Source organism: Triturus cristatus, chromosome 2_1 (assembly GCF_964204655.1).
Source record: "Triturus cristatus chromosome 2_1, aTriCri1.1, whole genome shotgun sequence".
Lineage (NCBI taxonomy): Eukaryota > Metazoa > Chordata > Amphibia > Caudata > Salamandridae > Triturus > Triturus cristatus.
This window is the reverse complement of record NC_140581.1, coordinates 916,628,552-916,700,640: the sequence shown is the minus strand read 5'-3', so window position 1 is coordinate 916,700,640 and position 72,089 is coordinate 916,628,552. Positions and strand designations below refer to the sequence as shown.

The following is a 72,089-nucleotide window of genomic DNA, read 5'->3' as shown; positions in this document are numbered from 1 at the left end:
CTGTACCCTTCTTGCCTCTTTAAGCACCTCTGTTGCTTCTTTCTGCACCTCTGTTGGTTCTTTCTGCACTGCTCTTGCTTCTTTTTACACCTCTGTTTCAAATTTCTGCATCCCTCTTCTCTCTTTCTGCACCTCTCTTGCCTCTGTCTGCACATCTGTTCCTTCTTTCTGTCCCCTTTTTTCCTCTTTCTGCAACTCTCTTACCTCTTTCTGCAATTCTATTGCCTCCTCTTGCAACTGACTTGCCTCTTTCTGCACTTCTCTTGCTTCTTTCTGTAACATTCTTCCTTTTTCTGCACATCTCTTGCCACTTTCTGCACCTCGCTTGCCTCATTTTGCACATCTCATAGTTCTTTCTGCACTGCACTTGCCTCTTTGTGCACCACTCTTGCCTCTTTGTGCACCTATTTCACTTCTTTCTGCACTTCTCTCTCTTGTTCTGCACCCCTCTTGCCTCTTTCTGCACCTATGTTGCTTCTTTCTGCACTTCTATTGCCTCTTTCTGCACCTCTCTTGCTTCTTTCTGCATCCCCTGTAGTCTCTTTCTGCACCCCTGTTGTCTCTTTCTGCACCTCTCTTGCTTCTTTCTGCACCTCTCTTGCTTCTTTCTGCAATTCTGTTGCTTGTTTCTACACCTCTCGCGTCTTTCTGTACCTCTGTTGCCTCTTTCTGCACCTCACTTGCTTGTTTCTGCACCTCTGTTGCTTCTTTCTACACTTCTCATGCCTCTTTCTGCACCTTTCTTGCCTCCTTCAGCACCTCTGTTGCTACTTTCAGCACAACTCTTGCTTCCTTCTGCATCCCTCTTACCTCTTTCTGTACCCCTCTTCCCTCTTTGTGCATCTCCTTCTTATTTCTGCACCTCTCTTGCTTACACTGCTGTTCTCTTGCCTCTTTCTGCACCTGTTTTGCTTCTTTCTGCACTTCTTGTGCCTCTTCCTGTATCCCTCTTGCCTCTTTCTGCACCCCTGTTCCCTCTTTCTGCACCTTTCCTGTCTGTTTCTGCACCTCTTCTGTCTCTTTCTGCACCTTACTTGCTAGTTTCTGCACCCCTCTTGCTTCTTTCTACACCCCTCTCCCCTCTTTCTGCACCTCTCTTGCCTATTTTGGGACCCATATTCCCTCTTTCTGCACCTTTACTGCCTGTTTATGCATCTCTCGTGCCTCTTTCTGTACCTCTGTTGCTTCTTTCTGCACTTCTCTTGCCTCTTTCTGCACCCTTCGCGGTTTTTTCAGCACCTCTGTTGCTTCTTTCTGCACTTCTCCTCCCTCTTTCTGCACCCCTTCTGCCTCTTTCTGTAACCCTCTTGCCTCTTTGTGCATCTCTCCTACCTATTTCTGCACCCCTCTTGCTTCTTTCTGCACCCCTCTTCCTTATTTCTCCACCTCTCTTGCTTCTTTCTGCACTTCTCTTGCTTCTTTCTGGACTGCTCTTGCTTCTTTCTGCACCTCTCCTTCAAATTTCTGTATCCCTCTTACCTCTTTGTGCACCCCTGTTCACTCTTTCTGTACCTTTCTTGCCTGTTTGTGCACCTCTCTTGCCTCTTTCGGCACCTCTGTTGCTTCTTTCTGCACTTCTCTTGCCTCTTTCTGTACTCTTCTTGCCTCTTTAAGCACCTCTGTTGCTTCTTTCTGCACCTCCTTTGCTTCTTTCTGTACTTTTATTGCCTCTTTCCGTACCCCTCTTGCCCCTTTCTGCACCTCTGTTGGTTCTTTCTGCACTGCTCTTGCTTCTTTTTGCACCTCTGTTGAAAATTTCTGCATCACTCTTGCCTCTTTCTGTACCCCTCTTGCCTCTGTCTGTACACCTGTTTCCTCTTTCTGCACCATTCTTCCTTGTTCTGCACATCTCTTGCCTCTTTCTGTACCTCTCTTGCCCCTCATTCTGCACATCTCTTGGTTCTTTCTGCACTGCACTTGCCTCTTTCTGTACCCCTCTTGCCTTTTTGTGCACCTCTTTCGCATCTTTCTGCACTTCTCTCTCTACTTCTGCACCCCTCTTGCCTCTTTCTGCTCCTCTCTTGCTTCTTTATACACCCCCGGCAGTCTCTTTCTGCACCCCTGTTGTCTCTTTCTGCACTCGTCTTACCTCTTTCTGTACCTTTCTTGCTTCTTTCTGCACCTCTCTTGCTTCTTTCTGCACTTCTATTGCTTGTTTCTGCACCTCTCGCATTTTTCTGTACCTCTGTTGCCTCTTTCTGCAATACACTTGCTTCTTTCTGTACCTTTCTTGCCTCTTTTTCTATACTTCTCTTGCCTCTTTCTGTACCTATGAGTTTTATTCCCCTGCCCTATTATGTACTAGGGCCTTACAGGGGAGGTCATGGCAATCACTGGGGTACCCCAACCCATGGTGTACCCTAGTGTATGTAGGTGTTTTCACTGTATTATAAGTGTCTTTCAGCATAGCACTCGCTCTGGGCCTGGTTAGTCAGAGTCAGTTACCACCAGTACCAGTCAGCAAATTGTTGGGGGCACAGGATGAATTTGCAAGAAGGCCTCTTTCTGCACCTCTGTTGGCTCTTTCTGTATTTCTCTTGCTTCTTTCTGCGCCTTTCTTCCTCTTTCTGCACATGTCCTACCTATGTAGGACAAGTCATAGCCTTCACGGCCATCGATCGTCCTCTAAATAAGGCCTTTAGTCACATAATACCACATGCTATTGCATGTTGAAATCAATTGATTCAGAGCTTTAGTCACATAATACCACCTGCTATTGCAAGTTGAAATCAATTGATTCAGTACCATCGCAAATTAATCTGTGGAATTAGCTTGTTCCTGTTCTCTTGTATGCAATTGTTTGAATATCTCACTGAGGTTTTGTTTAAAATGCATGTCAAATAATCTTTTAGTAGTTCCTAACAGAAAAACTCTAGATATAGCCCCCACGCATCAGAGAAAACACTTAGGGGCCTATTAGGATGGCTAGTGGACTTTTGTCCACCCGCCACCCTAGCGGTGATGGAACAGGCCGCAAGTGGTGTGGCAGTCCCGCACCTGCAATTAGGATGCCACTGCCACCGTGGCGGTGGCATCCTCTATTCCCAGCATTGTGGCAGGCTGTGCTCACAGCACCGCCTGCCACAGTGCTGGGAATGTACGTCATGCATTGGCATGCACAAGGTGACAGGCACTGCGTGGTGCTTGCCACTTTGTCTGTGCCAATGCAGGGGGGTACCCCCAAGTGCCTCCCACCCTCCTATCCTGGGGCCCACAACGGGCCCCCAACTGTGAAATCCGTATGCCGCCGTCACGGAAAGGCTGATCCTCATATGCATAGTAATACGGATGGCGGTGTCTAACAGACACCGCCACCATATTCAAACCTTTTCTGCCCGGAAAAGCAGCGGCTGGTCTTCCCGTCCACCGTGGTACCCCCCGCCAACATAATCAGGCTGGGGGTAAATTGCATGCGGGCGGAGAATAATGGCGAGCGGATCGCCACTGCCATACGGGCGGTGGCGATCCGCCCACCATTATAATAGACCCTTAGCATATATGGCCTAAATGAGGTTCTCAGAAATGGACACCCATTTTGAGGATCTGTCTCAAGGACTTTAGGGCTCCGATTTCAGCTTGGAATGACAAATCTTTTTATGAAAATTGTCCCCTCAAAATGGCCCCTTCTTATATTAAAAGTAATTTAGGGTGAAAAATAAACACACCATGCTGGATGCTTACATTAGGCAATAAGCATTTTATTCATCTGTTATAAAGTATCATTTCAGTGGTACTGGAAACAATGTGATGTCCTATTAATTTGGATGAGGCTGTTTTCATGAGTCCAATGTGCAACACTTACATCATCTGTTTAATTCATTGTGCCTTTTGTTGGTTTTATGCGAACCTTCAATCTATATTACAAGAATGGAGATTATTCTCTCAAACAAATATTATCTCACCAGGTAGCAATAGTATGATATTCTGTATTGAAATCATCATTACTACACATGGATGAATAGAAATCTATAACTGTTAAGTGCTTGCATTAACCTCTTTCTGAGCTTAAACTTAGCTCACCTGCTGGCTGGATCAGCCATGCTTGAGATTTATTGGTGTGAGCAATAACAATAGCCGGACAAGCTTTATTCTCCTTTAAATATATAAACCTTCTGTAACACACATAGGCGTTTATTCACCAAAATGCCTGGGGTAGTGAACGTGACATCACATAACCTATGACATTTCAGGAGGTGAGATCATATGACCCCTGACCCTGATTTTTTCCAGGAGGCATATCATGTGACAACACAACAATTGACGATTTACTCTGGTTAGTATCATAAAGTAACACAAATTTGCGCTATGTGTTGCATTGTGTTATTTTGTATCAAAGCGAGTTCCATGGGTGGCGTATGGGCATTTCCACACAACAGCCAATGGGTTTTGATGCAAATCCCTATCTAGAAATATTGGTAGAAAAGTATTTGCTTCAAAATATTATGCCTCCTTAAGGCAGGCGTAACGAGGAGAAATGTTTTCATTTCTGCTCGTTTTTCTAACTTTTCATATGTGCTGCACTGTGCCACACACATACAAAGTGAGAAAAGCTTTAAAACACAGTTTTCATACTGGAAGGGACCCCTTCCACTGCAAAACCTGTGCTTCTTAGAACGCACATATCGTTGCACTAAGGGCCAAGGGTGTGAGTGTTTGTGCATGGCTGTCACAAGTACGCCAGCACAAGGGGAGAGAAAAAAATGTCTATATCTTTTTAGATATGGGGCATTTTTTCTCTCTCCCTTTGATTCAAGGCAGTGCAGCACCTTTGGTGCAGTGTAGCCTTGCATGAAAGAATAGAAAACCTGGGCCTCAATCTCACACAATCTCACTCACTACTTGTCACTTGATTCTTACTCACTTTCACTCACACACATGCTTACACATAAATGCACACTTGCTCACACATACACATGCTCTTTCTCTCTCACTTAGACTCTCACTCATATGAATGCATACAACATACATTAAAATCATTTTTACTTACCAAGTCTGCCACTAAAGATCCTACATGTGCTCCATTATCTGTACACTAATTTCACTTTTAGTATAATGAAAAACAGGCAGTTAGTGAATGCAGAGCCACCCCTGTGTTCTTGGCGCTGATTTTGCCACCTCTGAGGCAGGGGTCGCAAAAGCAGTGTCAGAGTCGCAAGGGGCAAGTTTAAGACACAAATGCACACCCTGGTAACCCCTTAATGATGTCCATAGAAACACATCTTTGTTTGATTTTAGCTGACCCGACGCCATTTTGCTTTATCTCTGTTAATAAGCCAATCAAATATCACTATTTCTTAATACGTTCGTATATTTTTTTATATATTTTAATAGAATGAGTGATGCCTTCAAAGTTTTAGGAAACACACTTCAGAATCATAATAGGAAAAACCATTTATCTTAATCTGATGAGTTCATTAAATACCTGTTTAGTGTAAAGAAGCGTCAGCTATCATCAAGCAAATACCGTAATGATGTACAACAGGCAAAGGACTCAAACAATTACCAATCCGTACGTATGAAAACATGAACTGTAGAAAAATACGTTTACTAGAGTTCAAGGGCAGACAAGCAAATCTGCATTTAATATAATACTTGAAGTGAACAACAGAGTCGCAAGGGTGGTCTTGCTGCTCTTTAGCCCATGACCATTTTGCTGAAGCCTGTGCATGCCTCACACCAACCCAGTTTCATGGCCATCCTTCATTTCCTAGTATACTGATTTTCCAATACAATTATATAGATTAAAATAGTTAGCCTTAACATTAACTATTATATGATTTGTTGAATCTAAATTGACTCACCTATACTTGCTCTTGAAATGTGATTTAATCTTATTAAAAAATAAAGACATTGGGGCCTACTCTCATTAACATTTTTGTATTACATAAAATATTATTCCTGTACTCTCCTTTATATAATCTTACATGCCTCAGTGAATTGTATCCAAAGCAGCTAAGCTGGGAGTAAAAAGGAGAGCATTTGAATATTCTTTTTTAAGTTTTGAAAAGCATTACGTTTATTGGAAAAAGAAAAAAGGGGAAAGGGTAAAAGAAGGGGAAATACAATTAAAATACATACAAAGCATATTTCTGAATACTGTAAAAATACATAGATACAAGGTCTTCTTACCAATATAAGAAGATAAGTAAAAATATAATACAAATCTGGTCAACTACCTAAAATGCAAAAACAGAATGCAGAATATTTATATGAACAATATTAAATGTAAAAACAGATCAGAATGTCAAGGAGGTTTCAACACCTCTTGTTCCGAGATTTGGTGTGCAGAGGAAAGTTTAGCATGACGATCAATAAAACTCGTAACTGGGGACCATATAAGGGAACATTTGAGAGCTAAGGAAACTGGGAAAAGATAAACTGTGTTCAGTCTATGGTCATAGCACATGGCATACCACCAAGCTTGGAAGGACAAGTCAGACAAATGTTTCCAGTGTTTGGTAATCTGCTGAAATGCTACTCCCAGAAGTAGATCCAAAACCTGCAAGTGCAAAGGACAGCTCGACCAATCTTCAGAAACAGAACCCCAAAAAATATTAACAAATGAAAACGGAACTATATGATGATAAAGTTGGATAATTGTTTTTCAGGCACTCTTCCAGAAGTCCTGGACAAATGGACAGGAAAAAAGTACAAGTGTTGGGGAGTTCAGCATTAATCTTGTGCAAAAATTAAGGTGAAAAGAGTAACCTGTTGTATATGAAGAAAAGTGTTTGTGTGGTGTTAGCTGCTCTGGATGTTTTCCTAATTCGAAGCCAAATGTTGTTCCATATTTGAGTGGGTCAATCAACCTGAAGATCCCGTTCCCAGTCTAATTCCACTTTGGTTTTGTCTCTAAGAGGGGTCAATTTACGTAGGCAGGTATACATTGCTGAAGCTTTGGGTCCTGAATCCAAAAATGTTTGAGAGGCAATAGAAATAGTGTTTGATTGACTTAAGGATGGGACGGAGTTTTCAACAGCTAAACTCAAAGCTTGTTGTAATAAAAGATATTTATTACAAAATTAAGTAGGAAAGTTAAATAGAATTTTAGCTTGAGGAAAAGCTATAATTTTATAATTCTGAAAAAGCTTAGGAACCCAAATGAGGCCCTTTTGTCTCCTTGACTTCCAATAGATGGGTTTGTCTTTAATCGTTATGCGATGATTATGCCAAACGGAGGATTGAAAGAGTGAGCTTAAATTGGAGGAATTATCCAATAAAAGTGAATCTAATAGTCTATGTGTGGGTTTGTAATGGGGGTAGATAGTTTCTGAGGTTTCCAGGTGAATGAAAGGTATTCTAGAAAGGAATAAGGAACGATAAATGACTGTTCAAGCGACACCCAAAGAGGGGAATGTCACGAGGGGGTAATGAGCCAATGGAATGATTGACGTAAGTTAAAGCTTTATGATAGGTAGGAAAATCGGGAAAATTAACCCCACCTTCCGCCTTAGGATGAGTATGCTTTGCGAATGACATACAAGCTTTCTTCTTAATTCAGAGAAAAGACGACAGCAGAGAGTTAATCTTTTTAAAATACTTTTGGGGTATGGTAACTGGAATGTTAGACACTGTAAACAAGACGATCGGGGATAACATCATCTTTATGGTATCCAGCCTCCCCCACCAGGAAAAGTACAAGGGATGCCATCTTTCAAACAGAGAAGAAATCTTTGAACAACATCAGTCCAAGTTGAGGGAGATTGATGAGTGAATAGAAGAAGAAGAAAATATTCCTAAGTAGTTTATATGGTTAGTGTTCCAATTGAAGTTGGTGATTTTAAAATCCTCTTTAAAAGTAAATTTAGTTAAAGGTAAGATTTCGTATTTGTCATTGTTTAATTTATAGCCAGATATGGAAGAATAGGACTTAGTCTCAGATAGAAGAGTGGGTAAAGAAGAAATGGAATTAGATGGGAACAACAGTATGTCGTCAGCATATGCTGCCAATTTAACATGCGTGTTGTCATAGTTAAAACCCTGAAAGTCAGAATTTTGACGAAGTTTACACAGAAAAGGTTCTAAACCTAATTTAAACCGGAAGGGAGATAAAGGACAACCCTGTCGTACACCTCTGCCCAAATTAAAATACGAAGAGGTAAGGCCATTAACGAAAATATCTGCCTTAGGATTTGAGTATAAAAGAGAAATTAAAGTATTGATTTTAGGACCAAAGCCAAACCATCTGAGGGTTGAAAAAATGAATGGCCAATAGACTCTGTCAAAAGCTTTTTCTGCATCTAAAGCTATGGCAGCTAAAGAATCGGAATAGTGAGAGAATTCCAAGAGAATATCAAAGAACAGGCGTGTATTATCAGTAAGAAAACAGCCTTTCACAATACCTGATTGCTCTTTGCCTAGAAGATCCAGAAGGAAGGATTCTAATCATAGGGCCAATGATTTTGATTTTTTTTTATAATCGATGTTTACCAATGAAATCGGTCTGTAGTTTTTACAAAAGCGGGGATCCTTATTATCTTTGGGAATGAGGCAAATTAGGGCTTCTAAAAAGGAACCTGAAGCAGTACCTGTTTGTAAGAAAGACGTCAAAAGTTTATGTAACTTAGAGAGAAGAATCTGGTAAAAATGCGAAAAAAATTGACAGTAAGTCCGTCAGGACCGGGGGCTTTATCTTTCTTGAGAGTGCACAAAGCATTATATAATCTATCGTTGAAACATCCAGCTCTAATGATTCAAAATCTAAATTAATATCCGGGGGTTTAGTAATGGAAGAGAGCTAGTGTATGATGGAATCATCCGTAGGGTTGGTTTCTGGTTTGTATAAGGATTTATAAAACATATGAAATTCCAGTAAATATTCTGTGTCTTTAAACTTGAGCATCTGCTGATCGTCAAGAATTGAATCAATATTAAATTTGTTTTTTTTTAACTTCGAGATAATTGGCCAATAATTGACCTGATTTTTTGTTACCACCATAGAACTTTGCACTAGATTTAAGTAAATACAAAGAAGCATTGTCAGTAGACTTTTTATTAAATTGAAGTTTGGCAGCTATTAGATCTTTTTTTTTTTTTAACATCAAACTTTATTGTTTTGTACAGTGCAAGGGTCAATCAAGAAAGGCGACTTCGTAATAGTGTGAACACATAAGCCCCTTCACTGCAATTTCCTCCCACTTCCCTGGTCTGCAAACATCAGACCCCTAACCCCCCCTCCCTTCCCAACTCATGCCCACACCCTCTTCTTCCTCATTGCACAACATGACAGTTACCACAATACTGTAGGGTTTAGACACCTCCTTGACACAGCAAGCGAGTCGTGCTACGTGGTTCTCAGCAATCTTTCTATGGGGTCTCCCATATCGGGCTGTTCCAACAATGCCAGGTCTATACCTCTATATGTAGCCCATCTGGACCATATTTTCCCATGTTTCGCTGTCCAGCCCCGGGCCTGAAAGACCGCGATTTCCGCAATCATACAGCGGTCCAACGCCTTCTTCCAAGGAGACAGTCTAGGGGGAGAATCATCCTTCCAGTGCTGGGCCACATCCCGTTTGGCCAAGGTGAGACCTAGAAACAATAAGTGTCGCTTATACCTATTCCCTCCTATGTCCTCAGTACTATGGAGTAAGATCAAACAGGGTTCTAAGGGAAGGGTCCAGGCCAGTACCTCACTCAAACAATTCACTACCCCCTGCCAAAAGACCTGTAACGCCCCACACGTCCACACTGTATGTAGGAACGTTCCTTCCTCAGCACGGCAGCGCAAGCAGGCCTGGGACTGGATCACTTCCATACGCCATAGCCGAACTCGTGTATAATAGACCCGGTGCACGTATTTAAATTGGATCAAACGGTATCTGGTGGAAACCGCCGCCCCACGCGGACTCGCCAGCGCCTCGGCCCAATCATCATCGGTCAAGTCTGGGAGATCAGCCTCCCACCGCTCTCGCGTATTGTGTAGTGTAGTCTTAGCATGTGTCGTTAGGGACTGGTATATCTGAAGGATTTTATGCTGGCCGAGGTTTCCCATTAACAGTCTACCCTCCAAGGGATGAAATTCCGGGAGTGTGGTCAATGAACCAATGGCTGGGGATAGCACGTGGCGCAACTGCAGATAGCGATGGAATTGGGATTTGTGTAGGGCGAAGTCGGTCTGGAGCTGCTGAAAGGATTTGAGTACCGTGCCTTGCATGACATCCCCTAAGGTGGAGATGCCAATGTCGTCCCAGCGGCGGAAGCCCGCCAAGGCCTTGCCACAGGGGGGTGCTCTTCGTAAGGTGTCCCCACCAGCCCATTAAACGCACCACTCGCCGCCACACCTGGATCACTGTACGGCAAGCCGGGGGCTGCGCGTCTAGAGAGGAGGCGCTGTACAGGAGAGAATGGAGCCGCGAGTGGGACATAGCCAAGCGCTCCACCGCATAAGCCGGATCTCCCGGGAATTGATACCATTAGTCGTTGATTACCTGTAGCTGCGCCGCCCAATAATATGTCCTGACAACGGCCGCCGCTATACCCCCACAATAGGTCGACTGGGTGCACGTTGCCAAGGCCACCCGCACTGCCCCGCCCTGCCACAAAAATCTATTCAACAACGCGTTCAGTTGAGTAAACCAGTACTGCGGAATTGGGTGGGGATAATTCTGGACCCGATACAATAAACGGGGCAGCGACACCATTTTAAAGATGGCCGAGTGTCCGTAGAAAGACAGTGGTAGCTGCGACCAGATCGTCGTCTCATCCCGCACCATCGGGAGAAGCGGCGCTATATTTTTCGTCCACGCCGTAGTCTGGTCCCTGGGGACGTACACCCCTAGATACTTGAAGCCTTCCGTGGCCATAACCAATTGGTCCGCCCAGGCCGTACGACCCTGGTCACCGCAGATCGGGTATAGGATAGATTTAGCAGGATTAGCCCGAAGCCCCGACATCTCGCCGAAGACACAAAGAATTTGAAGGACCCTCGGCCCCGATGCCCAGGGGTCGGTCATATAAAAAAGGGGGTCATCAGCGTATAGTGCAATCATATCTATGTAGTCACTGGACCACTCCATTCCCCGCATCACCGCGTCCCGGCGCACCCAGGACACCAAGGGTTCAATAGCGAGGGCGAAGAGTAGGGGGGAAAGCGGACACCCTTGACGGGTGCCACGTCGGAGCGGAAACGAGGTCGACTGGTGTCCCGCGACCCGGACCGACGCCGTCAGGTCCGTGTACAAAAGTCAAACATCGGTTTGGAATCGCGGCCCCAGGTTTATGACGTTTAATAGCTTGAACAGGTACGTCCAGCTAAGTGTATCGAACGCTTTGTCGATGTCCACCAACATCACCGCCGCTGGGCGTCCAAGTGTCGGAGCCTCAGCGATGGCATTGTGGAGACGCCTGATGTTGTGGCGCGTTGCTCGTTGCGGCATAAACCCGGATTGATCTGGGTGGACCAGGTCTCCAATGCAGGTGCGTAGGCGGTCCGCCAGGACCTTCCCCAACAATTTCGGCTCAAAGTTTAAGAGAGATATAGGGCGATAAGGCCCAGGATCTTCTGGGGGTCTACCGGGCTTCAAAAACACAACAATTTTGGCGTGTCTCCAGTCTGGGGGTAGTGCTCGGGAGTCATGGGCCTCCTGTAGCACCTCTAGGAGATGAGGGCCTAGTTCCGTCATGTGGGGTCTCAGGAAGTCCATAGGAAAGCCATTGGGGCCCGACGCCCGACCCGGTCGCATAGCCACGAGAGCAGCCCGGAGCTCATCGAGCGTGATAGGTTTGTCCAGTTCGGTGCGCACCGCATCCGACAGCCGAGCCGGGGGAATGTCCGAGAAGAACGGGTCAATGAGTTCCGGGGCAATGACTTCCCTCTCGGCGTATAATTTTGTATAGAAGGCCGCGAATTCCCGCAGGTGTCGAAGCCGGTTCGCCTTTGATGCCGCCCGATGGCTAATATCCACCCCCGCAGTGTTGGCTTCATGGCCTCCCATATGCCCCTGGCCGTTCGGACCGAACCCACGTTGCGCGCAAGATAATCGCCGATGGTCGAGGCAAGCATTTCCTGGTACGTCGGATCCTTTAGGGACCAGGGGGACAGCCGCCAGCGGAACCGGAACCGCGGTTTGCTCACCCGGAGGCGGAGGATCACCTGAAGGGGGGAATGATCCGAGATGCCCCGTGGCCAGATCTCCGCGGACTTGGAAGAAAGACATAATCTAATCGGCAGAATGTGGCGTGTACCTGAGATGCAAAGGTGTAACCTCCCACCTCCTCGTGGATTGCCCTCCATGCATCCACCCAGCCTAGTGTATGTGCTAGATTCTGAAGTTTCGTACGGGAGTGAGGCGCATCAGTGGGGTGCTCGCGCCACCTGTCCTGCAAAGTCATCACATCATTCCAATCCCCACCCAGTATTGTCAGGCCTAGAGGGAGCTCCGCCCAGACCTTAGTGAGAGTGTTGATCAGAGTTTGGCCTAAAGGCGGGGGGGCGTACACGCTGCCTATTGTCATACGTTCCCCATGCAGCGTCCCCGTGACAATCGTTTATCTACCAGACGTATCCTCCCACTTCTTAACAATTTGCAGGGGCACCCGACCATGGACCAGGACCGCCGTACCCCGGGACCCCCTAGTAAAACCAGAATGATACACCGTAGAGTATCCGAACCGGGAAAGGCACAGCGCTTTGTTACCCAGAAGATGTGTCTCTTGCAATAAGAGTATATCCACCGCCTGTTGCTTCGCCAAGCGTAGCACGACACTCGGTTTGATCTTGTCGAGCATCCCCCGAACATTCCATGTAACTATCTTAAGTTCAGCCAGGGGGGAACCCGCTACGCTAGAGGACGTGTGTGTCATTGAAGAGCTTGTATGAATTAGTTATATCTAAACCCAGGTCGTGGCCGATCTGATGAGGTGTGTGGCATGTCGCAAAACAACAACAATCCCAAAACTGTAAACAACCCATCCCTACCCTCCCAACCCCCCTCCCCCTCCCCCATACACCCGGAACCTCGGCGTACCTGTCGCGGCGGACGTCCTAAGCCTGCCCCAATTACATGACTTACGAACTGCCCACCAATGGATCCCCCCAACCCCCACCTCCCCCAACATTCCCAACTTTAGTGGGGAGGAGCTGTAGCTGCCCCACGTTGAACATGATGACATTCGTCACTAACCCCGGGCGTAGCACTACGCTTCGCCCACGTAGTGTACGTAGCGCTGCCTGCTTCGCACTTTCCGAAGTAGGCGAAGCAGGGCAGCGCTACGCACACGCCGAGGGCGAAGCGTAGCTGCTTGCCACCCGCCACCCACCTCCCGCCTGCCCTCCTTTTAATAATATAAGCATTGAAAAATAAATTAAAGTAAGTCGACTTACCCGTAAGCGCGGGGTCTCCGGGGCTCCCTCTTTCTGTTTCTAATTTCTTCTGGCAAATGCGCATGCGCGGACACCCGCGCATGTGCATTTCTCGCGAGAAATGCGCATGCGCGGGCGTCCGCGCATGCGCATTTGCCAGAAGAAATTAGAAACAGAAAGAGGGAGCCCCGGAGACGCCGCGCTTACGGGTAAGTCGACTTACTTTAATTTATTTTTCATTGCTTATATTATTTAAAAGAAGGGCGGGCGGGAGGTGGGTGGCACGTAGTGGGGCTACGCGAAGCGCGTAGTGTGCGTAGATTTGGGCACACTACGTGCTGCTTCACGTAGCCCCACTACGCCCACTACGCCCACCCTTATTCGTCACCCCTGACTGGCCCATTTATTATCACAATACAATTATTAGCGCTCCCCATCAGTCCAACAATGTACACTTAGCTGGGGCCGTTCCGTCCCGCGGCCTCCAGATGATTCTCACCACGCCAGTTGGATCTCGATCTGCGACGTCTGTTCTCTCTTTGCGTGCCCTGCCGACCTCCCCTGGTCGAGTTCTGGGAGGAATCTGAGTCCAGAGGTATTGAGGAATGCGGCCGGAGGGTCCGCCGCTCATCCGTCCAGGCAAAGACCTCCTCCGGGGTTGCAAAGAAAAAGGTTTTGTCCTGGAAAATCACCTTAAGTCTGGCCGGGAAGAGCAGGGCGTAGGAGATGTTCAAGGACCTGAGTTTCTGCTTTGCCGCAGTAAAGGAGTGCCGTTGGCGCTGGACTGCATTTGTGTAGTCTGGGAACACCATAATATGATGCGAGTCATAGACCATTTGGTCCCTATTGAGGCGAGCATGTCGCAGGATAGCGTCCCGATCAACATAATTAGGCATACGGGCTATGACAGCCTTCGGTCTCTCCCCCGGAGGTGGTTTACGGGCCAGGGCGCGGTGTGAACGCTCCACCACAAAACACGAGGACCGGGCCTCTGCAGGCAGGAGTGACGTGAGCCAGGTCGTCAAGAAGGCATCCATTGAGGCCCCCTCGCATCCCTCCAGCAGGCCCACCAGGCGTATGTTGTTGCGGCGGACCCGACCTTCTGCATCTTCAATCCGCGATGCCATGTCCCTGGTAGTCGCCGTGAGTTTTGCAACTTTAGTTTGATGGCTCACCACTGTGTCCTCCACCGTCGATACCCTCGTCTGCGCCTCAGTTATACGGTCGACGGCCTTACGCAGGTCTTGGCGGAGAAAGGAGACCTCAGAGCCCACTGCGCCCAGCTCTGTTTCAACCGCTCCAATCTTGGTCTCTAGGGCCACCCTGGACTGTGTTATGGCCTCTAGCAAGGTTGCCGTGTCCGCTGACTGGGCGCCCACAGAATCTTTACTGTGACCTGGCGTGGTGAATAGGTCAATGGTGGACTGCTGCTTCGACCCTCGGCCAAGCCACACCCCCGCTATTAGATCTTTTAAACAATCTGTGTAATAGGTATGTTCTAGTGATTTTATCTTAGCAAAGATATCTGTGGTGGATTTTCGGGCAACATAACGTTTCTTGGAGACGTAATTAATGATAAAATCTCGTGCAGCCGCCTTGAAGGCGTCCCATATGACAGAAAAATGGCGGGTATCTGATTCGTTAAGAGAGAAATATTCATAAAAAAAGTAAAAACAGGATCGAGTAGTAGTGAATTATTAAAACACCAGCGTATAGTGGCAGAAGACTGATGAAGAATGTCTAGGGAAACGGTAACTGGGGCATGATCGAAGATCAGGATAGAGCCAATATCTGAAGAACTTAGGGATTGAGAAAGGACGTGGGAGATGAAAATATGATTGACGCGTGAATATTAGGCCTGGGCTAAAAATCCATTCCGTTCACGGAAATTGCGATAATTTGACATTTTCGCGTTCCGCGGAAAGCGCGAAAATGTCAAAATTTCTGCATTCCGCAGCTTAGCGATAATTTGTTTCTTGCTCGCGCTGTAAAATAATACATTCTCGCGTGCGCGCGATCGCCTTACCTGAATCCCCGCATTCGCCGACAAGTTTTCCCGATCCGGTCGCGTTCTTCACGAGATGTTGGATTGTTGGTAGCCATTTGCGCTGTCTCTGGACAGTTCACGCCCGCAGTAACGTCATGCGTCGTGCGATCATGTCTTTCTTCTCGCGATCATGCACCGCGAGACAAGTGAAAACAAGATGGCCGCACCCGTGAGCAACCGCATGGGTAAGTTGGCGAGCCGCGACCACGCAGAAAATACCGCAAACGGGGCGGAAAAAAACTTCCGCATCTTCGCGATATTTCCGCGTGTTTGCGGAGATTTTTAACATTTTCGCGATAATTTGCTAAAGTGAATTTCGCAAATTCCGCCCACCCCTAGTGAATATGTATGGTGTACTGGAGAGAAGAAAGTGTATTCCCTCAAGGTGGGATTGCGCAGTCTCCAAGCGTCAACTAAATGTCTTTGTTGAAAAGAGTGTAGAAATAATTTGTGAGGTTTGGATGGTATAAAAGAGGACGGGGAGTTACGATCTATGAATGGTTCGATGCCATGGTTACAATTACCAGCTAAAATCAGGTTATCATGAGGGAGTTGCATTCGGTTTTTTTCAAGATGGGACCAAAAAAGGCAGTCACCTGTAGTTGTAGTATATATATTAAATAAAGTGAGAGGAGTCTTCCCAATCAATAGGTCCGTAAGTAACCAGCAACCGATATCGGCAGTTTCCTGAGAAACAAGTTTAACATGGAGAGATTTATGACACAGTGTGATAAGGCCATTGCGTTTGCCATTACCTGGAGAAAAGAAGATGTCTCCGACCCAGTCTTTCTTTAATTTCAAAGATTCGGATTCAGTGAGGTGTGTTTCTTGAATCAAGGCTATATCGGCATTCAGTTTAGACAAATGTGCTAATACACGTTGCCGTTAAATCGGTGAGTGTAAACCTCAGACATTCCAAGTAACAACTTTCAATGACATCTAAAAACCATCAAGAGAACAAACAAAATAAGACCAGATATAACAGTAACCTTGATAAAAGATAACCATAAAAGCATATAAACGAAGACAGGTAGAATAACAATTGAAGGAAGAACCATGTAATGAAACAAGAAATTAACTTTATAGAAAACAATGTGAATGAAACCAGACCCTGTATAGGCTGGAGAAATGAGGAGAAGCAGCAGAAAGGAGGAGTTAGAAACAGAGTAAGAAAAGAAGAGAGAAAAGGGGAGAGGGTAAAAAGAAGAGGACGAAGAAGAAGAAGAGGTTATCTGTAAATCTGAGGTAAGAGAAGTTACAAGAAACAAGGGGATAAAGGTTGTAAAATAAAATTCTCTAGTTTGAGTAGTAACAGAAAATAGGAAAAGAAGATGATGCAGAAGAGAAATAAATAAAGTACCTGATAGAAAAAAGGATAGCAAAAAGTAAAGAAATGAGGCAGAATGAGAAGAGAGAAAACATGAAAGATAAGAAGTAGAAAAAAAACAAAAAGAGAAAAACACATACCTATAAAATTCCAAAAATGAGGGAGGGTGAAACCACATGGAAGGGTGGCACATCCAGAACTCACGAAGGGAGGCTCAGATATGACTGGATATTACAGGGTGCGAGACAACAAGATGAACACACATCGAGGGTACCTATGAGGAAAATAAATGCAGTTAAAATATAAACTTGACATCATAAGGGTTATACTAAAATCAGAGAAAACTAGAGCAAAAAAAATAGCTGAAATATTGTAGAGCAGAAAGGGGAAACATGTTATCCCACAATGCAATAAATCAAGGGTACAACAATAAAAAATCAAATTAGTATAATTAGCCACAATGAGAGGAGGAAGCATTAGACATATCCATATTATCAGTTTTACAAGAGTTGAGAAAACTTTTCAATTTGAGGGGGGTCTTCATATGTAGTTGTTTTGTTCTTGTAGGCGAACTTAAAAAGGCAAGGGTGAAAGAGACCATATCTAGCACCAAGGTTACGAAGCTCCGGTCTCACCTTTAGAAAATCTCTACATCGGTCAGCAGTACTCCTAGCATAGTCCTGTGAGAAAAACAACGTATAACCCAACCATGAAACACGTGGTGATTTTTTAGAGGCTGATTGGACTTTGAGTAGGTCTGTATACTCCAAAAAATACAAAATGATTCCTCTTGGGCAACTGCAAGTAGAAGTGTTAGCATGCTGACGGCCCAATCTGTGAGCATGTTGAATATTTAGAATTGGTTCTGCAGGTAAACCCAGCACTTTAGACAAAACAGACTTGAAGAAGGAGAGAGGGTCCGCACCCTCCATGTTCTCCAGGCTGGCCAAAAAAGCGTAAATTGTTCCTACGATTTCTATTTTCCAAATCTTCGACATGTTTCTGTAAAAGAGAAACTTGTGACTGAAGGGCATGAACTTTAGATTCGGCCATATGAAAAAAAGAGACATTCTGCTCCACCGCAATGAGCCTTTCATCAAGTTGGAGCCATCTATCAGTCAAAAATTGAAGTTTTGAATTTGTCTCCTCCATAAAGTTTTCAAGGCCCGTATTTACTCCAGAAGTAAGTCCAGAGAGGCAGGTGGAGGTGACTTAGCAGGAAATGGTGGGTCTTTTTTTAACCATTTAGGATTAGCTTTGACTGAATTAGCCAGTGTGGGTAGCGTTGACTGCGGCTGTGAGGGTGCGCCAGACTTTAGTGAAGATGCCGAGGCAGATTCCATCATGGTGAACTTTGTGAAAATCGAAGAGTTTTTGATGAGTCTGTGAAACGGAGAAGAAGAAGAATCTCCGCAGTCTCCCCATAAAATGAGCAAGAAAAAGTAAAAAAAAAAGTAGAGCAGCTGATGGCATAAAGAAGGATAATTGTTATATGCGAGGGCTAAACAACAACAGGAAGTCAAAAGTTATCAATGTACTTAAGAACAAACAGGTGGTATGACACAGGGGTCAAAAGTACATAACATAAATATGGCACTTGTTGATGAGATTGATACATCCCAGCACACAGGAACACCTCAAGAGATAGAGACAAGCAAGTTAGACAACATGCGTGATATCAATACTTAAAAAATAGCCAATGTTGCGACCGTAAGTGTGAGGTGGGAACAGCGGTCAATTAAAAACATACATAAGCAGTCCAACATCAGTGATAACTTGATAGTGAGCATAAAGTCCAGGCATAAAAGATTCCAAGATGTAGAAACGAGCATAGCAATTGAGGTTCAAGCTCTCAACATGCTGAACAAATGCATTGTTGTGAAGGAACAAAGCTTCATTGGAAAAAGAATATTGCTGTATGAGAAAATTTGCCAGAATACACAGCTTGCGTTAGCATATTGACTAAGTCGTGAACAACGTTGCGACTGTTTCCGTGAGGGAAAAAAACCGGTCGATATAGAAGTAATTGAATTATGCAAAAAAATCAACTTGAGCAGAGCATATAACCTCAACAACTCAGGACTAGTTTACGTAGCGACCGCGTTCATGAGGAGAGAATGACGGTCGTTTAAAAAAATGAAAGCGCAGCATAGTATCAGCAGTTACAAGCCTCACTCAATCAAGACTCAGCCATAGATAAAGAAAGTATAGAAATGGCAAGGTAAAGGAGGCTAAAAATATTAAGAGGCAATTTATGCCCACTGCTGCATTTCAATGAGGCGGGTGATTACGGGACGCAGACCGTAAAATGGCAGATGCGTCCGAGGCGGCAGCGAGAATGCCGAGAATACCTTAAAAAATCAGCACCGACACGTCTCCCGCTCAACCAGGTGATTGTCGAGTGTTCCTGGACGTGGGACTTGTACTTCAAATGGTCAAAGGGGTGCAGGGCTCTCACATATCGGACTCGATCAGCGCCGGTCTGTCGGAGCTCACGGAGTGTCTGCCATCTTCCGTGGGCGTCAAGTCACACCCCCAACATTTGAATATTCTGAAACTTTTTGTATGCATATGATTGGACTAGAAATGTTTCTGCAGTCTTTGCACTTCAACTATTGGATGTTCGGCCCATTCAAAAGAGTGTAAGAGAATATAAAAGAGCACATCCTAAGTACTAATTCCCATGCTCAGAATTGGCCCCTAAGATCACAAAGTTGTTTGTGCATCTAAATACAATGTACAGAAGGAAATACCAGCATTTATGAGGCTTTGCAAATTGATTTACACATTAACAAAATTCTGAAATGTTTTACGTGTCAGTAGATCTACTTAGAGAGGTACATTATGGATATTCCAGGATGGGAACGCCTCCAAATGGTGGTGAATACCCAAATAACAGGCACATTTGTGAATATTCACAGGACCTTTGCAAGGGTTTCCCAACATAAAATGGTTAGAGGTTTGCCTCTGACAAACACAGATGAAAATCAATTTTAACTGTAGTGTGGGTAACACCTCCAAACTTTGTGGAGGTACACGGGAGGCGTTTCTTCATGTGTGGATTCCCCCCCTCATAAAAGTTACATTGTGGAAGCCATTCAAATGTGCTGAAATAACGTGCTACATTTCAGTAACTGTGAGTATCTTACTTTTGGAATTTTTTTTTAATCTTAAGAAATCCTAAGAAAGTCTAATCTTGCTCCAGACTAAGGAACTGTGCAAAAGAAGAAGACCTTCAACGCTGTCAGCAGGTGTTTCGGAAAACATGTGCCCTGTAGGTCTATCACTACACTGTGTGATTAATAAATATGACCAGCTTATTGTTTATCCAGAAACAGTGACTAAAAAAATTGATACAGTGTGATGGGCAAAGGAAGTGTCAAGCGTGTCTGGATGACTGCTGGGTCTCTGGATCCACAGAGTACCCTTCATCTAGCACTTGGGTGCTTAAGCAATTATAGGATGGGAAGTCCCAAATCTGTATGACCATCAAACAAGGCCACAATATTTATGTCATTGGTGTCTAAGATTATAGCTCTCGCTACACAGCAGCGCTCTCCTCGACAATACAGTCAAAATTGCCATTGCTGCTACCTTAGGCTAAAGAAGTGGATCAAAATTTTGGACAGATTTACCTCTACGGTTCACAACATTTTTTATAATGATACAGGTGGTTTTAAAGCAAATGAGTGGCAATGTTTTATAGCAAATTGCAGTATGCTCCCTTCTTCGACCTCTGGTCAAGTCAGCACTCCATTGGCATTCTACTTAATTTTCTATTTTTGTATCTTTGCTCCTAGCATTGTCTTTATCATTGCACAGTGCTCTGTTGCCTTTCGACTAGGTTCATGCGATACAAATATCACATACATATATATACTTGCATTTTAGTTGGAAGGTTTTACCAGTGAAGTAGCTCCTTGGTTAAAGTGACAAATTAGCTTTCAATTCATTTCCAGCCCTGAACTAACTTTCACATCAAACTCTGGAACCTGGCTAAACTGAATGGACCCCTGCCCTCAGCAGGGAAAATAATGGCAGTGCATGAATTCAGTTCAGAATATAGGCATTGTATTTTTGTGACTTCTAAACTCTCTTTTACATTTCATATACCACTGTAACGTTCATAGAAGTCCATAATAGTAAAGGGATTATTTTAATTTTATCCCTTTATGTTGATATTAACATAAATGTAAACTATAGAGCCATGGGTGTTTGATAGTTCTTTAAACGTTCTTATTTACTTTCATGAATGAGGTTTCTTTTATTGTGAGCTTTCAAAGAAGCTCTCATGATTGTTTTGGTGATGCAGCTCCACATTTGTTTTTGCATATTTGTGGGTTCTGTGGTGCATTTGGATTTGATAGTCTGTTTACTGAGAAAAATATTATTTTTCAATACATGTACTCTCTCTCTTAGACATATCCACACCTTCCCATTGGTAATGATCTCTCCACCATCTCACAATTATCCACTCCATATACATTTTGCCACTGTCCATTTGTCTCAGGGTCATGGCATGTGTAAAATGAGACAGTAACATCACCGTCCCCCCACCGGCTGAGGGTTACACAATATATCATGGAGACATAGACACAGGGGTGGCTCCTGTTGGTGGCGGCCCATCCCCGTCATTCTTCAGTAAAGGATGACTCCCTAAAGGTAGTCTAGAGAGGGTCTGAACTTGCATGCATAGCCCACCGATGTATGGCCTTATGAAACATTGGGAAGGGAGAAATCATCCCTAGCAGCAGCTCTCATCTACGTCTAGTCAAGAGGCAACTGCTGCGTGGAATTGGATGTGGGTGCTTGTGCCTGGGGTACCACCTCCGAGGTCTATACCAGAGCTGCATCTGGGGAAATAATAGCCCAGTCTCGCACAAATCTACGCTTTTGTGTGACTCAGGAAGTAAACCTCCTCCGGGCTGATCAAAGGAAATTGGTGGATCATGTGACCGAGATGCAATCTGTGCTGGCCTTTATGTGCCCAACAGTGTCAGAACACATGACCCAACTACAAAAGCTAGAGCAAGAGGTGGTCCATTTGCAAGAGAGTCGAGGATGCTGAGAGTCACTTTCACCGTAACAATATTCGACTGGTGAGGGTCCTGGAATGGCAGAAGTATGGACCTCTTCCTAGAGGAATGGCTAGCATCAGTAGTGCTTGGGAGGAACTTCTAATTGGTTTAATGTGAAACGTGGACACAGGGTACCGGGTCGGCCACCACCACCTGGAGGGCCTCCAAGAGCAATTGTAATATGACTGTTCAACTTTTGGGATCGAGATACAATCCCCCGGATGGCAAGAACACATGGCTCATGGATGGTGGAAGGACAACCCGTTAACATCTATCCAGTGCTGGTGCAAAGACAGAGAGAGTCCTTCTTGTGGGTCAAACAACATTTGAGAAGCCTAGATATCCGATATGCCTTGCTGTCCCTGGTGATATTGAGGATCATTGACAAGGAATGCACACACTTCTTTACCTCTGCAACTCAGTCTCAACATTGCCAGGAACAGCAGCGGTGTTAATGAAGGAGGAATCTATCACAGGCAACCCCAACGATGGTCCAGGCTGAATCCGAAAGATCGAGAGGGGCTTCTGACCTACAATGGGCTCCATGGTCAGACCCCAAGAACAGATGGGTATCATTGGTCGACGCGGGTGCTGACTCCGCAGATGAAGGGGGTTTTTGAGACCATGGCTTGGGGATTGCCCACTTTCCTAAGTTACACCTATGATATTGGATGAGATCATTTTAAATGGGCATTTTATAACATGGCCAGGGTACTTTGGAGTCCACATTGGCCTACCTAATGCCTGCCTGGGAGGTCATAACACTGCTACGGGCCACCCCTGCCTGAAATAGGGAACCTGTATCTACAGATTCCAGGTGTTTGCATTTTATTTAGCCAATATACAAGGGCAACAGACAAACCGTGAATTTTGGTGGCGGCGGGTTCAGGAACCACAGCACGGTAAAGTCAGGAGGGGGTTAGTTGGGATAATGTTCATTGTTTACTGGTTTGCGGTGATGTGTCACCACCCCCCCCCCCCCCCTTTGGAGGGTTATTTACACCATGATGGGACATCGGGACACAGGGATGGGACACAATCACATGTATGATGAGACATATATGAAGGGAAATAGGGGGTCACTATTGGCCTAGGGAAAATACACTAGTCATAGCCAGACAGGTAATTCCTCTAGTGCGAGGGGAGTAGCAATCTTAATTAAGAGATCTGTATCCTTTCATGCGAAAAAAGACGTGGATGGATGAACCAGGGTGCTATATGGCAGTTCTGGCCGAATGGGAGGGGAGAACAACTTGCTTTAGTCAACATTAATGTCCCTCCAGGAGTCCAAGTAAACACACTGATGTATTTGGGCAAACTATGCACAGAGTTCCCACAGGCTACCACAGTGGTTAGAGATGATTTCAGCAAGGTGATGGATGATCATCTGGACATAACCCAGCATATACAGACTCACCGGGATGGCTCCTGGAAACTAAACCACTTCCTCTAGGCTGTGGATAGGGGGATATCTGGAGGGCACTCCATGGGGCCCACAGCTATTATTCTTTTTATTCCAGGGCACCTGCTACATACTTCCACACTTGCTTTTTCTTCACTCAGATGGAAACCATCCATAGATTCATAGAATCTGATCATAAAGCGAGAGGGATTTCTGACCACTCTCCACTTGCTGTGACGATGGAATCCTCTCAGAGGCAGGATCGGAGTGAGTGGAGAATGACAACATGGAGACTTATACATGGGAAAGAAGTGGGCAGATTGCAGACAACCATGATACACTATCTTTAAGAAAATGCAAAGTTAGTATGGGAAGCTGCCACAGTATTGAAGGCGTATAAGGCCATCATATGGGTGGTGATTATTACCGGGGAAGTGGGGGACAGACATAAATGGAAGGAACGCTGTATAGAGAGAGGGACCTATGGCACTTGGAGGATGAACACACATTAAGCCATTCGCCTGAGGTGAAGGCACACCTCCTCAGTAAGATGGAGGAATACCATTTGGTAACAACAGATGAGGTGAAATTAGAATATATAATGCAGGCAAAGCATCTTTATGAAGTGAGGAACAAGGCGGGAAAGATGTTGCCATGCATCAGTAAGCAGTACCAGGGAAGATATCATATAACAAAAATCATGGGCCTGGACGGAAGTCTAGTGACAGGATCCGAGGCTATTGCGGAGATTATAGCAGTTTACTTGAGCGACTTCTATGGAAGTAAGAAATGGCCAGAAGTGGAGGACACATGTAGCTTTGGACAGGACTGCCCCTATCGGGAGCTTGATCATCAAAAAGCCAATACTCCGGAAGAGGACCTATATGTGGGAGAAGTGCAAAAGGCACTGACCCAACTACAGTCTAGAAACAGCAGCCCCAATGAGCTACAGGTGGAATTCTTAGGAAAGCAGCTAATAAAGTGACACCACACCTACATGGGATGTATCTGGAGGCGCATCAACGAGGTGAGCTCCCCCAAGATGCAAATCTAGTGAATATAGTTCTAATCCTGAAACTCTGGAAGCCACTGTAACGGTGGGAATCATACTGACCGGTATCATTCATCAACTCGGATGCTACTGTACTCTCCAGGGTACTGTCAATATATTTGTGGGAAGTGACCCTGAATCTGTTACATCCAGACCAGAACTAATTTAAGTTGCATATATTGACTAGGCTCAATCTCCGTCATCTTCACAACAACATTTCAATGACCAAGGATGTAGAGCTTATGCTAGTGGTGGTATCACTCAACACAAATAAAGCATTTGACTCAGTGGAATGGCTCTTCCTCTTCACCATATTAGAAAAAAGGGCATTGAGCCCAAATTTAGTCACTGGATTGGACTGCTGTATGGCGAACCAAGGACTAAGATAAAATTAATGGAATTCTGTCACACGAGTTCCCTATAGGCTGGCGGACCCGACACGGCTACCCCTTTTTGCCTATGTTATTTGCTTTGGAATTTAGGCAATAGCAGAATGGATCCGGGTGAACGCTGGGTCTGGGCAGAGAACTTCACTTAGTTCATGGAGTTTGTGGAGTTTTCTGCACTCCACGCTCCACAGAGCTCACGGAGTGCAGAAAACTCCACTCTACGTAGCAGAGTTTTTTCCGCGTTCACACTCGCCAACAGTAAGTTGGCGAGCGTGAGTTTTTATGTCAATTCGCAGAGTTTTGCGAACTATACCCACACCTAGTGAACTCACAAGTTTGGGGCTGGTGGTGGGGGGAAACCTGGGAGGGAAAGATAGTTGATCATGTCCTTCAGTACTTGCCAAACCAGAGCAGTTGCTGGCATGGGTGGTGGAGATTTTCAGGATATACAGTGAATACTTAGGTCTAGGTATCAACTGGGAGAAATCACTTCTGTTCCCCGTGGTTTGGGAGAAGTTTGAAAAGCTCTCCTCGTGCTTCTTACGGAGCACATGATCATTTCCGGTACCTAGGTCTCTGCATCTCTTGGGATGTGTTTACTTAATATCAGAACAACCTGGCCCCCTTTTTCCTATACTGGAAGTAGACACCATGCATTGGAGTGCACTCCACTCTTCCTTCCAGGTAGAGCAGTGCTCTTTAAGATGATTACCCTCCCAAAACTCACTTATGTCCTATAGAACAGCCCCCATCAGATACTGAAGACCTTCTTCTGTAAAATTAGCAGTTGTGTGAGGACACTGCTGTGACTGGATGGGCTGCCTTGAGTGGCGCGCCACACCCTCTAATGGTCTACCTATAATTGAAGGAATAGCCCTACCAGTTGCCCGCAAATATTACAAAGCCGCTAAGGTGAGTATTGTGAATGAGTGGGCATTTGCAACATTGTTGGACCCGGCCTATTGACATGATTGAGATTCCCTTGGTGTTAAAGGATATCTTGAAGTCCTCTATGGTGGCAAAATCAGCACTAATGCTCGAGAAGTGACCAAGATGATATGTAGGATATGGATGACCCATCTGAAGGAAATGGGCTGGGGGAAGAAACTGACTCCCAAAACTCCATTGTGGTTGGGCACGAAATTAGGGGCAATGCCAATCCTGCATGGCTTTAGAGGGTGGGACTTCATCGGCCTCTCCACACTCCAAGATATATGGAATAGGAACAGTATATTGCCATTCTCCCATCTTAGAGGAGAATACAATATGGCTCTATCCCAACTTCTTAAATACTACCAATGAAGACATGCCGGAGGTGAAGGTTTGCACCAGAGGAGGACACCATGGAGAAGTCTCCCCTCAAGCGACGACTCCTTGATGGCCATATGTTAAACAAAGCAATCTCACTAACTTATAATACCCTCATGAATAAAAAAACACAGGGGGATTTTACACTTCTGAGGGAGAAATGTCAGATGGAAGTGGGAAACTTGGAGGATGGCAAGTGGTAGGAGGCGCTACAGTTTCCAAGAGAGGTGGGCATACAGGCACAATTCTGTTTAGTTCAATTTAAAATCCTTCATAGAATATACTACATTATGGTACTCCTACATATGATCGATAGGGCAGAGAGTGATGAATGTCTGCATGCTTGTGGCCAGAGAGGGCCTTTCCTGCATTCACTATGGGAGTGGGTGAGGAACCGCATGTTTTGGGAGGACGTGAAAGTTCCTTTGGAAACGGCGATTGGGCTGCCAATTGCATTTTAGACTCTGGGGTGTGGTTCCTCAGAACTCAACTTCTATCAGAAAATCCTTGGGAATCTGAGGTTTCCCTTAGGAAAACGAGAGATTGCACAGAAGTGGGGAATACTGTGAGCCCACGATTTCAAATTTGGGCTGTGGAGTTGGATATATGCTGAGGCCAGGCAAAATTAGTCTATGAGGGCTGGGGTTGCCCAAGGAAGTTCGAAAAGGTGTGGGGGAGTGTATCATGAGGGAATGGGAAGGAGTAGCTGTGGGATTTGGCGGTGGCCCTCTCACAGACAGTGGTCAAGGGAAGGCAATAATGAGGACAGTGCAACTGAACTATCTCGACCTGCTGTCCGGAAGTAAGATATTATTATTTGTGTTACCTAGAGTAAAAACATACAATCCTGTCACGTGGGGTGGGGGGGCGGCGTGAGATCTGGAAGGGGGAATGGGCATCACTGCAGGATGTTGTTTGTTGCTTGATTATATGTTTCTAAAAATCAATAAATATATTGGCAAAAAAAGGGATACTATATAGTACTTCTTTCAAGTGTGCTTACGAAACCATGTGTTGCAAAAAAGAAGGGCTTCATGTTAAAGTAATTTTAAATACACTTTTCAGCGATTTTCAGTTTAAATATACTCAGCATTTAAATACAAAATCAGAACTGTGTGTTGGAACATATATACCAAGTTTGAGAAATTGGATGTAGGAAATGTGAGGCGCAAATAAGTTGTGGATTTGTGTAAGGGATGAGTTAACGGCAACTGAGAGCTTCTGTGACATTTTTCTGAACAGTGAATTTGTATGATCTTTGTTTATTTATCCTCAGGGTTTACAAACTTGTTTTATACCTGTTCAATGGCTTCATCTGTGCCGTATAACTACCCATGATACTACTTCTGGTGATGTCACAGACGTCAAAGGGTGTGTTTTATTGCTCAGACCACACTCAAAAATTTGGAAGCTGGCTCTCTTTGCCTTAATCCATCCTTGATTCCATAAATATTCATATTGCTTTTAAAGACTTTACTTGGATGCATAATTACTGCAACCCAAAAAGCATGAAGGTTCCTGTAGCTCAAACTATTTTACTTTCATTTTCTTATACCTTTCCATATACCAGATATTTAATTGATGTAATTTCAAGATTTGTTTTTACCAAACTACACATTTTAGAAAGGCTATAGCTTGTAAAAAAACAATGCTACTAAAACGTAGAACAGTTGTTCTCGGATTTTAGTTCCCTCATTCAAAGACTTTTATATAAAAAAAATTGAGTTTTTCTACATCCTATTTAATGAAAAATCATACAGCAACATGGCATCATTCGGCTGCAAAGTTTCTTTTTGTATTACTCCTAACTTAACGATTCATCTGACACTAATGCAGGAGTGATGGCAAGGTGCAGCTGAATTTGTGTCTCAAGATCCTAGTTCCCAAGAATGTTAGACTGTCAAATAAATCTTTAATTTTTCTTGCTGATTGAGATAGAGTGCAACATGATTAATTCAAAAGCAGTGGGTATCTGGGGAATTGTCATACCCTCTGAAACTGATAAAAATACTGAGGCCTACATTCCACACCTTGAGGTTTTCCCTATGGAATAGATAGAGACACATAGAAAGGTAAGGAAGGCATAGTTCAAAGACAGGCAAGTCAATTTAAAATGCTCGCTAATCAGAAAAGAATAAAAGACTCTGGCCGATCCCAAAAAGAAGCAACACCCAAACAACAATATATGAACTGTAACATTTGCAATCGAAGGAGCACAGATAGAGAAGACAATATAGGAAAGAACATAACTTGGGTCAGATGAAGTCAGGAGGAAAAAGAGAACACAGGCATATTTGGTGCATGACCTTGCTCGGGCCAATCAACCACCTCAGGTAAAGTTTGCTCAAAATAATAAGGGTTGCATACTCGGGGTTTGGATAATAAATTTAAGGTAATCACTTACTTTTGTAGTTTTCCCAAAGTTGAAACGCCTGAATGCCTAGAGCAGGAGCAACATCGGGAATGCAACAATGTCTCATTTAACCTTCCTTTTCCAGGCAGAAGAGTCTATTGAGACATAATCAGAATAAAGTGCAGAAATGTTATTTTTCCTATTAAAAAATATATGAATATCTGTATTAGGAAAATAAATTCATTTGCTTTTTTTACTATTAAATAAAATTATATACGTATATATAAATATAGCAAGACTAACTTGCAATGATCATTTGAAAATGAACTTCCATAACATAGGAACCACTTTACAAAAATGTCTTCTGTATACCTTTTTGCAAATAATCACAACAGCTAGCAAAACGAAAACCTTGTTTAGTCAAAAACAAACTTCTACACAAACTCCAATCTACAGAGCAGGCCTTCTCATTTATTAAACTATTCATCACAATAAAACGTTGCTTTAAAACTTCTAAGCTGTAGAGCACTAGCATGACATCACAATTATACCATTCAGGGGCATATTCTGTTGTGGGGATTCTTCTCATGCACAGAACTATGCGCAGGAAACCAAGACCTCATGGAATTGTGGTGTACCAAAAAACTCACCTCAGTACCTAGAACCACTATCAGACTAGCATCAGTGTCTCATTCGTTCTCCGTATCATATCGAAGCTACCAATGATTAGACAACCCAGAACAAGTGACTTAGAGTACTCTCAGGAATGGTGGGAATAAAGAACACCTTTTCGTTATTATTCTCATATCAGTCCACAACGTGAGTAATCAGAGACACAGAAAAGTTTAAAATGTTTATTTTCAACTACGTGCTCTAAGATGCAGTACTTTGGATAACATAAGCAAACAAATGATTAGAAATAAAACCATCAGCATTGTTACAATTCCATCAAAAACAAAGGGAGAAATCATATTATAACGATAGTGGAAACAGGTCCTATGATAGCTTGTGTACTACCCTCCCCTGGCTAATAAGCTAGTTTCATAAACTAATAGAAGGTCTCTAGGTTTGAATGGGGAACCCCATACCTCAAAGATCAGCTTAGGTGAATCACATCACAGGATCAGCACTGCTCTCTGCGTCTGGAAAGGTTTTCTCCAAGAGTGCCTGCATCATGCATGCATTGCAATATTAAAGGCACCCGAGTTTCAGATATTTGCAGCTGTGTGCTTATTGTGACTAGAGCGTGGGCCGATCAACCTGAATTCAACAGCATACATTGTTATTTGACCATGACGGTTTCTGCACACAGTGTTCAGACTAAGGTCGCGGTGCACGTCTAGAGATGTGAAAAACAGACCGTTCTCATGTGAAGATAATGCAAGCAAGCAGTTTTACTTATAATAACAGCTACCTGTGGTTTCGTGTGCAAAAGCAGCAAAGTGGCAAGATGGCGTTAACATTTAAAAACGCTTATGCTAACATAGCAATGTGTGCAGGCAAAACCTTGTCTTCACTACAATTCTCAAGGACATATCGCCGAGTTAGCGGCACTTTATCTCAGCCAAAGTGGTGATAAATGTATCGCCCTATTCACAAGCTGGTGCTACCAGATATTTGCAGCTGTGTGCTTATTGTGACTAGAGCGTGGGCCGATCAACCTGAATTCAACAGCATACATTGTTATTTGACCATGACGGTTTCTGCACACAGTGTTCAGACTAAGGTCGCGGTGCACGTCTAGAGATGTGAAAAACAGACCGTTCTCATGTGAAGAAAAAGCAAGCAAGCAGTTTTACTTATAATAACAGCTACCTGTGGTTTCGTGTGCAAAAGCAGCAAAGTGGCAAGATGGCGTTAACATTTAAAAACGCTTATGCTAACATAGCAATGTGTGCAGGCAAATCCTTGTCTTCACTACAATTCTCAAGGACATATCGCCGAGTTAGCGGCACTTTATCTCAGCCAAAGTGGTGATAAATTTATCGCCCTATTCACAAGCTGGTGCTAACAGCCGATATCACCAGTTTCCCTGCGATAGCAGCCGCAAAAAACATCGCCACAGATGACATCAGCAACTAACGCTGATGAGATGCAGAGTAGGCGTTCCCGTGCAAAAAGCGGCGACAACACCACTGCGCAGCATTCTCAACGACCAGCCATATCGGTGATAAGATCTCAAAACATGCAATAAGGCGCATTAGCAGCAGGGATTTAAGACCTGTTCTTACCTGGTGTTAAGTCGGATGACAACCTGTACTATAAAAGGGGGCCCAGCCCAGAGCCACACCTGAAGAACAACTGATGCCATGGAGCTATGGATCATGCAGCTCGGAGTCCCAAGAGGGCCACAACACCCACCGCCACCATACCCAGGACCCACCCTCCCCCGGGCCCTAGCCCGGGCACCCCCACCCAACAAAGGATATTTTACATCAACTTCATAAAATCATGAACAAAACAATTCGCCTGATGTCGCACAATTACAACAATTAACATTCATGTGTGGACAGAAAAAGGAGAATCATTCATTCATCTATGAAGTTCCAAACAAAATATTTCAAATATTTCAATCAACTTTAACCCAAAACAACTATAAGAAAGAGTCATGGTGGGACTTCCCTGGACAATCTGTAAGTCACAGCAAGAGAGGAAGAGAGGACGAGAGAGAAAGAGAGAGAGAGAGAGAGAGAGGGAGGGAGAGAGAGGGAGAGATATTGTACAAGGAGTGCAAGGCCGCTCGGCTTCTTAGCTCATACATGCCAACTGTTGTGTGTGTATCGCTATTGGTGCACCATAAGCCTAATGCCTAGCCTCAATGCAGTATGAAAGCAACATCACATTTCACCAATGCAAGCAGTCATCAGACTTACATTAGGGATGAAAGATCTTTTGTCTCAATACATAAGGCAGAAGGACATCTGCACCTCCGACCTTGGTCAGGCATGCAGCTGGCACCCCCTGAGAGAGATACCATTGCAGATGATGACGACTCCCACACCACGCACAGCGCTAATGAAAGACCAACGTATCCACACTCCACACACAGAAGTCCTTGCTTGAGGTACTCCTGCATGGGATGCCCTTGACACTTACGTACACAACAACCCATTCTTCAAAATGTTGCACACACATACGATTCATTGCTCTGAGCTGTGGCATATCATCTACATAACTGCCACAGGTCAGAAGATTTCCGGTTCTACGAGAGCCACCAACGCAATGGCAGGACTTCCCGGGCACATGCACAACCCCCGTCACGTGGAACTGTACCGTGCATGTATGCGGCATTTGTTGGGGGCACTGCCACTGGCAGTGTTGTGCATCAGTTTCGTCTGAGCTTCCGTCTTGATTACGTCACCTGCGTCTAGCCCTGGTTCCACTGTCGATCATGCACATTTGAGTGGCCCATGGATGTCTGCCTAACCAACACAGTGGTAGCTGAACTGGATTATGACTTGTGTGTGCGCCCCCTGTTGGCCCACGACTAGAAGTGTAACCGTGATGCATGGGATGCCTTGATATTTGGTGTATGTGCTGGAAGTTGGACATGGGAGATTGCACAAGTCCTCGTGTGCAGTGACCACATCGATGCACTCCCCTATTGGGCTGTTTTACAGATTGGTGGAACGGCGTGGACGGAGCACATCTGTCCGGACCAGTTAATGGAGTGGCTCACCCTCATGTTCGTTGAAGTCAACAACGACCTACTCTTGGAACTGATTACCCATGAAGCTGCGCTCGCATTCATGGACGAGTAACTATGTTCCTGCAGCCACAACTGATTGTAACCCAGAGCACAGGTCCCAACACCTTGTTGCATCTCGGAGGAATGGTCACATATCTCACCACAACAGTGGACATGTCTGCATTTGCCTGGACTCAGAATGCATGTGCGTGCACCTACACGTGTTGACACACACCTTTGCAAGGTGAGGCAGTCCCATGGGCGGAGCTGCACAACGTCGTTTGGCAACGTTCCTAAATCTGACACACTGCTGGAGGGAGAGTACACACATAGCAATGTAGTACTACATGTGACCTTGTTGGACCCTTTGACCTGCTCACTGTCAGCAGAGTAGACAGTCAGCACAGCCCGGTGGTACAGTACTATGCAGATCTCATGGGCTGTGAGTCATGACCCTTGGCAAGGGGCAATGGGCGTATGACAAACATCACCTGACTCGTCCAGCAAGGCAAGGTGGGCTGAGACCATTGCCATCTGTAATGATTTGTGTTCATTTTTGTCTCCCCATTTCTTGCACCTCTACATGTTCCTATGCTGCCTGTTAGTGTCAGAAGCATTGATCTGCATGCTGTGGCCCTTGTCTTGCCCGTACTGACACGCACATGCTAATAAAGTCTTGGCAACTTCACTAGTGTTCAACTGTGATGAGTGCTGATTAGAATGACAAATCGTGTGCCTCATTGAGCATTGTCCGTACACAGGGAGGGACTGACTGACGTATTTCACTTGGGGGTGAGTCCCTATTGACAGCTCCACCTCTTTGAGCCAGACATTGTGGTTGGGATAGTTGCTGGTAGACCTGTGCTCTGATCTATTTAATACATGGACATGGAGCTACATTGGTTGCAAGATTGCTGTTCATAAGCAATGAGGCCACAGCTAGTTCACACCTTCTCAGTCATCTAATTGGCCATGTGGGTCAGGCTCAAACATGCGCATTGATGTCATTTTCCAGGGTGTACCTTTTTGTGCAATCAATGTCCATACATTCATCCATATTTTAATACTTGATTGAGCATAGACATGACACATCTGTGTGATTTAGAATGTTTTATTCACATTCTGTGTTGTGTCAGAGCTGGTGGAGTACATGGCCATGCAAACCACACATTACATGGTTGCACAATGGAGGGCCAACCAGAGTCCTTTGGGGAATGATAAGTTAATCGGAAAAGGAAGAGTTCTGTCTGCAGCCTGATTGCTGTGTCATTGGTAACCAGAGCAGATATGGCAGTCCATGTCGGGGTCCAGGTGAATGTTGCAGAGTGTTTCGGGGGACAGTGGAAGGTGTTGTTCCAGGGAATGATGCAAAGGGCTGAAGCAAGCAGGAACAGGCCATATGGCGGGGATGAATGCTACAACCTCCTTTCCCACACAGAGTCATTACCATCCTTAGTCCTCTGATATGTCTTCTGTGTCAGGTGTGTCAGGTGTGTGTGGTGGTGTTATGGCTGCCTCACTGTGTGCCACTGGCATATCAGGGGGCAGAGGTGGTATGGCTGCCTCACTGGGTGCCACTGGCATATCAGGGGCAGAGGTGGTATGGCTGCCTCACTGGGTGCCAATGACACATCAGAGGGCAGAGGTGTGTGTGTCGAAGTTCCTGCAGCAGTCATCTGGGACAGACTCTGTGGCAGCAATGGCAAGATGAGGTTCTGCAGGGCATGGAAGATACCAGCTACATCTTGCTGGTGTACATCCATGGCAGCCATCCTTCCAGCCTGAATCAGCTCCATGTTCTCCATTGTCCTCCGCATGTGTCCGAATTCCCGGCTGACATCCCTGGGGCCTGTCGGACTAGACAGTTCTTGTATCCGAGTAATGGCTCCAGCCAGGTCAGTCAAGGAGTGTTGTAGAGCATGGTACGTAGGTGTTCGTTAGGGACTGTAAGTGGTCACTGATGGGACTCATACACCCACGTATGGCATCAAGTGTGTCTGCCATGAGGTCAAAACCCACCTGCACCTGTTCAGCCAGCCCCCTCTGGCAGTCTAACACATGGCGTTGGAATGCCATGTGTTTTTCCACGAGGTGTTGGCAGCCAGCCGTGGTGGTGGGTGCTTCCTGCTGTGTGGGCTGTGCAGGGTATGGGGTCACCTCAATGCAGCTGTGCTGCCCTGCTCCTGAAGGTGGTGTGCGGAGGCTGTCCACGAGCCGTTAGAGGGTGTTGGGGCAGATGGCCAGGCAGTCCTCATCATCATCACTGAAGAGATGTCTGGTCTGCTCTGCAGGAGGTGTTGATTGTCCCTCCGCAATGTAAATGGGAGGTGCAGGTTAACAGTGTGTTCCATGTATGTTGACGCATTGTACATGTTTACATTCAGACTGCATGACAATGTACATTGTGATAGTTTTGGAGGAGGTGGCTATTTGATGGGAGACAGTGGACATTCCGACTACATGACAGATGTAAGGTTGTACTCGTACATTACCATCTCACAGTTTCCTGCTATGGCAGATGTGATTGGTCAGTTTCTACACACAATCGGCACCAGTTGTGCCCTCTGTTGTGTAGTAAAAGTGTTGCACTTTGTACCACATTGTCGTCAATGTCGATGTGCTGTGATTGCTATGTGTGTGTGCTGCATTGTGGGAGAGTCACCCCTGCAGCTCTGATTTAGCGCCCCCTTATCCCTTTGAGGCGCTGTGCCTTTGACTTGCGTGCTTTTACGGTGCAGAGATGTTGGCGGCTTGGGTCATTTGTGCTCTTGGACGGTTTTTGTACTCTTGTGCATTGTTTGTCTGTAGATGTGTTGTTGTCATCAGGGGTTGTATGTGCATGTGGATGTGTCAGAGTGTGACCTGCTCCTTTGAGGATGTGATCCACAATGGGCCACCTCAGTGTCGTGTCGTGCACCATGTCATGTATTTTGGGCACACAGTGGACAGGGGCCTACTTGGTGTTTCTATGTGTGCTGCAGTGTGCCAAGGGTATCAGGGACATGTTCCACAATCATTGTGGGTGTGCAGTGTGCTACACATAATTGTGCATGTGTGCCATTGTGCCCATCTCCCCCCCGTGCCCAGAGTCCCTGGTCGTTACTCACCCTGTTGCTGTTGGGTCAGGTCATATCGAGCTGTGTCCGGACCCCCAACTCCTGCCACCGTCTCCACACTGATGACTGTGGCCACCATTTCCTCCAGCTCCTCCTGTGGCGCAGGACTCTGTAGTGATCAAGTCCACACAGGTAGAGGTGGTTCAGAGAGGTTTATTCAAGATAGTTACAAGATAACAAGAAGACCAGAGCGAGACCCCACCAGGAGCAGCCAGCATGCTGCTCAGCCCAGCCAACTGTGTCAAAACCAAGCAGAAACTCGCTGCCAACCGGAATGCAGCAACGGCGACTGGAGGTGGGAGTCTGTTGTATCTTGACTCTGATGTTAGCCCTGCCAATGGAATCTTGGTGTAATGACATAACATGGAATTTTTGGGAGTGAAATACTCACAGTTGGCTGGGCTAGAATAACATCGGAGTCAAGATACAACATACTCCCACCTTTGCTGCCTTCCAGTTGGCAGCGAGTTTCTGCTTGGTTTGGCTATTCACATCATGCCAGCGCCTCTTGACCTCCTCCATTCACCTCCTTGGCACTCCGACTGCATTCACGTTGTTCACGATAGACTGCCAAATTTCCGTTTGTGTTGCCAATGACACAGTGGATGTGACGAACAGTTGTTGGTAGTGTTCTATCACCTTCGTGACGATAATCCAGTTTTCCTGCGGACTGAACCCCATCTTCCTCTTCAAATTCTCCATGCCCTTCACTCGGACACGGGTTTCCTGGCTGGTTCTCCGTGGGGCTTGTGGGGTTCAAGTTATCCTCTGCACTCAATCTGGGTGCATCTATGGTGCTACCCAGTTTTTTTTTTTTTTGCCTTTTTTTTTGGTTCTGCTTGTATAGTGCATTTTTCCTCCTGACGCGTGGGAATTGCAGGCCTGTTGCTGGTTATCGCAGATTTTTGTATCGCGATTTGGGGCATTGCAACTTTTTTCACGTTCGTGTTTCACAATTTTTCGGTAATGCATTGATTTTGTCGCGGTCATTTGGCGCGTTATCGTGAGACTATCGCATGTTGCCGCCGGATTGAGAATACAACGTTAACATGGTGTTATTTTGTCGCATTCAACTGCGATATGCAAAGTTGCGCTAAGCTAATTTGGCGATGATTAACACACGTTCTTGAGAATATCCCCCTTAGAGTTTAGGCCAGTCGAATTCACATCTAGGCCCCAATTTAATGATGAGGTAGGAGTTGGACCTGCTGTGGTGCGGTGTACCAGTTTCTCCACCAGAAACAAACCCTGAAGTTTTTCTGACTCATTAAGTTAATTAAAACTTTCCTCGCTGATAGTCATTATAAAACATATGAACAGTTTTGGAAGTTGTGTAGCTTATACAGACTGTGGATTCCATTTTTCCAGTAACAATTCAAGGATTATTATAGGTGAGAAATAAGATTGTACATTGTTTTTTACTTTGGTTTGTTACTATCCTAAAGATTTTGTGATGTCGCCAGGTCTTCTGTCAGGCAGCAGACCTCTTGAGACCTGTGTCAGACGGGGACATGTGCTCATAATTTCTTAAGCAGACTCTGGTTTTAACATCATCTAAAAGCAGTTGTTTAGACAAATTAAGACAACGTCCTATCCAAGTTTTTAATTTAAAACACATTTTTGTACTCCAAATAAGCAGTGCTGTGGGATAGTCTCTCTGCTGCATCCAGGAGCTTTTCTTTCGTAGAATATTCAAGACAACGGGGTATAGTCTCAAGAATGTGTGTTAACCATCGTAAAAGTTACTTAACGCAACCCTCAACATTGCAGTCCATCGGGGTAATTTACAACATGTTAACCAGGTATTCACAACACGGCGGTATCATGCGACATTCCCCAGATAACGCATCAACTGACCGTGATAAAATCAATGCCACGCCGCAAAAATGCGAAACGCAAACGCAAAAAAAGCTGCGATGAGGCCAATCGCGATACAAAAATCAGCGAAAACCAGCTAAAGGTCTGCAATTCACATGCGTCAGGTGGGAACAATCAATATAAAACTAGAAAAAAAACTGACAAACAAATGCCAAACAACAGCCAAGCACAATGGATGTTGCCGGAGCAAGTACAGAGGATAACCAGAACCCCACAAGCCCCCCGGAGGACTTGCCTGGGACCTCGGGGTCAGAGCAGGGCAAGGAGAAGAAGAGTAGGAAGAAGTGCTTCAGTCGCAGGAAAACAGTATCCTAATAACGGAGGGATCGAACACCATCAACTACTTTTCGTCACCTCCACTGTGTCATTGGCAACAAAAAATGGACTAAGGCAGTCCATCGTGGACAAGGTGAATGCAGTCGGAGTGCTGGAAGAGGTCAAGAGGCGCTGGAATGACGTCAAGCGCAAAACAAAGCTGAAACTCGCCAACAACCGGAAGGCAGCAATGCAGACTGAAGGTGGAAGTCCTGCGCAACAGGAGGAGCTGTACGACATGAAGGAAATGGTGTCCACAGTCATCAGTGGGGAGACGGTGGCTGAAGTCGGGGGACCGGACACTGCTCAACAGGACCGGACACAAAAGCACCAGGGTGAGTAACGACCAGGGACTGGGGGTACGGGGGAGATGGGCACAATGGCACACATGCACAATTGAGCTGAGCACATCTGCTGACAAACCATGCCCCAGACCCCAATTCCCACCAAGAGAACAATGTACCCAAGTATGCTACATGTCAGTACTGTACAAGCACAGAAGTCAAAGGCACACCGCATGAAAGGGATAAGGGGCAGCAAAACAGAGCAGCAGGGGCCACCCCCCCATGCAGCACACATATATAACATGCAGAGCACATCAACACTGACAACAGAGTGGCACAAATCGCAACACGTCCACAGCAGAACACAGGACACAACTGGCGCTTACTGGGTGTAGACACTGGCCAATCACAAGTGGCATTGCAGGGAAATGTGAGTAGACAATGCACAAGTTCAAACACACATCCGTGATGTTGTCAAAATGTCCACTGTCCCGCAGCAAATAGGCAGCCCCTTCAAAACAGCCACGATGTACACAGTCATGCAGTCTGTATGTGAACATGTACAATCCGACAACACACATATGAACACATTTTCAAACTGCATCTCCCCTTCAGTTGCAGAGGGACAGTCAACACCTCCTGCATAGCAGCCCGAACCTTTCTTCTCTGATGACGAAGAGGACCACCACAGCTTCGACTTCGACGCCCTCCATGAGTTCGTTGACAATCTCCGCAGCCCACCTCCAGGAGCAGGGCAGCCCAGCTGCAACAGGGACACCCCACCCCCTGCACAGACCACACAGCAGGCAGCACCCACCAAAACGGCTGCCTCCCAGGACCCCCACAAAGAACACATAGCCTTCCAATGCCATGTGTTGGGATGCCAGGAGCAGATGGCTGAACAGGTGTGGGTGGGCTTCGACCGCATGGCAGACAAACTAGATGCCATACGTGGGTTTCTAAGTCCAATCAGGGGCCACTCACAGGCCCTAACGGACCCCCACAGTCCGCTCCATGCACTCCAACGAACCATGGATGACATCGCCAGAGTCCTGACTCTGAGACAAGAATGACTGTCTAGTCAAAGTGGCTCCAGCAAGCTCGCCCGGGAGTTGGGACTCATGCGGCGGCTCATGGAGAACATGGAGTGGGCCAATGCGGAAAGAGCGGCTGCCACGTCTGCACACCAGCGAGAGGTAGCTGGGTTCCACAATGACCTCAAAACCATCCTCATGGCATTGCTGCCACAAGGCCTGGCAATGATGCATGCTGCTGCTACCACTACATCCACCTCTCAGCCCCTAAAGTATCAGTGTCACACAGTGCAGCAGACATTCCACTTCAGGCACCTGAGGTGTCACTGCCGCACAGTGCTGGAGAAAGGCCAGCACCACCCACACGTGAGGCACATGACACAGCAGAGGACGAAGATGCGAGTAAAACCGCCTTACTGGTACGAAAAAAACTGTAGAATTCATCTCCACCACAAGGTCGGTTTCAGCTTGATTCCGCCCTCTGCATCATCACCTTCCACTGTCCCCTGATACACTCTGCGACACTCACCTTGGACCTCGCAATGGACTGCCATTTTCTGTATGATCGCCAATTACACAGCTATCAGAACTCTTCCTTTTCCTTTGGACTTGTCATTCCCTGAAGGACTCTGACTGGCCCTCCTCGGGCCTACATTGTCAAGTGGGGTTTGCATGGCCCTGTATTGCTCCAGATGCAACACTCCACTGAATGTGCATTAAACATTACGAATCACACAGATGTGTCCTGTCTATGGTCTTTCAAGTGTGGTACTATGGATGAATGTAGGATCAGTGAATTCCTCTTACATCCATGTGGCTCAAGTTGTTGGACTTGGGTCACAGAGTGACACATTGCCGAATGTTGTCCGGGTGGCGCCGATGCAACACACGCATTTGTTACTTCCTTGTCCAGCCCAGAGCCCCGGGGTCATTGTTCAAACTCTTATGCTCGACTGGCATATGCCAGGCCAGCTCACTCCGCTTATGCTGACAGGCGGGGGGTACAACGCTACATGTCCCTGGACTTCCCTGTAGGGATCTGCTGGTCACAGGTCTAGTTGTCAGCATGCCACAGCCACTCCTTCATGGCTGGTGTACTCCCACACCACACCTATCCAGCACACGCTTCACAGCACATGTGACCCTGCCAATAAAAAGGGCCGGGCACACGTGCTCAACGCCATTTCCAACCTCTCTCGGGGTGTAGCTGTGGGGTGTGCATGTAGGCATTTGGGCCCATGGGACATTACATTCAGCAGGCCCGGAGGTGACATGATGGTGTCCGCACCACGATCCCCAATCATAGAGGGTCCATGACTTGCGCGGCACACACTTGGTGGCACCGGACACACTGCGGCCAGCACAGGCACACCGCCATGGGACGGTGACTTTCGGTGCACTGAGGTAGGGGCACCTTAAGTGCTGAGCGGGTGTGCAGCCTGCGATGATGCCCCGTCCCAGCGCTCCGGTTTTGTGTGCCCTGCCGGACCGCAGAGTAGACCCGAGCCAGCAGGGACCTACAGGCACATGGCATTAACTCGCAGGTCACAGAGTAAGTGGCATCTCAAGGGCTGAGCGGGAGTGCAGACTGCGATGAGGCTGGGTGCACTGGTATGTCCTCTGCCATGGCGAAATCAAGACCTAGCACCAGGAAGGTGAGCAGTGAGGCCTGGTGCGCAGGGGCAGGCATGCACCGCTGGGTGGCAGGAGGGGCTGTGGTGCAGCTCCCTTGGTGCGCAGGGGTGAACATGCACCGCTGGGTGGTGGGAGGGGCTGGGGTGCAGCTGCCTGGGTGAGCAGGGGTGGGCATGCACCACTGGGTGGTGGGAGGAGCTGGGGTGCAGCTGCCTGGGTGCGCAGGGGCGGGCATGCACTGCTGGGTGGTGGGAGGGGCTGGGGTGCAGATGCCTGGGTGCGCAGGGGGGACAGGCGATGATGTCATGTGCAATTGTATGTAGTTTGCCATTCATGTATCTGGACTCTGTTACAGATGACGGGTCTGTCTCAGATGTGGGACCTGGTTAAATGCCCTACATACCAGCATGTGGTTGGAGACACACCGGTGGCAGCAGGTGAGCAGTGTGGCCTGGGTGCGCAGTGTCGGCACTCTCTTCTTTTCTCTATCTCTCTGTCCCCCTCTCTGTCTGTCTATCTCTCTCTCCTCCTCTCTGTCCGTCTATCTCTCTCTCTCCCTCTCTGTCCGTCTATCTCTCTCTCCCTCTCTTTCTCTCTCTTTCCTTTGCTATCTTTCTGTCCCTTGATGTGCACAGGACACACCTTCTCATCATGATTTTTGTCTTGCAGGCTGTGACCTACGGAATGTCCGGAGGGGAGCCGCCATTTGTCTTCATTTCTATTCTGTGTTTATTTTAATAAATTTTAATTTGCTGCTTGGAAGGTGAATGTGCCATGCTCATTTTTGTGACGACACATGCATGTCACCAGATGTGATTGTGCTACATCAGGCGGATCATTTGGTACATGTTTCCGTGTAGTTGATGTGGCATGTCTTTGGCTGAGGGGATGGGGGTGCCGGGGAGGGGGAGTCCTGGGGGTGGTGGAGGTGGGTGCTGTGACCCTCTTGGCTGTCCGGCATGCATGTTCAGTGGCTCCATGGCATCTGTTGTACCTCAGGTGTGGCTCTGAGCTGGGCTCCCTTTTGTGGTGCAGGCTGCCATCCGACTTTGCAGCAGGTCAGAGTAGGTATTAATTTTCTGCTGCTAATGCGCCTTATCGCATGTTTCGTGGTCTTTTCGCCAATCTGGCTGGTCGTTGAGGATGTTGTGGAGTGGTGTTGTCACGGCTTGTTGCACGGGAACGCCTACTCTGCATTTCATTAGCGAAAATTGCCGGGGGTATTATGTGGCGATCTTTTTTGCGGCTGCTATCCTGGGTAAACTGGTGCTATGGGCTGTTAGTACCAGCTTGTGAATGGGGTGATACATGTATTGCAAGTTTGGCTGCGCTAAAGTGCCGTTAACTCGACATTAGCTCCTTGAAAATATGGCCCAACACCTATAGACTGTAAACATCTTGAATATTTTGTTTCCCATGAAGAAGGGAATGCCAAATAATGGTCTCCTGTACTAGGTGTCTTTGTTTATGTGATTGGAAAATACTATCATTTACATATGTAATTAGTAGCAATAGAAAAGACTGTGCCCTCAATGCACTTTTATTGATATGGAGCTGGAGGTTTCTCTGCCAATTTCCAAAGGCAAGTAAGAGTATTTAAAAGATACTCCTGCAGTACTACTTCTTGTACTCATAAACCTTTCTGGGAACCGCTATATAGACTTTAACCAGCTACCATTATGAATTTTATACACTTATAAGAGCATCATCCAATTCATTTTGTCCATTGTTTCTTAGAAAACCAAGAAGTGCACTAACGAGATAGTTCATGTTAGGCTTCAATTCTCATGAAAAGAAAACAAAGTTTCAGTTTCATTCTCGTGTGTCCAGTGGAACACATGCCACAAGATCGCTCCTTTATTATAGCTATTCGACAGAAAGGAATACATCATGTTCACGTTAAATAAACATGAACCAATATGAAATGCAGTGAACATCTCTTGTAATTCTCAACAATTAACTTACATAAAATACATCAGTTTTGCACAGCAGTGCCTTTTTGTATCTTGCTGACGTTTGCTAGTGACCTCAAAAACAGATGCAAGTTAGCCTTCATGCAAAGTTGCATGTGTCATGAAAGGATTGTTTACAATGTCAATCGGTCGGAGACATTTTAGGGTATGGGCAAAGTGAGACTTGCTCACGTCCCCTACCTTCCAAGGGGCTACCTGGGAAAGTCAATTTTCAATCTAGCTCCCTTTGGTGTATTTCGGTATCTCAACCATCAACATATAATTCAATAGGCAAAATAGGGCTTGAATTAGCAGAAAATGGATAATAAAATAAAAAGTTGTTCCAAACAGGGGCCTCAAAATATTTCTTGACCGGTGCCTTAAAAAGTTCTTAAGATGAGACTGATAACGTGGTAGAGTAACAGTCTTGTGGTTGAACTACCAAGATGAAATAAAACCGAGTCCACAATTTGGACTCCAACTACAGCGTCTAGGTAATTAAATGTTGACTTAAGATATGTAGATCTATAGCTTTCCATCTAAACCTGTTGTGACAATATTGTGGAATCGATAATGTTAGACGGTGATATTGTATTAGTCAATATTGTGGCATACAACCTTTGATACAGTATTTTTGGTACTGAAAACCTAGTTTCTCTTTAGATGGAAACTGTTCAGGCACACTGTATACTTTTTTTATATGATGGCTTACTTGTTAGTGTGGGTAGCGTCGACTGCAGCTCTGAGGGTGCGCCAGACTTTAGTGAAGATGCCGAGGCAGATTCCATCATGGCGAACTTTGTAAAAATTGTAGAGTTTTTGATGAGTCTGTGAAATGGAGAAGAAGAAGAGGAGGAGAGTCTCCGCAGTCTCCCCATAAAATGGGCAAGAAAAAGTCCAAGAAAAAACTAGAGCAGCTGATGGCACAAAGAAGGGTCATTGTTATATGCGAGGGCTAAACAGCAACAGGAAGTCAAAAGTTATCAATGTACTTTAGAACAAACAGGTGGTATGACACAGGGGTCAAAAGTATATAAGATAAATATGGCACTTGATGAAAATGATAAATCTCAGCACACAGGATCACCTCAAGGGATAGGGAAAAGCAAGTTAGACAACATGCTTGATATCAATACTTCAAAAATAGCCAATGGTGCGACTGTAAGTGTGAGGTGGGAACAGCGGTCAATTAAAAAAATACATAAGCAGTCCAACATCAGCGATAACTTGATAGTGAGCATAAAGTCCAGGCATAAAAGATTCCAAGATGTAGAAACGAGCATAGCAATTGAGGTTCAAACTCTCAACATGCTGAAAAAATGCATTTTTGTTAAGGAACAAAGCTTCATTGGAGGAAGAGTATTGCTGTATGAGAAAAAGTGCCAGAATACACATCTTGCGTTAGCATATGGATTAAGTCGTGAACAACGTTGTGACAGTCGATATTGAAGGAATTGAATTATGCAAAAAAATCAACTTGAGCGGAGCATATAACCTCAACAACTCAGGAGTAGTTTATGCCCACCGCTGCATTTTAATGAGACAGGTGATTACGGGACGCAGACCACAAAATGGCGGATGCGTCTGAGGCGTCAGCGAGAATGCAGAGAATACCTTAAAAAATCAGCGCCGACACGTCTCCTGCTCAACAAGGTGATTCTAGAGTGTTCCTGGACGTGGGACTTGTACTTCCAATGGTCGAAGGGGCGCAGGGCTTGTACATATCGGACTCGTTCGGTGTCGGTCTGTCGGAGCTCACGGAGTGTCTGCCATCTCCCGTGGGCGTCAAGCCACGCCCCCAACATTTGAATATTCGGAATCTTTTTGTATACGAATGATTGGCCTAGAAATGTTTCTGCCCTCTTTGCACTTCAACTATTGGATGTTCGGGCCAATTCAAAAGAGTGTAAGAGAATATAAGAGAGCACGTCCTAAGTACTAATTCCCGTGCTCAGAATTGGCGCCTAAGATCACAAAGCTGTTTGTGCATCTAAATACAGTGTACAGAAGGAAATACCAGCATTTATGAGGCTTTGTAAATTTATTTACACATTAACAAAATTCTGAATTTTTTTACGTGTCAGTAGATCTACTTAGAGAGGTACATTATGGATATTCCAGGATGGGAACGCCTCCAAATGGTGGTGAATACCCTAAAAACAGGCACATTTGTGAATATTCACAGGAACTTTGCAAGGGTTTCCCAGCATAAAAATGGTTAGAGGTTTGCCTCTGACAAACGCAGATGAAAATCGATTTTAACTGTAGTGTGGGTAACACCTCCAAACTTTGTGGAGGTACACGGGAGGCGTTTCTTCAAGTTACATTGTGGAAACAATTCAAATGTGCTGAAATAACTTGCTACATTTCAGTAACTGTGAGTATCTTACTTGTGGAATTCTTTTTGAATCTTAAGAAATCCTAAGAAAGTCTAATGTTGCTCCAGACTAAGGTACTGTGCAACAGAAGAAGACCTTCAACGCTGTCAGCAGGTGTTTCGGAAAACATGTGCCCTGTAGGTCTATCACTACACTGTGTAATTAATAAATATGATCAGCTTATTGCTTATCCAGAAACAGTGACTAAACAAATTGATACAGTGTGATGGGCAAAGGAAGTGGCAAGTGTGACTGGATAACTGCTGGGTCTCTGGATCTACAGAGTACCCTTCATTTAGCACTTGGGTGCATAAGAAATTACAGGATGGGAAGTCCCAAATCTGTATGACCATCAAACAAGGCCACAATATTTATGTCATTGGTGTCTAAGATTATAGCTGTCTCTACACAGCAGTGCTTTCCTTGACAATACAGTCAAAATAGCCATTGCTGCTACCTTAGGCTAAAGAAGTTGATTCCATATTAAAATACCAGTCAATATTTTGGACAGATTGTACCTCTATTGTTCACACTATTTTTTATAATGATACAGGTGGTTTTAAAGCAAATGAGTGGCAATGTTTTATAGCAAATTGCAGTATGCTCATTTTAGCCGAAGGGAGCTCCCTTCTTCGATCTCTGGTCAAGTCAGCACTCCATCTGCATTCTACTTAACTGTCTATGTTTATATCTTTGCTCCTAGCATTGTCTTTATCATTGCACAGTGCTCTGTTGCCTTTCGGCTAGGTTCATACAATCCAAATATCACATACATATGTATATACTTGCATTTTAATTGGAAGGTTTTACCAGTGCAGTAGCTCCCTGGTTCAAGAGACAAATTATCTTTCAATTCATTTCCAGCCGTGAACTAACTTTCACATCAAACTCTGGAACCTGGCTAAACTGAATGGACCCCTAGTCGCAGCAGGGAGAATAATGCCAGTGCATGATTACATTTCAGAATATAGGCATTGTATTTTTGTGACTTCTAAACTCTCTTTTACATTTCATATACCACTGTAACTTTCATAGAAGTTCATAATAGTAAAGGGATTTGTTTCATTGTATCCCTTTACGTTGATATTACCATAAATGTAAACTATAGAGCCATGGCTGTTTGACAGTTCTTTAAACGTTCCTATTGACTTTCATGAATGAGGTTTCTTTTATTGTGAGCTTTCAAAGAGGCTCTCATGACTGTTTTGGTGATGCAGCTCCACATTTGTTTTTGCATATCTGTGGGTTCTGTGGTGCATTTGGGTTTGATAGTCTGTTTACTGAGAAAAATATTATTTTTCAATACATGCACTCTCTCTCTTAGACATATCCACACCTTCCCATTGGTATTGATCTCTCCACCATCTCACAATTACCCACTTCATATACATTTTAAAACTGTCCATTTGTCTCAGGTTCATGGCATGTGTAAAATGAGACAGTAACATCACTGTGCCCCCACCGGCTGAGGGTTACACAATATATCATGGAGACATAGACACAGTGGTGGCTCCTGTTGGTGGTGGCCCATCCCCATCATTCTTCAGTAAAGGATGACTCCCTAAAGGTAGTCTGGAGGGGGTCTGAGCTTCTCCCATGCATAGCCCACCGATGTATGTCCTATCAACACTGGAAGAGCCTAGTTCTCCGAGCGACTCAGGAGTGAATGGCCTTATGAAACATTGGGAAGGGAGAAATCATCCCTAGCGGTGGCTACCATCTTCGTCTGGTCAAGAGGCAACTGCTGCATGGAATTGGATGTGGGTGCTTGTGCCTGGGGTACCACCTCCGAGGTCTATACCAGAGCTGCATCTGGGAAAATATTAGCCCAGTCTTGCACAAATCCATGCTTTTGTGTGACTCAGGAAGTAAACCTCCTCCGGGCTGATCAAAGGAAATTGGTGGATCATGTGACTGAGATGCAATCTGTGCTGGCCTTTATGTGCCCAACAGTGTCAGAACACATGACCCAACTATAAAAGCTAGAGCAAGAGGTGGTCCATTTGCAAGAGAGTAGAGGATGCTAAGAGTCACTTTCACTGTAACAATTTTCGACTGGCGAGGGTCCTGGAACGGGCAGAAGGCCTAAGTATGGACCTCTTCCTGGAGGAATGGCTAGCTTTAGTGGTGCTTGGGGGGGAACTTCTAATTGGTTTAGTGTGAAACGTGCCCACAGGGTACCGGGTCGGCCACCACCCCCTGGAGGGCCTCCAAGAGCAATTGTAGTATGACTGTTCAACTTTTGGGATCGAGATACAATCCTCCAGATGGCAAGAACACATGGCTCATGGAGGGTGGAAGGACAACCCGTTAACATGTATCCAGTGCTGGTTCAAAGACAGAGAGAGTCCTTCTTGTGGGTCAAACAACATTTAAGAAGCCTAGATGTCCGATATGCCTTGCTGTTCCTGGTGAACTTGAGGATCATTGACAAGGAATGCACACACTTCTTTACCTCTGCAACTCAGTCTCAACATTGCCAGGAAGAGCAACGGTGTTAATGAAGGAGGAATCTGTTACAGGCAACCCCAATGATGGTCCAGGCTGAATCCGAAAGATCAAGAGGGGCTGCTGACCTACAATGAGCTCCATGGTCGGAGCCCAAGAACAGATGGGTATCATTGGTGGACGTGGGTGCTGACTCCGCAGATGAAGGGGGCTTCTGAGACCATGGCTTGGGGGATTAGTCACTTTCCTAAGTTACACCTATGATATTGGATGAGATCATTTTAAATGAGCATTTTTTAACATGGCCAGGGTACTTTGGAGTCCACTATGGCCTACCTAATGCCTGCCTGGTTGGTCATGACACTGCTACGCGTCACCCCTGCCTGAAATAGGGAACCTGTATCTACAGATTCCTGATGTTTGCGTTTTATTTAGCCAATATACAAGGGCGACGGACATACTGTGAATTGTAGTGGCGGCGGGTTTGGGAACTGCAGCACAGTAAAGTCAGGAGGGGGGTTAGTTGGGATAATGTTCATTGTTTACTGGTTTGCGGTGATGTGCCCCCCTCCCCCTTTGGAGGGTTATTTACACCATGATGGGACAAGGGAACACAGGGATGGGACACAGTCACATGGATGATGAGACATATATTAAGGGAAATAGGGGGTCACTATTGGCCTGGGGAAAATACGCTATTCATAGCCAGACAGGCTATTCCTCTAGTGCGAGGGGAGTAGCAATCTTAATTAAGAGATCTGTGTCCTTTCATGCGGAAAAAGACGTGGATGAATATACCAGGGTGCAATATGGCAATTCTGGGTGAATGGAAGGGAAGAACAACTTGCTTTAGTCAACATTAATGTCCCTCCAGGACTCCAAGTAAACACACTGATGTAATTGGGGAAACTATGCACAGAGCTCCCAAAGGCTACCACCGTGGTTAGAGGTGATTTCAGCATGGTGATGGATGATCATCTGGACAGAACCCAGCATAGACAGACTCACTGGGATGGCTCCTGGAAACTAAACCCCTTCCACCAGGCTGTGGATAGGGGGGATATCCGGAGGGCACTCCATAGGGCCCATAGGTGTTATTCTTTTTATTCCAGGGCACCTGTGACATACTTCCACACTGACTTTTTCTTCACTCAGATGGAAACCATCCATAGATTCATATAATCTGATCATAAAGCGAGAGGGATTTCTGAACACTTTCCACTTGCTGTTACAATGGAATCCTCTCAGAGGCAGGATCGGAATGAGTGGAGAATGACAACATGGAGACTTATAAATGGGAAAGAAGTGGCCAGATTGCAGAAAACCACGATCCACTATTTTTAAGAAAATTCTAAGTCAGTATGGGAAGCTGCCACAGTGTTGTAGGAGTATAAGGTCATCATATGGGTGGTAATTATTGCCTGGAAGTGGGAGACAGACATAAATGGAAGGAATGCTGTATAGAGAGAGGGACCTATGTCACTTGGAGGATGAAAACACATTACACCATTCGCCTGAGGTGAAGCACACCTCCTTAGCAAGATGGAGGAATACCACTCGGTAACAACAGATGAGGTGAAATTAGAATATATAATGCAGGCAAAGCATTTTTATGAAGTGAGGGACAAGGCGGGAAAGATGTTGCCATGCATCAGTAGGCAGTACCAGGGAAGATATCATATAAAGGAAATCAAGGGCCCGAACAGAAGTCTAGTGACAGGATTCGTGGCTATTGCAGAGATAATGGCAGTTTACTTGAGCGACTTCTATGGAAGTAAGAAATGGCCAGAAGTGGAGGACACATGTAGCTTTGGAGAGGACTGCCCCTATCGGGAGCTTGAGCGTCAGAAACCCAATACTCCGGAAGAGGACCTGTATGTGGGAGAAGTGCAAAATGAAATGACCCAACTAAAGTCTAGAAACAGCAGGCCCCAATGAGCTACTGTTGGAATTCTTAGGAAAGCAGCTAATAAAGTGTCGCCACACCTATATGGGATGTATCTGGAGGTGCATTAACAAGGTGAGCTCCCCCAAGATGCAAATCTAGTGAATATAGTTCTAATCCTGAAACTCTGGAAGCCACTGTAACGGTGGGAATCATACTGCCCGGTATCATTCATCAACTCGGATGCTACGGTACTCTCCAGGGTACTGTCAATTTATTTGTGGGAAGTGATCATGAATTTGCCACATCCAGACCAGAACTAATTTAAGTTGCATAGATTGACTAGGCTCAATCTCCGTCATCTTCACAACAACATTTCACTGGCCAAGGATGTAGAGCTTATACTAGTGGTGGTATCACTCAACAAAAATAAATCATTTGACTCAGTGGAATGGCCCTTCCTCTTCATCATATTAGAAAAATAGGGCATTGAGCCCAAATTTAGTCACTGGATTGGACTGCTCTATGGCGGACCAAGGACTGAGTTAAAGTTAATGGAATTCTGTCCCACGAGTTCCCTATAGGCTGGCAGACCCGACAAGGCTACCTCTTTTTGCCTATGTTATGTGCTTTGGAATTTAGGCAATAGCAGAATGGACCTGGGCAGTGAACTCTGCTCCGTTCGTGGAGTTTGCGGAGTTTTCTGCACTCCACGCTCCGCAGAGCTCGCAGGGTGCAGAAAACTCCACTCTGTGTAGCAGAGTTTTTTCCGCGCTCATACTCGCCAACAGTAAGTTGGCGAGCGTGAGTTTTTTTGTCAATTCGCAGAGTTCTGCGAACTACACCCACACTTAGTGAACTCAAAAGTTTGGGGCTGGTGGTGGGGGGAAACCTGGGAGGGAAAGATAGATGATCATGTCCTTCAGTACTTGCGAAACCAGAGCAGTTGCTGGCATGGGTGGTGGAGATTTTCAGGATATACGGTGAATACTTAGGTCTAGGTATCAACGGGGAGAAATCACTTCTGTTCCCCATGGTTTGGGAGATGTTTGAGAAACTCTCCTCGTGCCTCTTACAGAGCACATGATCATTTCCAGTACCTAGGTGTCTGGATCTCTAGGGATGTGTTTACTTAACATCAGAACAACCTGGCCCCCCTCTTTAATATACTGGAAGTAGACACCATTTATTGGAGTGCACTCCACTCTTCCTTCCGGGTACAGCAGCGCTGTTTAAGATGATTACCCTCCCAAAACTCACGTATGTCCTATAGAACAGCCCCCATCAGATACTGGAGACCTTCCTCTGTAAAATTAGCAGCGGTGTAAGGACACTGCTGTGGCTGGATGGGCTGCCTTGAGTGGTGCTCCACACCCTCTAATGGTCTACGTATAATTGAAGGAGTAGCCCTACCAGTTGCCCGCAAATATTACAAAGTCGCTAAGGTGATTATTGTGAATGAGTGGGCATTTGCATCATCGGTGGACCTGGTCTATTGACATGATTGAGATTCCCTTGGTGTTAAAGGATATCTTCAAGTCCTCTGTGGTGGCAAAATCAGCCCTTATACTCGAGAAGTGACCAAGATGGTATGTTGGATATGGATGACCCATCTGAAGGAAATGGGCTAGGGGAAGAAACTGACTCCCACAACTCCATTGTGGCTGGGCACGAAATTAGGGGCAATGCAAACCCTGCAAGTCTTTAGAGGTTGGGACTTCATCGGCCTCTTCACACTCCAAGATATATAGAATAGGAACAGTATATTGCCATTCTCCCATCTTAGAGGAGAATACAATATGGCACCATCCCAACTTCTTAAATACTACCAATTAAGATATGCCCGTGGTGAAGGATTGTACCAGAGGAGGACACAATGGAGGAGTCTTCCCTCAAGCGACGACTCCTTGATGACCATATGACAAACAAAGCAATCTCACTAACTTATAATACCCTCAGGAATTAAAACACACAGGGGGATTTTACACTTCTGAGGGAGAAATGTCAGATGGAAGTGGGAAACTTGGAGGATGGCAAATGGCAAGAGGCGCTACAGTTTCCAAGAGAGGTGGGCATACAGGCACAATTCTGTTTAGTTCAATTTAAAATCCTTCATAGAATATACTACATTAGGGCACTCCAACATATGATCGATAGGGCAGAGAGCGATGAATGTCTGCATGCTTGTGGCCAGAGAGGGTCTTTCCTGCATTCACTATGGGAGTGCCTGAGGAACCGCATGTTTTGGGATACCGTGAAAGTTCATTATTTAAATGGCGATTGGACTGCCAATTGCATTTTAGACTCTGTTGATGTTGTTGGGGGGGTGTGTGGTTCCACAGATCTCAACTTCTATCAGAAAATCCTGGGGAATTTGAGGAATCCCTTAGCAAAACGAGAGATTGCACAGAAGTGGGGGAATGCACTGAGCCCACGATTTCAAATGTGGGCTCTGGAGTTGGATGTATGCTGAGGCCAGGATAAATTAGTCTATGAGGGCTGGGGTTGCCAAAGGAAGTTCGAGAAGGTGTGGGAGAGTGTATCATGAGGGAATAGGAAGGAGTAGCTGTGGGATTGGGTGGTGGCCCTCTCACGGACAGTGGTCAAGGGAAGGCAATAATGAGGACAGTGCAACTGAACTATCTCGACCTGCTGTCCTGAAGTAAGATATTATTATGTGTTTTACCTAGAGTAAAAAAATACAATCCTGTCACGTGGGGGGGGGGGGGCAGATCTGGAAGGATTTTGTTTTTTGCTTGATTATATGTTTCTAAAAATCAATAAATATATTTGCAAAAAAAGGGATAAGGGGTACTATACAGTACTTTTTTCAAGTGTGCTTACAAAACCATTTGTTGCAAAAAAGAAGAGCTTAATGTTAAAGCAATTTTAAATACACTTTTCAGCGATTTTCAGTTAAAATGTACTCAGCATTTAAATTCAAAATCAGAACTGAGTGTTGGAACATATATACCAGTTTGAGAAATTGGATGTAGGAAATGTGAGGCGCAAATAAGTTGTGGATTTGTGTAAGGGATGATTTAACAGCAACTGAGAGCTTCTGTGACATATTTCTGAACAGTAAATTTGTATGATCTTTGTTTATTTATCCTAAGTGTTTACAAACTTGTTTGATACCTGTTCAGTGGCTTCATCAGTGACGTATAACTACCCATGATACTACTTCTGGTGATGTCACAGACATCAAAGGGTGTGTTTTATTGCTCATACCGCACTCAAAAATTTGGAAGTTGGCTCTCCTGCCTTAATCCATCCTATATTGACTCCATAAATATGTATTTTCATATTGCTTTTAAAGACTTTACTTGGATGCATACTTACTGCAACCTAAAAATCATGCAGGTTCCTGAAGCTCAAACTATTTTACTATCATTTTCTTATACCTTTCCATATACCAGACATTTAATTGAGGTACATTCCAAGATTTGTTATTACCAAACTACACATTTTAGAAAGGCTATAGCTTGAAAAAAACAATGCTACTAAAACGTAGAGTGACACAGTTGTTCTCGGATTTTAGTTCCCTCATTCAAAGACTTTTATATCAAAAAATGGAGTATCACTACATCCTATTTATTGAGGAATCATACAGCAACATGGCATCATTCGGCTGCAAAGTTTCTTTATATTACTCCTAACTTAATGATCCATCTGACACTAATGCAGGAGGGATGGCAAGGTGCAGCTGAATTTTTGTCTCAAGATCCTAGGACCCAAGAATTTTAGACTGTCAAACAAATCTTTAATTTTTCATGCTGATTGAGATAGAGTGCAACATGATTAATTTAAAAGCAGTGAGTATCTGGGAAATTGCCATACCCTCTGAAACTGAGAAAAATACTGAGGCCTACATTCCACACCATGAGGTTTTCCCTATGGAATAGATAGAGACGCATAGAAAGGTAAGGAAGGCATAGTTCAAAGACAGACAAGTCAATTTAAAATGCAGGCTAATCAGAAAAGAATAAAAGACTCTGGCCGATCCCAAAAGAAGCAACACCCAAACATCGATATATGAATTGTATAATTTGCAATCGAAAGAGCACAGATAGAGAAGACAATATAGGAAAGAACATAACTTGGGTCAGATTGAGTCAGAAGGATAAAGAGAACACAGGCATATTTGGTTCATGACCTTGCTCGGCCCAATCAACCGCCTCACGTAAGATTTGCTCAAAATAATAATGGTACCAATTCGATACATAGTCAGGGTTTGGATAATAAATTTAAGGTTTACCTTTTGTTGCGTGTTCCCTTTGGGCCTTGAATTGCTTAGCGCGCGGGCGTGGGTCACGGCGCTAACAATGATGAGGCTCACAGGCTGATACTCTGGGGAGTGACCTCTCCCCCGAGCGGGCGATCCCTTTTATTAATTCCCCGCAGGTAACGCCTGGCCTGCGGATGCGGTGCCGCGGTCAGGTCATACACTAGAGCGCTAACTATTACATCCCTATCCAACTTGGTCAATGAAACAAACAACTTAAACAGTTCAGACAGTTCACACACATAGGTGTTGGTACTTGCGTGGACTCCATGGTTGGTGGCCGGATGCCCTCAGCAGGCAAAGTCTTTCAGGCACTGGCTCGGGTGAGGGTTCGGTCTCAGGCTGTACCTTTGGGGGCAGCCCGCAGCCGCGGGTTGCTGGGAGTCTCGCTCTCTGGCGCTGGGCCGGACGGCATCCCAGTGTTTGTCTCTGTGGTCTCTGGTGCTGGAGTGTTTGTACCATCCGGTTGTTGATCAGCGGGCCTCCCAGGGTGTGCTGTTGGGACTTCTTTGAACCATGACACATTCCGGGACACCTCCTCACCTCCTCTTTGAGCGGTTACCATGGTCCCCTGGTTTGCGGTGACTGTCCAGGTCCCCGGTTCGTAGTTCGTTTTGAACTTCCCTCCAGGGCGACGGTCTCGCAGAAGGACGTTTGTCCCTGTGCAGAGTGTTCTTGGTGTGGCCCGGCGATGGAGGCTTACTTGTTGGTTCCGGCGGGTTCTCCGGTCTTGCGTGTTCTCGGCCTCAAAAGGTGGTGGTGACCACCCCGGGCAGGTGGGAAGTAGATCTCTTCTTGGGCCATAGAGCATCAGTGCCCACGGGCTCCTCTGGGTGGTGCAGTGGGGTGTGCTCCGGTATTCCAGCAAGAATTCATGGAGCCTCTTTTCCGGGTCCACTTGTTCGACTCCCGCTATTAGAAACATCTTGTTCAGCGTGCACATAAAGCGTTCAACGTCGCCATTGGCTTGTGGCCACTGAGGGGTCACTCTTCGGTGGCGTATTCCTCTCTGTCTTAGGAAAGTGGCAAACTCGGCACCTTGAAATGGTGGTCCATTGTCACTGTGGACCTCGTGGGGGAACCCGAACATATCAAACACTTTCTCTAGGATATGTCCCACGTGGTTAAATGCCGTGGAGGCAATTGGCTCTACTATGGGGTACTTTGAGAAGGCGTCTACAAGTACTAACGTGTACTTCCCTCCAGGGAAGTTCCTGAAGTCTATGCTCACTCTGGACCAAGGGACAGTGCACGCGTCTTCGGTGATCACCGGAGCCGGTCTTTCTGGGCCACTGGTCACTTGGCACAGCGGACAGCGCTGGATATATTCTTCCACTATTTTGTCTAGCTCTGGGAACCAAATCTTCTCTCTCATTCGTGCCTTCATTTTGGTTATTCCTTGATGCCCTCCGTGAGCCAATTGAGTCGCTCTGTGTTTCTGGGCCTGCAGTATTACTAGCCTGGACCCTCTTAGCAAGATCCCGTCCCTTGTGGCGCTGAGTTCGCTCCGTATCTGCCAGATCTTCGTCAGGTGTTCATGCTCTTCTTGGCTCCAGGAGTTGGCTTGCCGCAGGTAGTTTGCCCACAATCCTTCTTGGACTGCTTGCAGAGTCCTGGTATATACTGAGACAGTGGTGGCTGCTTCTTTGACGTCTTCCAGGGTCATGTTCTGGGGACAGGCTGCAGTAGATACCAAGTGAACGTAGTGTTCCGCGTCTTCTGTGTTGTCCTGTGCCTCGGCAGGAACGGGGTGTCTGGACAAGAAGTCTGCAGGGTTTTTGGCTCCTGGCCGGTATACCACTTCCATTTCGTATGGCTGTAGCTGCACCGCCCATCTCTCGATACGTGGAGGGGGGTGAGGCGCCGTCCTTTTGAAAAGCGGAACGAGGGGCTGGTGGTTGGTGACCACTGTGAATGGCTGTCCTTTTAGGTATAGATGGTAGTGGTTGCACGCCCACTTTATGGCCAACGCTTCTCGCTCGACTTGGGCGTATCTTGTCTCTGTGGGTGTTAGGGACTTGCTGGCAAATGACAGGGCCGCCCAGCGGCCAGATTCGTGTTCTTGGGTTAGTACCGCGCCGAGCCCTACTGGGCTTGCATCGACGAGCACTTCTGTTCTTTTAGCCGGGTCGAAGTATGCCTTCTCCCAGAAGGGCATCCTTTATTCCTTGAAATGCCTCCTCTTCTTTCGGTCCCCTTTGCCACTTTGCCTCTGCCCTCGTGAGGGCCCGCAGGGGTTCCGCCCGGGTAGCCAGTCCTGGGATGAATCTCCCAAAGTACGTAGCCATGCCTAGAAATCTACGCACTTCCATCGGTGTTGTCGGTGCGGGCGCATCTTTGATGGCCTGCGATTTCCTCAGGTCTACTTGAATGCCTTCTTGGTTGAACACATACCCAAAGAACTCCAGGGACGGCTGGAAGAACTGGCATTTGTCTTTGTGTAAGGTTGCTCCATGTTCACTGAGGCGTTTCAGCGTGTTGCGGAGATGTTTGTAGTGATCCGCGGCCGTCACTGAGTGTATTAAAATATCATCGCTGACATTTAGCACTCCCGGTAAGCCTGACAGCATTTCTCGTATCGTGTTTTGGAACACTTCTGCTGCTGAAGATATTCCGAAGTTGAGTCTTTTGTATCTTCGTAATCCTAGATGGGTGCTAAAGGTGGTGATGTAGCGGCTTTCTTTGGACAACGGAAGCTGGTGGTATCCGGCATTCAGGTCAATTTTTGAGAACCATTTTGACCCATTCACATCCGCGATGATGTCATCCATCGTTGGCGTGATGTGACGTTCCCTTCGCATTGCTTTGTTCAGCAGCCTCATGTCGATACAGAGGTGTATGGCTCCTGGCTGTTTTGGCTTTTCCGCGATGACCTTCGGGGACACCCAGGGCGTCGGTCCCGACACTTTCTCGATTATGCCTTGTTTTTCCAGAGTCTCTAACTCTTTTTCCACTAGCGGCCGCAGGTGGAATGGGATTCTTCTATGCTACAGCGCGACTGGGGCAACTGTTTTGTCGATGTGTAATTTGACAGGGTCACATCTGATGCGTCCGAGCCCCTGGAACAATTCAGGGAACTTACTAAGTAGCTCCTCCACTTGGTGAGACTGGATTCTCCTTGCGAACGCAATGAGTCCGAGATTTTCTGCAGTGTGGCTGCTCAGTAAAGTGTCCGCTTCCCTGTCGATGACGTGGATTGTTGTTGTGACTTTGAGGCAGTCTGCCTTGATGGGAACTGTGATCTTCCCTTTCAGCAGGAGAGGAGTGTCCGCCCCGTAGGCGTAGATTCTGGTCTTGGATGGCGTCACCGGTGGTACTGTTGGAGGCCCATGAACTTAACTGTGGCTCCAGTGTCAATGACTGCCTTTATTTCTGTTCCCGCCACTTGAATCATGCACGTTGGCTGGGGCCTGCGGCGTTGCTTGAGTTCCCGCGCAAACGAGATCAGGTATGCTTCTCCGTCATCGTCGTCTGAAGAGTCTTCACTCGGTTCTTGGTATCTCCTGCCCTTTCTTTGTGTGTCTTCCGGTGGCGTCGATTATGTCACTGACAGTTGTCGTACTGCACGCGTTGGGGGTCTTTGGTTCCGGAAGTCACGACCTTTGGCGTGCCTCCTGCACACGTGGTGTAGTGGTTGGGTAATCTGCAGTTGGCGCACTTCTTTCCTTGCACGGGGCAGTCTTTTGCGGCATGTGGTTCATGTCCACAGTATCCGCACCTTTGCTTGGACGTTTCCGGCTTCGGTCTATTGAACGAGTCCCCTCTTTGCTTGGCCCGGATGGCGTCTGCACGCTCCATCTTGATATTGTCGGACCGTCCTTGGGGCTTGATTAGTGCTTGGTCCAATCATGTCTTCGAGCGCGATCTTCGGTTGGCGCAGAATGAGCCCCCTCAGCGTCTTATCCCGACACCCCTGGATCAGTTGTGCACGAATCTCTTTCGGTTGGTCATCTTCCGTGCACGTGCTGGCGAGTTCCCGAAGGCGTGCATAGAATGCATCAATTGACTCTCCCTCTCTCTGCCGTGCTTGGCGTAATTTGAACCGTTCGAAATCTGGGTTCAACTGCGGGTCGAAATGGGCGTCTAGCGCGGCTACCGCCGCATTATAGTCGGCCACAGCTCCTGTGTTGGGCAGGTGTTTGAACAGTTTGAAGATTTCGTCCCCCCGCATAGTGCAGTAGCAGGGATCTTTTTATTGCCTCATCTGTCTCCCGGGTTACAATGAAATAGTTGATAGAGGCGCTCTATCCAGATTTTCAATCGGGGAGAGGCTGTTGCGGGGTCCTCCAGTTCACTGAACTGAGGTAGGACCCCTGATGCCGCATGTTGGAATGGTACGCGGGCCGGTGCCGCCGCTTGGCCTGGTGCTCCCGCCTGGTCGTCATCCACCATAGCACTTGTTGTCCGAAACCACTGGGTATGTTAGGGCAAATGACTTACTCCTCCCGTGCCTGATGGCTCCCGGAGAGGTGGAGGTCCAGGGCGGATGGCCCATCTCCTTGCTGTGTGGACGCGTGGCGATGTGGGCCTTTTCCAGTGGGCGCAGGCAGTAGCTCCGCAGGGCGTGTCTTGTAGGCATGCATGCCTATTCGCAGCTCTCCTGTGAAAATCACCCACCATGCAGGGGCCTCCTGCCCAGGCTGTTGTGACAATGCCCTTACTCTTTCTGATGCTGGGCTGGCCTCGTGTGCAGTTCCCCTGTGTGTCTCTCGCGCTGCTGGGGCCTTGTGCAGGGTTGTTTTGGTGGATTTCTTGTGCTTTCCCCCTTTGCTGCTGTTGTGGCTTATTATGAGGGATGAGGGCGTATTCTTCCTTGTTGCCTGTTTGTCGGCCGGGTGTTCTTTCGCTAGGCCCGGTATACGCGAGTGCTAATTATCCACTCCGTTTATTTTTCTTTTCCGTCCGGCCTCGCAGTGATATGCACGACGGCCGGTGCACGGGTCCCAATATCCCGCACTCGTCACCAGTGTTGCGTATTCCCTTTGGGCCTTGAATTACTTAGCGCGCGGGCGTGGGTCGCGGCGCTAACAATGATGAGGCTCACAGGCGGATACTCTGGGGAGTGACCTCGCCCCCGAGCGGGCGGTCCCTTTTATTAATTCCCCGCAGGCCACGCCTGGCCTGTGGATGCGGTCGGGTCATACACTAGACCGCTAACTATTACACCTTTCAGAGTTATCCCTTCCCTTTGCAATTGTCCGTAAGTTCAAACCCCTGAATGCCTAGAGCAGGAGCAACATCGGGAATGCAATAATGTCTCATTTAACCTTCACTTTCCAGGCAGAAGAGTCTATTGAGACATAATCAGAATAAAGTGCAGAACTTGCATTTTTCCTATCAAAAATATATGAATATCTGTATTAGGAAAATAAATGCATTTGCTTTTTTCAATATTAAATACAATTATATATGTATATATAAATATAGCAAGATTAACTTACAATGATCAATTGAAAATGTACTTTCATAACATAGGAACCACTTTCCAAAAACACCTTCTGGATACCTTTTTGCAAATAATCTGCTAGCAAAACGAAAACCTTGTTTAGTCAAAAACAAACTTCAACACAAACTCCACTCTACAGAGCAGTTCTTTTCCTTTAATACAATTTGTCATCACAATAAAACGTTCCTTTCAAAGTTCTAAGCAAAAGAGCATTAGCATCACATCACAATTAAAACATTCAGGGGCAGATTTACAAGAAAGTGACGCATCTGTAAAGATGCATCACTTTCCCCGCGCTACCATTAGAAACCCTTGCACCACTATGGATGTGCCGTATTTACAATACAGCGCACCATGGCGCAAGGATTGACAGATGGGTCAGAAATTCTGACGCATCTGTTGACGCAAAAGACACGCATTGCTGGAGTCGTGTCGCAAGCACAACACAACTCCAGCAATGCAGGAGGAGGCCTATCCTCATTGTGCTGTGTCACTCCTTACGCCTGCTTCAAGCAGGCGTAAGATTTTGACGCACTGGCGTCCTAGAAGTGGCGCAGTGAAATCTTGTAGATTTCGCTGCGTCACTTCTAGTAGGCTTTTTGTGTTGGAGCGCCCACCCTACATACATTATACCTGACGCAGGTATAATGTGACGCAGGGCTTTACAACGTGATGCGTCTCCCTAGATACGTCACATTGTAAATGGGCCGCATTTTTACGCTGCTGCTGCATCACAAAAAGTGACGCAATAGCGGCGCAAAAATGACGCAAGGGGCTTGTACATCTGCCCCTTCGAATTTAGGCCAGTCTAGACAGCCTATTTCACATCTAGGCCCCAATGTAAGGATGAATTAGGAGTTAGATCGGCTGTGGTGCGGTGTACCAGTTTTTCCACCAGAAAAAAACTCTGAATTTCCTCTCACTCATTAAGTTAATTAAAACTTCTCTCGCTGATAGTCATTTTAAAACCCAAACATAGACTTTGGTTTTTACGATCATCTAAGAGGAGTCGTTTAATCAAATTAAGAGAGCACCCTATCCAAATTCTAGATTTAAAACACATTTTTGTACTCTAAATAAGCAGTGCTGTGAGATTGTCTCTCTGACGCATCCAGGAGCTTTTCTTTCGTAGAGTATTCAAGACAACATCTATAGACTGTAAACATCTTGAATATTTTGTTTCCTAGGAAGGAGCAGGGAATGACAAACAATGGTCTGCTGTACTAGGTGTCTTTGCTTATGGGAATGGGAAATGCTAACATTTTCTTATGCAATTAGTACCAATAGGAAGGACTGTGTCGTCATTGCACTTTTACTAATAGGGAGTTGGTTGTTTCTCGACCAATTTCCAAAGGCATGTATGAGTATTTAAAAGATACTCCTGCAGTACTACTTCCTGTACTTTTCTGTGAATCGGCCATTTAGATTTAACCAGCTACCATCATGAATTGTAAACACTTATAAAAGCATCATCCAATTCATTTTGTCAAATTGTTCAGAGAAAACAAAGAAGTGCACTAACTAGATTGTACATGTTAGGCTTCAATTCTCATTACAAGAAAGAAAACAAAGGGGCATATCATCAACAAACGTGATAAGTATCGCAAATCGCGCTTAGCGTGTTTTTTTATATCGCCGTCTATCGCTGGATTTTCTCACCCTGTTAGCAATGTATCATCAACGCGTTGCGAGAGGGGATGTGAAATCCAGCGATAGTGGCGTAAGGCAGCGATAGCGGGATGAATCCTGCGATGATTTTCGGCGATAATGGAAAATCTCGCTAATACACGTGTGGACCTAAACTTAGAATCCACCTCCCATTGTAAGGATGGTTTAGTCAAGTTTTGATTAGGCGTACAATACCTGCGATACTCGCGGTTAGCGCTACTTTATTTATCACTGGTGTTGCATTGTAAATAGTGCGAAGTTGTGCTTGTGGCGTTTTTTATGCAGTCATTGTAAGGAACGCCCACTTTGCATGTCATTAGCGATAATTATCGCTGACATGCAAAGCGCTAACAAAGCGGCTGCTATCGCAAGTAAATTAGTGCTACATCATCTTAGCGCAGCCTTGCTAATAATGCAATAATTAAATCGCCGCTTTTCGGGCGAAAAGTGCTGATAAAGTGGCGAAAAGTCGCTGGATGATATGCCCCAAAGTTTCAGTTTCATTCTCGTATGTCCAGTGGAACACATGCCACAAGGTAGCTCTTTTATTATAGCTATTGGACAGAAACGAATACATCTTTTTTTCATGTTAACTAAACATGACCATTATGAAATGCAGTGAACATCTCTTGTAATTCTCAACAATTAACTTACATAAAGGACATCAGTGTTGCACATCAGTGCCTTTTTGTATCCTGCGGATATCTGCTAGTGACGTCAAAAACAGATGCAAGTTAGCGTTCATGCAAAGTTGCATGTGTCATGAAAGCATTGTTTACAATGTCAATCGGTTAGAGACATTTTAGGGTATGGGCAAAGTAAGACTTGCTCACGGCCCTTACCTTCCAAGGGGCTACCTGGGAAAGTCAATTTTCTCTCATGCTCACTTTTGTGTATTTGGGTATCTCAACCATCAACATATAATTCAATAGGCAAAATAGGGCTCGAATTAGCAGAAAATGGATAATAATATTCAAAGTTGTTCCAAACAGGTGCCCTAAAATATTTCTTGTCCGGGGCCTTAAAAAATTCTTAAAATGACACTGATAAAAGTAACATTCTTGTGGTTGAACTACCAAGATGAAATAAAACCGAGTCCACAATTTTGACTTACACTACAGCGTCTAGGTAATTAAATGTTGACTTAAGAAAGGTAGATCTATAGTTTTCCATCTAAACCTATTGTGGGAATATTGTTTAGTCGATAATGTTAGAGGGTGATATTGTATTACTCAATATTGTGACATACAACCTTTGATTCAGTATTTTTGCTATTGAAAATCTAGTTTCTCTTTAGATGCAAACTGTTCAGGCACACTGCATATTTTTTTATATGATGGCTTACTTGTTCGCTTTAAAAACCTTTAATGCTAATGCCTGCAATTCGCAATGTAATACAGTGCACATTCTAACGCTCCTGTTGAAAACGTTGCAGAAAAAGAAATATTTCCATATTTATGAACAGTCATTTTCTGTAATATAAAACAATATTAAGTTATAATATAGTTTTTGCATTTGGCTTTTGATTATAAACACACTTCTGTTCTTTCTGATACAAAGTCGTATATTTTTCTGCAGAGCTTTAAATGAATTATCACCAGTATTAGCTTCAAATGACATGTGCCGATTATATACTTTACTGCAATTTTCCTGCCACCTACATTGGCCTTTAAATCATCTCTTTAGCTCACATAATGCCACATTATGTTTTTTGAATTCTGAATTGGAAATGACGTGCAGTTGCTGTTGTACTGAACCTAAAAACACACGTCTTCCCATTGCCAACCTTTTCCCTGCAGGTAATAACATTGAGGAGTTTCTGAGAGAGAAAAACCCCAAAATATGCAGATTATAGTGAGATTTTGATTAAAAAATACAGCAAGCCCCTTTGGAGTTGACATTTAGATTTGCCCTCGGAATCAGGATCTGAGTATCAGGCCTGCTCCTCATTTCAGATTATCTTCATGCACATTTGCATGCGGTATTAAAGCTTGACCACTTTGAAATAGCAAGGCTGTCCAAATGTATGTACATCATAAATGTCATTATATACAGTGCATTATACATGGAGTGTGGCATTAATGCATGTTATAAATACCATGAGAATGACAACATAGCCCAGGACGTTCTTGAGGATCGTCATCTCTTTATAGCTATCTATTAGTTAGAGTTATAGGCATCATTAAGTGATGTTTTAGCACATTTTAATTAAGCCCACCATTAATATGCACACAATTCAGGAAAGGTCCCACTGCCTCACATTTATTGACTACTCCAGTGTTTTTTATCTCATAGACCCAGAGGCCCAAAGGTCCAGAGCAGCATGGGAGTGGTAGCGCAGTAGCCCCCAGAATGCACTCTGAACGAGCAGCATTTTAGTTGCATAGCCTGCTCTGCTGTTCCTGTCACTACCCTGTGAGGTCCTCATTCCCAGCACCATTCCCATTCCAACTGTTGTGCGACAATCTAGCAACAAATTAATGGGTGTGTGTTGTGAAGTGCTGTTATGTAGCACGAAAGCCAGCAAAAGACTCACATATATACACTGGACCTACATAGGTCACTTATGTATGTTCTAGGCAGTTTTAGGCATTGGGGCTTCTTTTGCACACAGCTGCTTGGATCAAAAAAAAAATTCAGTTATGACCACATAGCAGCTGCTGCCCACCGATGTGCTTACAACTGAGAAGAGCAATTTTTATACAAGTAGCTTAGCATTGGCCCATTAGATGCCGGTGTCGGCTAATGGCCAACTCCTGCACTCCCTCCCTAGTGTATCTGTTGCCATTGGCCAACACGAGGGAGGGCTTTAAAGGAACTTCAGTACTGGCACCTGAGGCTTTCTTTTTTCAATAGCTAGGGAGGGGGAGAAGCAGAATTGCTTCCACTTCAACACACAAACCCTCCACCCACCTGTGACGTCAGCATGCTGCAAGGTTCGCTGACGTCACCAATCCCAACCGGAGCGGGGAAGAAGCATCAGGTGAATGCTTTCTGGTCTCCGTTTATGTATTTCAGTATCTCCACCTTCAACATATTATTCAGTAGGCAAAACAGGGCATGAATTAGCAGAAAATGGATAATAAATTCAAAGTTGTTCCAAACAGGGGCCCCCAAAATATTTCTTGTCCGGGGCCCACATAATTCATAAAATGACACAGGAAAAGATGGGAGGGTAAAAGCCTTGTGGTTGAACTATTGACCTGCAATAAAATAGAGTCGACAATTTGGACTCCCACTACAGCGTCTAAGTAATTAAGGGGCATATTATCAAGACAGGCGATAAAATTATCGCCGCATTAGCGGCAGAAAACTGACGCTAAAACGGCAATAATGGGCTTGATAATATGCTCTATGGAATTCCAATTGAAGCTCAGGTTAGATGTCCTTCACATCTAACATGGGCTTCAATTGGAATTCCATAGAGCATATTATCAAGCCCGTTATCGCCGTTTTAGCGGCAGTTTTCTGTTGCTAAAGCGGCGATAATTTTATTGCCTGTCTTGATAATATGCCCCTAAATGTTGACTTAAGATATATAGATCTATAGTTTTCCAATTTAAATATATTGTGGCAATATTGTGGAGTCGATAATGTTAGAGGGTGATATTGTTGTACTCAATATTGTGAAAAACAACCTTTGATTCAGCATTTTTGCAATTTAAAATATGGTTTCTCTTGCAGATGCAAACTGTTCAGATCCACTGTTTAATTTTTTTGTATGATGGCTTACTTGCTGGCTTCAAAAACCTTTCACATTAATGCCTGCCATTCTCAATGTACAACACCCGCACTACCTCCCCAATGCGACTGTTGCTATTGACCGACACCAGGGAGGGCTATAAAGGAACCACAGCTGATAGCACCTGAGGTTTTCTTTTTTCAATTGCTTCAACTCCAGCCTCCACATCCCCCAACCTCCTGTAAAGTCAGCATACTGCAAGGCGTGCTGACATCACCAATCCCAACCGGAGCAAGGAACAAGAAGCAGGCAAATTCTCTCTCGTGCTCCTGTGGGAATTGTAAGATGAAAACAGCTTCCCAAGGGTTGAGGGAGGCACCTGTAGCAAGGCAACAGTAACCCCTTTCCAGCGATGCCTCCCTCAAATTATTTCCTGCTCAAGGATAGCGACTGTGCTCAACGTGTACAACTAGTAGACCACCATTTATGTGTGGATTTGGGGGGGAATTACCTCCCTGGTACTAGGGTCGACCACACGGGGGCACATATTAATATTTTTACATCTAATTTTACCCCGGGGCGGGATGATCTTGCCCCCAAGTAGGGCACAATTGCTTCCCCAAGGGAAGCCAAATGGCAGCTAATTTGCTTGGGGGTTGGCCCTTGTTGCATACAGGCCGCCACCCTCCTAGGTGCAAAAAATATATTCAAATATGTTTTCCCAGTCGGGCACTATGACACCCCCAGGGGATCAACAAATATATAAATGTACAGGGGGTTGGCACTACAGGCATATTGGCCTGCCCTCTTTGTTGTAGATGCGCGATCCTCTCCCCATTGAAAAATAAAAAATATCCCAAATCCACTGGTCCACCAGGGAGTATGAAGCGAGGCATATGTTTTCTGTTGATGTCCCCAATAGTGCCACAAGCATTGTCTGCAGGAATTTCAATTAGGTGTAGTCTTCCAATACACCACAAAAGACCTATACAGAATGTCTTTCCAAGCTGTAAAACTGCACCAATATTGAAATGAGATCAACCTTTTAGGTGTGGCATTAGCTATGACCTATTTATTGTACTAAAATTAATTTAGACCCAAATTCACAAAGATTTTGCACAACGTTTGTTTGACCTTTTCAGACAGATCTGGTGTAAAATCCATGTTAGGATTTACAAAGTGACACAAATGGCTATTTCCATTGCTTTGTAAAAATAAATATAAGTAATGCTGCCTTGCATAACTTTGCCTCAGTGAGTCATTTTCTGGGTGGTGCATGGGTGTTCCTATGCATTCACTCTTTGGTTATTGATGCAAATCCATGTCCACAAAGACTTGTAGACATGGACTTGCACCAAACTCCCGCAGCTGCCTGAGGCTGGCATGACATGGACAAATAATTACTTCTCATGAATTTCTGTTAGCATGTGTGCTGCCTTTTGCTACAAAAATACATGTAGGAATAATCCTCAAATGGTGGTTTTTATGCAGTAACTGGTCCCTTTTTGCTCAAACCTATCCTGACCATACTCAGTCATCCTTGCACTATGACACAAGGGTTCTTGCTTAGGCGCAAGCCAGCACACAAGTGCGTATGTGCATGGAGAGAATACAACTTGGCCATGTCTTGTAAGATACAGCACAGTTTTGCTCTCCCCAGATGATGCAGTGCAACCCATTTGCTTGCTGTGCTGCACCACTTGTGTCATGAAGTATGTTGTGGTATTGTGTACATGGCAAGCTGAAGTAATAATTTGGGTTTTTTGTCTTTTTTACTGTCTTCGGAAAGCTCTTTAGAAGAGTTCATCACATCACAGCAGTGACAAGCTAAATTTGTTTTGGTTTTATGCTTTGTCACACACATCTTAAAGACGCACAGTTACCCACTGATTATGCACCATACTTCTGCCTTCTATTTGGGACTCGGTGTTTTCGAATGAAGGTTTAGGAAGGATTTAGACAGATTTAGGAAGCCAACAGAGATGAAGTCTTGTGGATTACAGCTGATCAGGCCCTAACTCGAGTATTGGAGGACAGTTCTGAGGTAGGATCAGATTCTGTGGCAGCATCTGAGGTAGAAGAAGATGGAGCAGAATCTGGAAGTGATTTGTCAGTCAGTGGAACTCCATCGGATTACTCGTCTTCCAGTGATTCTGTGAAACATTGTCATGGCCGTCCACGCAGGAGAGCGATGGCAGCAGGCTAGACCAACCCAAAGAGCAGACACATGCTGCGGCAAAAACTAATTTGCGTGCAGAACAATTTTTGAGAGAGCATGGAGACACCCTTGGGCCTCATTCTGGGGCACACTGGTGGACTCCCACTTCACTTAAGGAGTTGAAGACATTTTTTGGGCCTTACGCTCAAAACGGGAATAGTGCACAAACCAAGTTAGAAGTCCTACTGGTCTACTCACATGGTTTGGGTAAAACTCATCGTCACACCATACATGAGGACAAATCATTTTTTGCTATTGCATTGTATGCTGTATTTCAATGATAATTCTGCTAAATTGCTCCAGCACCATACCGACTACGACAGGTTGTACAAAATGTGGCCTGTCATGGAACATTTATCAGCTAAGATTCCAGAGATTTACACTCTTGGAAAGAATAAAGCCATTGATGAGCATTGATCCTGTACAAAAGTGTCTGCTGTTCAGGCACAACATATTGAGCACAAGGGCTCGTTATTGCATCAAGTTGTACATGCTGTGTGAGAGCTTCACTGGCTTTGTATACAGCTTGTGAGTTAATACAGGGAAGAACTCAGCTCTAAATCCTGCCATTTGCCATTCCGCGCTAGGAATCATGGCAAAGATTGTATGGGAACTTGTCCAACCACTCCTTCATAAACGTTACAACGTGTATGTGGCAAACTTCTATACAGGAGTCAAGATAATCATTAAGCTCTACAAAGTTGGCCCTGTGGCATGCAGTACAGTCTGATGTTGCCGTAAAGTATTTCCTCTAGATCGTGTTTGTAAGAAGCTCCAAAAATTCCACCGCACTGTGTTGCATTCTGACTAACTGCTTGCAGTCAAATTCTCTGATAGGCTGGATGTGTATGTACTCACTACAATCTATGAGGAGTGCACATCCCCCATCATGGTTTAGGGTCAGTTGGCCAAAGTTCATAAGCCCACCTGTATACTTGATTATAACAAGTACATGGGCAAAGTGGACAAGAATTACCAGATTCTTCAGCCATACAACGCGAGTCGTACAAAGGCAGTATACAATGTTTATGCTGTTTATCATTAAACCATCTCGGGAACACAAATGTCTTTCTTTGACTTTCAGTTGGGCCTTATTGAAAGTCGTACTACAATAGAAGCAACAGCCTTCACTTTATCTGCTGTAGAGCAGCTTGCAAGGCAGAAGAATTTGCACTTTGCTGACTGCATTCCTCATAGTTACTGTACCCAGTGCCATCTCAGCCAGCCCTGTGAAACTGACTGAGGTGGAGCTACTCTACTTTATACCTTTCACTGACTGTTCATAAGCAGCCTTATCATTTGTTTCCTCTACTTGAGGAAATTATGGTCTTGCTTATGGCCTGCTTAACGTCTTTATCCGCTGTCAGAACATGGTAGGTTTTCTGTTCGTCATTGTCATTTGACAAGTGCATTACAGTCCCCTCACTGCACGTAACTGTGGACAAAACATAGGCCACGTTGTCATGGAGCACCCTGTGTGGCAAAACCTACAGTTTTTAGTTGTTTTTGATGTGCTCTTTAGGGAACTTAGGGAGTCTTTCACAGCATGTTTGCTTTAGTTTCAAAGGGAGATATGCTCACTCAGTTGAATAATGTAGGCATCGGAAGGCAGTCTCAGAAACCCAAACTTGCATCCACAAACTGTAAGGAGTTGGATTCAGCACAGTGAGTGTGCTAAAGGTGTATGAAAGACACATTTTCATTAGCTTCAGGTAGCTAGCAACAGAAGGCAGTAGTAAAGGTTCACTTGGCAAGTATACAGGATTAGTGAGGAGTTTGAAGGAGAGCAAGACATGAACAGGTAGGAAAAGCTTAGGCTAGGTGTGTTTTCACAGACATATCACATTGGTAGAAGGCAGATATTCAAGGCAGTAGAAATACACATGCAGTCCCTTCATCTTCATCAAAGGACTCAACCCCATCAGCTCTGCACTCACCTCAGTGCTCAATTAGTCCCTCACTCAACTAAGCAGATGATTTCAAACCATACAGAACACTGGATCCAGGCCACCCTCCACCTCCCACCATGCACACACCCTGCAGCTTAAGGAGCTTCACTGGCTCCTATCCACCGTTCTATTCAAACTCCTAACACACTTTCAAAACCTTACACAACACTGGCCCAGCATACCTCAAAACTGCCTCAGATTTGAAAAACATTCCAGACACCTTTGCTCAACTGTATCCTACTCACACACATTACATGCAATTTCATGCCCAGAGCAGGCAGTAGAGACTTTTTCTACCTTGCTTCTAAAGGCTGGAAGGACCTGCCTCTATGCATCGGTGCGGCCTCTAAAATTGTTGATCTCTGTACAAAGCTGAAGACTTGGTTCTTCAACTGGGTGTGTACATGGATCCGCCCTGACTTTTCCTGTGTCAGCAGCAGGATACCCTCCTGGGTGATAATGTGCTTTACAAATACACATAACATTACATAGAACTCTGCATCCAACACTACATGTCATATTTCTGTCCTGCTTGCCACGATCATCATTTGTCAGAACATAGTAGAAGTTCAGTTTGCTATATGACAAGTGCATTACAGTCATAGCATTGCATCTTACAGTGGACAGGACATACACCATGTTCTCACTGACTACCCTGTGTGCCAAAAACTAAAGTCCTTCGTAGTTTAGGGCTGCTCTTTAGGAAACTTCATACAGTCTTCCCTTGCATGTTTAACTAAGTGGCAAATGTAGTTATGTTCACTCAGTTTGAGGAATCTAGGCACTGGTGCAACATTGGGAACCCCCCAACTCACATCCACAAACTGGAAGGAGTTGGATTAAGCACACCGAGTGCCCTAAAGGCGCATGAAAGCCACATCTTTCTGAGCCTCATAAGGCTCTTATGTTAGCCATTCACAAGGCACGCATTTGGTAATGATCAGAATGTAGATGGAGGAGCTTACTAGCAGGTAGTAAAAATGTAGAGGTCGATTACGTTGTCGTTCGGAAAGCATTCCAACCGAATTGGCCCCGGATTGCTTTCCAACCAAATCGGATTTGGGGGAGTCCGACCGACCGATCACCATTGTTCTGAATACGATTCGGTCGGACTCCCATTGACTTCAATGGGAGCCTGTGTTCCAACCAAATACACAAGCTCCCTTTGTAGAAAGGGGTGGTTGGGGGAAATTGTGCACCCTGTGACGGGCACCCCTTGGTGCCTGCCACACCATGCATGGTTGGAAAGAGGGGACTCATGGGTAACCCCAAGGGCCCAATTCAGAAAGCCCGGGGTAAAGGCGGGCCTGATATGGGCCCCCACAGTCAGATTCAAACAGCCAATCTGAGTCAGAACAACCGATTCGGAAAGGCTGTCCGGATCTGGCATTGTAATCGCTCAGATGGAAATGCGGTCTGTAGACCTGTACGAGTCCACTCTGCATGATTCGGCTCCTCCAAATGCTATCCGGAACCAACCCGGAAAGTCTGAATCCTTTCCGAACATCATAATTGGTTGTTCGGAAAGCTTTCAGAATCGGTCGAAAGACAGGTTCCAAATCGGATTCGGAGCTCTTCCGGAGGACATCGTAATCTACCCCTCTTAGTCAATCTTATTTTCATTTGTGAAGGTTGTTGAGGCACCAATCATCAACATGTCTGTTTATGGAGGCTTGCTTGTGGTGTGTTTGTATACATGTTGGTTGATGCCTGGGTGAGAGGTGGTTTAATTGAGGTTTTCATCCTGTGGTGTATGAATGTGGTGGGCCATTGAATGGCAGCAGTATGTTACTGTGAGCGCACTGATGTGTTGGATTGGGCCAGTGGCTGGTGGGTTGAAAGTCTTGTGTATGGTGCATGAATCGTGTGTGAGTGGCCCATAAAATGGTTGGTGCCTTGGCAAGGCTTTATGACTCACCTTCAGTAGGACTGGCTTCCATATTCTGATACTATGATTACCATTTGTACTTTGAAGCTAGCACTTCTGGAGCTAGAAATAAAAAACATGTGTTAGTGGTGTTTTCATTTAGAAAGGTCAGTAACAACTCCTCTTTTTTGGAGAACTAAACACCCCCAGGTGTACAGGGTGGTATACCTTGCATTGATTTCACTTGCTTTCCCACAATGACCTACAAAACTTTAAAGTTTGCGTAAACTGCTAAGATCAGTCTCTCATTTCCATTTTGTTCTGATCCTTTGCAATCCACCAATTGAAAAACCAACCAGTGTTATGTTATGTTATGTTATACTTAATTTGTAGAGCACACGTACACCAGATTGGTTTCTTGGCACTACTCTGAAAGGTGTTAGAGTGATATGTTACTCATATGCCTGTCTAAATAGCCATGTTTTTAGGAGTTTGCGAAAGGGTATGAGGTCTGTACAGGACCTAATCTCTAGCGGTAGGGAGTTCCAATATCTGGGACCTAGTGTGGAAAACCTTGTTCCACCAAAGCGTTTCCTTTTAAAGGGCGGTGTTGTCAGGAGGTGCATATGGGGAGATCTCAGGTTGCCTGTCGATCAAGCTATTGATGAATTTAGGGTAGGGGTGGGCGGAATTTGCGTAATCGCATTACGCAAATCTCCGCGAAACGGTAAAAAATCTCCGCGAACATGCAGAAATTCCGCGAACACGCGGAATTGCTTGTTCGCGATACTTTTTTCCTGTTCGCGATCGCTGTTTGCGTGCTCGGGGTGAAATATCTCGCGAACACGCATATTGAGAACGCGAATAAGCAAAGAATTTCGCAAAGTTGTGGAACGTAGATTTTTTAGCAATTTCGCGTTCTCCGTGGAACGCGAAATTACCCAAATTTCGCAAATTCCGCGAACGGAACGGAATTTGCCGCCCAGGCCTAATTTAGGGTTTCTGCCATTCAAAGATTTAAAGATAATGCATCTCACCTTGAAGGCGCATATCTGGGATATAGGGAGCCAGTGTAGTTTCTTCAGAAGAGGAAAGACGTGTTGGTGCCTGTTTTCCTGAAGAATCAATCTGGCTGCCTGGTTCTGTACCAGTTGGAGACGATGGAAGAGATAAGCCGGGATGCCAAAGTATAACGAATTGACGTAGTCTCAGTGGGATATCACCATGCCAAGTACTGCCTGTATTTTTCCTTCCTGTGTAATAAACCTGCTGATTTTCTTTATTTTTCTCAGTTGGAAGAAGCATGTTGAAATTACGGATCCTATTTGAGTTTTCATGGTAAGATCATTATTAATTATGACTCCCAGGGTTTTGGCAGATGTGGAAGGAGTGGGAGGCTGTCCCAGCTCTTTAGGCCCGAAATGGGAGCTCCAGGGGTTCAGTGAGCCTTCCGTGAGAATCACTTCCGTTTTATCTGGGTTTAATTTCAGATGATTGCTGCTCATCCAGTCACGGATGAACAGCATCGTCATCTGGAATTCGTGAATGGTGGCAGGGGAGTTATTGATGGGGAGTACTGGTTGGAAATCATCCGCATAGTTGAATGTTTGAACATTCCTTTCTTTCAGTGCGTAGATCAGGGGGAGAAGGTATAGATTGAATAGATGAGGGGAAAGGGAGGATCCATGGGGAACACCACATGTAGTTGTAATCTTGGGGGTCGTGAAGTGGCCAAGGCAGACTGCCTGAGATCGGTTTGTTAAGAAGGAGCTGATCCATTCGAGGGCTGTTCCTTGGATTCCCGCATCTTTGACACGGTCGATCAGGATGTTATGGTTGACCGTGTAAAAAGCAGCGGAGAGATCCAGCAGCACCAGGGCTTGCGGGGAGCCTCTATCTGCCTTCTCTCGCAGGATATCTAGTACTGACAGTATCACTGATTCTGTAGAGTGAGCTGGGCGGAAGCCTGCTTGGTGTGCATCCAGATAATCGGACTGCTCCAGAAAAGCAGATAGGCTTTTGGCTACATGGCTTCGAGTAGTTTGGCCACGTAAGGAAGCAGTGAGATTGGTCGGTAGTTGGTTAGGATTTTTTGGTCTGCTC

The 72,089-nt window shown here is 45.4% G+C and overlaps 1 long non-coding RNA gene across 1 annotated transcript; it reads right to left on the bottom strand.

Moving 5' to 3' along the window:
- Positions 1-15,547: 15,547 nt before the first annotated feature.
- LOC146866096 (uncharacterized) lies at positions 15,548-43,924 on the bottom strand. The gene is made up of 5 exons (XR_014976760.1): positions 43,775-43,924; positions 42,873-42,988; positions 28,310-28,413; positions 16,818-16,951; positions 15,548-16,289 (listed from the first exon to the last, which is right to left on the bottom strand). It is a non-coding gene; the product is annotated as an uncharacterized LOC146866096 (long non-coding RNA).
- Between the last annotated feature and the right edge of the window lie 28,165 nt (positions 43,925-72,089).